General features: G+C 39.5%; 8 protein-coding genes across 8 annotated transcripts; 6 read left to right on the top strand and 2 right to left on the bottom strand.

Moving 5' to 3' along the window:
- Positions 1 to 256: 256 nt before the first annotated feature.
- LOC135943742 (putative ankyrin repeat protein RF_0381) lies at positions 257 to 1,377 on the bottom strand. Its single transcript, XM_065490406.1, has 2 exons — positions 1,260 to 1,377; positions 257 to 1,197 (listed from the first exon to the last, which is right to left on the bottom strand). The coding sequence occupies exons 1-2, from the start codon at positions 1,375 to 1,377 to the stop codon at positions 257 to 259; spliced, it is 1,059 nt and encodes a 352-aa protein (XP_065346478.1).
- A 2,315-nt stretch (positions 1,378 to 3,692) lies between these two features.
- On the bottom strand, positions 3,693 to 5,983 carry LOC135944377 (uncharacterized). Its single transcript, XM_065491257.1, has 4 exons — positions 5,871 to 5,983; positions 5,214 to 5,475; positions 4,335 to 4,388; positions 3,693 to 4,274 (listed from the first exon to the last, which is right to left on the bottom strand). The coding sequence occupies exons 2-4, from the start codon at positions 5,236 to 5,238 to the stop codon at positions 3,796 to 3,798; spliced, it is 558 nt and encodes a 185-aa protein (XP_065347329.1). The 5' UTR covers positions 5,239 to 5,475; positions 5,871 to 5,983; the 3' UTR covers positions 3,693 to 3,795.
- Positions 5,984 to 11,649: 5,666 nt separating this feature from the next.
- On the top strand, positions 11,650 to 13,477 carry LOC135943743 (ankyrin-3-like). Its single transcript, XM_065490407.1, has 3 exons — positions 11,650 to 11,692; positions 11,755 to 11,901; positions 11,955 to 13,477. The coding sequence occupies exons 1-3, from the start codon at positions 11,650 to 11,652 to the stop codon at positions 13,475 to 13,477; spliced, it is 1,713 nt and encodes a 570-aa protein (XP_065346479.1).
- Positions 13,478 to 17,106: 3,629 nt separating this feature from the next.
- On the top strand, positions 17,107 to 18,937 carry LOC135943744 (ankyrin-3-like). Its single transcript, XM_065490408.1, has 3 exons — positions 17,107 to 17,149; positions 17,212 to 17,358; positions 17,412 to 18,937. Exons 1-3 carry the CDS (start codon positions 17,107 to 17,109, stop codon positions 18,935 to 18,937), a joined length of 1,716 nt encoding a protein of 571 aa, XP_065346480.1.
- Positions 18,938 to 22,725: 3,788 nt separating this feature from the next.
- On the top strand, positions 22,726 to 24,556 carry LOC135943745 (poly [ADP-ribose] polymerase tankyrase-2-like). Its single transcript, XM_065490409.1, has 3 exons — positions 22,726 to 22,771; positions 22,834 to 22,980; positions 23,034 to 24,556. Exons 1-3 carry the CDS (start codon positions 22,726 to 22,728, stop codon positions 24,554 to 24,556), a joined length of 1,716 nt encoding a protein of 571 aa, XP_065346481.1.
- Positions 24,557 to 26,016: 1,460 nt separating this feature from the next.
- On the top strand, positions 26,017 to 27,647 carry LOC135943747 (poly [ADP-ribose] polymerase tankyrase-1-like). Its single transcript, XM_065490410.1, has 3 exons — positions 26,017 to 26,068; positions 26,122 to 26,471; positions 26,568 to 27,647. Exons 1-3 carry the CDS (start codon positions 26,017 to 26,019, stop codon positions 27,645 to 27,647), a joined length of 1,482 nt encoding a protein of 493 aa, XP_065346482.1.
- An 8,009-nt stretch (positions 27,648 to 35,656) lies between these two features.
- Positions 35,657 to 40,185, top strand: LOC135943748 (uncharacterized). The gene is made up of 3 exons (XM_065490411.1): positions 35,657 to 35,693; positions 35,750 to 36,680; positions 38,769 to 40,185. The coding sequence occupies exons 1-3, from the start codon at positions 35,657 to 35,659 to the stop codon at positions 40,183 to 40,185; spliced, it is 2,385 nt and encodes a 794-aa protein (XP_065346483.1).
- Positions 40,186 to 41,833: 1,648 nt separating this feature from the next.
- On the top strand, positions 41,834 to 43,327 carry LOC135943749 (uncharacterized). Its single transcript, XM_065490412.1, has one exon. The coding sequence runs from the start codon at positions 41,834 to 41,836 to the stop codon at positions 43,325 to 43,327; it is 1,494 nt and encodes a 497-aa protein (XP_065346484.1).
- The last annotated feature ends 26,820 nt before the right edge of the window (positions 43,328 to 70,147 follow it).

Consider the following 70,147-nt stretch of genomic DNA (forward strand, 5'->3'; position numbering starts at 1 on the left):
AGTTGGCGCATGCCACCTCTGACGCATGCGCAGTTCTCATATTGTTTTAGCGGGAAAAATATCCGCCCCTTTTGGTCTGCAAAAATATCCACCTTACCTAATTCGACCCTCAAGAATCGATTGGTGCGCTCAGAAACTTCGTCAATGACGGCCTTTATTAGGTGAATGAACGGAAATTAGCATAAATATTAAGTTGCTCAGGCCCTCTTTTAAATCCGAAGACAATTTTCTTAATGAAGTGAGGCTGTAGTCTAGCTCATGGCTGATTTTGTTTTACGCTGGCCAGCCAGTCGATCACTTCCTCATTTTCAGAAAACATGGAAGCCAATGCAAACACGTCCATCTCGTCATCTAATGTCTCTTTGATCAGATCGCTGTTAAGTTCGTGCACTAATTTGGCACTATTTAGTTTGTTCAGCATCACGCAATAGTGGAGGTAGTTTTTATCGTCCTTCTTTATCGCTAAGGAAGCCTCGATTTCTATTAGGGCTTCCACAGCCTTCAGGTTTTCCTCTTTCAGGGCGTAATGGAGCGGAGTTTCTACAAAATCGTCGATTGCGTCCTTCAGATAATTCAACTCTGAGGAAAAATATCGGATGATTTCGTGTCCACTCTCCTTGTTCTTGGCAGCGTAGTGCAGGACGGTGGCATAATTAACACAATTGCCGACATGAGGATTCTGACCTTTCACCATCAGCCATTTGCACAATTCGACGTCGCCAAATTCTGCTGCCAAGTGGAGCAAAGTCCTGCCATCCTCTACAACCCCATTCAAGAATACTGTAATGTGTTCAATTAAGACTTCATTGCCCGCCTTGAGTGAATCCTGTACTGTGCATCTAATTTTGTTAATTAAAAGGGTGGTGACTGGATCATTCCTGGCTTTCAGGGCGTAGTGCAGCGGAGTTTCCCCTTTGTTATCTCTCTCAAAACAACCACACTGGAGGCTTAAGATGAACCTAACGATGCCCACTCCGTAGTTGTGGTTCAAGGCAGCAAAGTGCAAAGTGGTTGCGCCAGTTGTTTCGCACCTGGCGTTTAGGTTGGCACCGTTTTCCAAAAGCCAGCGGCAGAAATTCTCGTTGCAGTATTTTGCCGCGTAAGGAAGCTCAAAAACTCTTTTTCCAAGGGAAGACCATAATTTATTGACGTTGCTTATCACCTCGAATTCAGACTTTGCCGGTTTAGACTCATCAGCTAAAATTATTGAATATTTTTTAATCAAGAGAAAGTTCAAAAAGAGTACAGTTGATCCCTACCTTCGCTGAATTGTAGTATGCTGTTATACAATGCTGATAATACCACGGAAATCAACTGCTGTATCGTTAAGGATGGATCTGCTTTCGCATCATTTGGGTTCAGTTCCCTCTTTACCATCTTTTTTACGGCTATATAAATCCTGCAAGAAAAAATCGATTGTGAAAACGAGCTTTTTGGTTACGTGGTCAAGCCACGCCATTCACTATTATATTCAAATAGTCTAAAATTATGGAGAAAAAATTGGTCTCCCGCGGCCCGCAGCACATTTTGTCAGCCGCGCCAGTAGCTGACACCTGCAATAAAGCTCAGCTGCAGCTCCCGACCTTAAATTACGAGGCTGTGACACTTCTGATAATTTATCACATTTTACCACTTCCCTGACACCATCTAAAGACCTTCTGGAGGGTCCAATTAGGCAAAGTGGATATTTTTTCCGACCAAAGAGTCCAGCGCGACATGCGAACTTTTTTCCCGCCAAAACAATTTATACGTATTTGCGAGAACTGCGCATGCGTCAGAGCTGGTTTGAGCACTTGCAGAGAGACCGCCTGTACGTTTAACGTCTTTGTCATATCCAGCCAGCTCTGGCGCATGCGCACTTCTCGCAAATACGTATAAATTGTTTTGGCGGGAAAAAGTTCACTGTCGCGCTGGACCTTTTGGTCGTGAAAAATGTCCAATTTACCTGATTCGACCCCCAAGAATCGATTGGTGTGCTAAGAAACTTCGTCATAAACGGTCTTTAAATTATTCGTAGCTGTACAACTTCTGAAAATTTAATAAAAAAAAACAATTTTACACTTCCCTGATATCATTTAAAATAAAAATTGGAATAATATCACTTGCACGTCTTTTTGATGGGAAAGAGTAAAAAGGGACTCATTTAAACATTTTTAATTGTATATGGCAGCTGGTTATTATTATCAGTTGGTGAGTTGAGGAATGCGCATGCGATGAAATCACAAAAAGATTGAAATCAGCGCTCTGCCACTGCGAAAGAACCAATTTCATAAAGTCGTTGCGTAACTGCATGGTAACTGCAGCAATGGAAAGAGCTGTTACGCAAACACAAGACTTTTTACACATTTTACGTCACTTCGCCTTGCTTCTAAAAATGGATTGGACGGCGTAAGGTTACAAAATCCGGTCTGATCCAAAGAGTGAAGTTGCTCGCCGCCAACGATCATGCACGATTTTTTCAATTTTAAATTCGATTTCGAGGGCTAAGGATCAAGATAAAAAGAGGACCATATTAACTCATATCAAATCTTTTGTTAATTAAAAGATTTTCAACATTTTATGGTTATTTTCTTGATTTTTTTCAATTTCCTGCCTTTAATTGTATTCGATCTACATGCAAGATTAACCCTTCAGACTGTTTTTTTTACAATTTTCAAAATAAATCGTAAAATTCATAACTCAATCAATTTATTTCTTGAACTGAAAGTGAAAAATTATCTTCTCTCCACTGATATTTTTACGTTTTACGACTGGTGGTTGAGACTGGCCACCAGAAAACAAGGCCTAGTCATCGCCAACTGTTTTTGAATATCGATATATATCGATTTTTATCGTCTAAAAAACATCGATTGTAAAATATCGTCCTTTATAACCAATGTAAGGCCACAAAAATTATCGATAAACATCGATAAATATCGTCAGAAAAAATATCAATAATAAAAATCGATTTTTATTTGACCATGTCTATAAAAAGCAATTTTTTAGGGTGGCTATTTCCTAAAACAACCTTAAAAATTACGTAATGAACCGAGAAATATTTTTTTTGCTTTTTCATTACGTGTTTCTTGGTTTTTTGTGCATAAAATATTGGACGGCGTGAAGCTGATAACAACGTGCACTAAAATTCACGATAAAATTTACCTTTGCGTGATTGTCCCCCGCCCTCCTGCCGTTCGCACGGATGATCGGCCGGCGAACCATGATGCAGCAGAAATTTCGGCCTGTGAGCCCATTTTTTTTATATAAAAAATCACGAAAGTCGCTCAAAAACAACAAAGAAGGCTTGCGTGTAGAAAGAGACAAATTTTCTTACATCGTCACGAACAAGCCCAAGCGCAAAAATGAATAAAATTAAATTCAAAACTCACCTGTGAGGGTTAAGAGGAGGAGAGCACACCACGTTAGAGGTGTTCACTTCTAGGTAAATGAGTCAGGATTGCAGGTGCAACGGCATCGAGAGCGGCCCGGCAGAAATTTCGAAATTAAACATTGCCCCTCTCACTCTCAGCGTGTTGCGACATATATTTCACCTTTTATTATCCCTCCGGTGTATTTTTTAAAAGAACACCATTAAAATTTTTGAGGATTTAGAGAAGCTGTCAGTTTGTTGGGTTAAATAAATGAATTTCTACATATTTAATTCTGGTGGTTGAAAAGTATTTTCAAATCATTTTAAATTTATTGGTTGAGACTTCACACATAATACTCGCAAATATTGCGAGCTGTTCATGTATTTTAAATTCACTTGCGTAGATTAGTTAAGAAGTTCTCAGAGTTTAAAACACACAAAAACCACTATTTCTTGCACAAAATCTCATATCTGTCATCGATTATAAGTACCTCATCCTTCTTCCGAACGTAAAGAACTTCACCGATGATCATGCCGACTAGGAAGACGCCGTCGACCTCGCGACGGCCAATTAGATATAATCCTTTCTTTTCGTTCATGATGGTAAACGCATCAGGCGGAATGTATTTCCATTTTTTAGAATCGTATGGCCGCCAGAAAAAGTCCATTCCGACCAACGCAAAGTAGTGCTGCCTCTCGGTGAAGGTGTTTTTAGCGTCGTCGGGCAAGACCCCGACCACGCCCACCTCGGGCAGCAGCATGCCAGGGATGAAGCCGAAATTGGGAGTGAAGTGGGCCCCCACGTGGGCTGGGTGGGCATTAATGTCGTCGTCGTCGTCGTCTATGCAGTAAGCATCCGCAGGAACACTGCCGTTTACTGAGTAGGTCCAGTCTGGCTTTTGATTGACCACAGGTTGCTCAATACCTGAAAAAATTATAAAACGGGATTTTAGACTGTTCCAGGATAATCCTTTAAATCACATACCTTCATGTGAAGTAGAGGGTCGTGGCTGAAACTGAGACCACTGCATGTACAAATCTGTAGACAGAAAAAAACATTTATTAGCTTACCACGTGGATAAATTAGCCGGGACTGTTTAATTGAATATTAATATCTCATGCGCAAAATGTCTGAATGGAAACGGTCATGGTAAAAATATTAGAGAGCAGGGGGCCGATCACGGCAACGCACCCTTGAGAAAAAATGGCAACGCTGGGCATAAGGCAAGCACCGTACAGTGTTTCAAAGTCGAGCTAAAAAACGGTGCCGTGATCAGCCCCTGTTCACTCATATGGCGCGAAAATGCGCCAGCTAAATAGTTCTGCAGCCACACACAGGTGGCAGGTCGATAGCTTTTTAAGCCAATCAGAGGCCGTCTCGGAGTTTGTTGCCTGTTACGCCCACGGGCAGAGGGAGGCCAGCCCCTGCTCACTCATATGGCGCGTCCGTGAGCAAGCTAAGAAGTTCAGCATCCACTGGCAGGTGGCAGGTCGATAGCTTTTTAAGCCAATCAGAGGCCGTCTTGAAGTTTGTTGCCTGTTACGCCCACGTGCTGAGGGAGGCGAAGAGGGGCGTGTGTCGGAGTTTTTCGTGGGCGTAACAGGCATTAAACTCCAAGACGGCCTCTGATTGGCTTAAAAAGCTATCGACCTGCCACCTGTGTGTGGCTGCAGAACTATTTAGCTGGCGCATTTTCGCGCAATATGAGTGAACAGGGGCTGGCCGTGATCCACCCCCAGCTCAATGTTTTCTCTAAAAAATCAGCAGTTCAATGTTACAAAAATTCAGGAATAATAACGCTCCAATGTAACGTCTCAAAGCTCAGGATGTAAATAATTAGGGGAATGATAAATATTTACTTACTGATAATGCCATGGATAGAGGACATGTTGTATAATGTGTGTTTTAAGAACTGAAATCAATCGATCCGCTCAGGTGGCCGTACAGCAGGATACTGGTTGGATCGTCGTGAGTGTCTCTCCCTCTCTACGTGCGAATAGAGAGAGGCGCGTAAGTTGAGCCCTACGAATGCAGCACCTGGCTCTCTATTATCTCTAGTTAACTGTCGGAGTTTGTACCACCGGCGCCGTATTTGATGATGTCCAACAAAAGCGCACAAGTTGATCTAAAACACAAGTCGGAACTATTGTAAGGAGAGTAGATAATAGGAGGCGGCATTCGGTACCAGAGCTGATCTGGCACCCTACTATATGCACGTAAGCTTTATTTGCACGGTATTAGTATGTTGGAGAAATCCACCCGACTGTCCGAAGGTCTGTATCCGTCCCGAACGCGAGATTTCAGGGCTTTCCTGTGATTTTGAGAGTGCGACCCAGTGTTAGATTGATTGTTTACTAGGAATCAGTCGCGTTACTTAGCAACATACTAACACCGTGCAAATAAAGCTGACGTGCATATAACATGTAGTTGGGTAACGGCTCTGATACCGAATTTCGCCTACTAGTATCTATTCTCCTTAGAGCTGGCTATTTTTACAAATAAATAATTGATAAATTTTACCTAATATTGCTTGCGCACTTAATTCCGCGTCAGTTCCGTCAGTTTATGAGCAGTGAGCACGTCGTTCCGTCGTTGATAGTTCAGTTCTGCAACAAATAATAATCCACCTTGCAGGGCCACAAGAACAGCTGGAGTTGCGCGAGTGGTGAGTTTAGATCGGAGAGGACAATTTGGTTTGGTACTTAACCTGATTTTATCTTATTTACTTAAGATTTAACCTAAACGTGAATTAAATTTTCATGTTTCACTGAAAACCTTTGCAGAAGTAAAAATTATCACTAAAAATTAATAGAGAATGATTAAGGTTGTTAACTCCCGATTGCACTCTCTAAAGCAAAGGCTTCAACGGCCAACGGCGGAGTAACCGTCAGGCACAGCTGCCTGTGAGCCGACCAATGAGATCGCTCGGTGACGTCACCTGCTGTCTTGTTGCCATGGTGATTCCGTGATGCGTGCTTCTCGGAAACCGAAAGCCGTTGGCGTGCGATCATCGCTGGTCGCGGTTGACGGTTGCTGTCAGCTGTCAGCTCTCGCTCTGCAATATAGGCAGGCTGATTTCAGCGGCGGATTTTCTCGGCGTTCTAGAATTTTTATGATTGAGTTGCTCTTGTTTTTTAGCTCCTCCTCCCTGGAAGGTGATTTGAATGAACGAAAATTTTGAAGATTCACCACAATAAATGCGAGCTGGCTATTTTCTTACTAATAAATAATTTATAAATTTATAAAACAATTGAATTATTTTAATTCGACTAACAAGTCTCCCATCAATAAAATTAAAAGCAATTTCCGATTTATTATATTTTCTGCCTCTTGATTTGAGATATTATTTCCATCGTCATTCAGTCTGTCATACAAATTCAAGAACGCCGAAAAACAGGCGCAAATCAGCCAGTCAGCTGACTGCTAGCTCGAGCTCGTCTATGCGATAGAAAGGAAAAGGAATGTAGGCGGAGTGAATGACAGGCGATAAAGCTGCCCTCTTGCGCTGTGATGCTAAACTGTTGGTATTGTGACGTGCAGACTGCAGAGAGTAGTTCTGTTTGAAATTATCCCGCAAATTATCGCATTGCAGCCTTCGCGTTAAAGAGTGCAATCGGGAGTTAAGAACTTTAAGCATTTTCTTTTAATTTTTTTTAATAATTTTTATTTCTGCACAAGTTTTTAGATAAACATTAAAATTTAATTCATGTTTAAGTTTAATCAAAAGTAATTAAGTTTATATCAGGTTAAGTACCACTCTCAATTCTCCTCTCCGATCGTCCGATCTACACACGCCACTCCAGCTAGTCATCACCAATCAATTGTTTTTTACTATCGATATATATTGTCTGAAAAATATCGATGTTTTAATATCGACCTATATAACCTATGTAAAGCTTACAAAAATATCGATAAAAATCGATAAATATCATAAATATCGTCAGAAAAAACATCTACATTAAAAATCAATTTTTATTCGGCCATGACTAACTCCAGCTGCTGTGGTCGTTCTTGCTGCAGAGGCAGAACCGAATTATCAACAACTCTGTGCTCGTGAATAGACGCGCTGAGGCGGAATTAATTGGCAAGCAACCTTTGGTCAACTCGAATAAAATATTTATTAACATGCTGCTTTTAGTTTCAAGGTTTTACGGTTGGTTTTAGGCCAAAGTTGAGGTTGTGGGTGGATGAGTCTTTGAAGGGGTGGCCGTAATAATGTACTGATGAGAATTAAACGAAAATACGTCAACGAAATAAATTTGTGTTTCGGTAAATTTGGTGTAAATTTTAAATTGTGGCATAATGTTTACTATAATTTAGTTTTTGAGGGAAAAGTGGAGCAATTTTAAGTCCAGATTGAAGGAATCGAGCTTTCAAAGGGTGAAAAACATCTAGACATACAAATATTATAAATTAGAAATCGTGGAAATTTTGGTTTTGTAATTTTTAAGTTAATTTGTGCATTTTTGGAACAATTTAACTGGCTCAAAAGATTGCGGAATGAAAATATATCTTGATTTATTTCCTAAAGGACAAATTTCCTGGCTTTTGCTTTGTTTTAATATATTCAGAATATCAAATTAAATTTCTGCCCTCCATAAATCAAATTAAAGGTAAAAAAAAATGTCAGAGAATCTGGAGTAAACCTACCGCTGTGTTAACTATCGGTCTTTCTACGTCAGTCTTCTGTTTTTGCAAGTCCTTTGGGGGTTCCTTGAGTCTGGAAAACGAGCGTGTTACGATGGTTGGAATGAACACTTTTTAAAAATTATTTTTTATGAAGGAGAATGGTATACATTAAGTGTTTTGACTCTGATTTTTGTCCAGGAAAGGTTTTATTTTTTAAGAGATACATATTTTCTATTTTTACAGGAATTCCTAGCCAATTGAAAAGATGTCATTTCACCCGTATGATAAGAAAGGACAATTAAATACAGAAGAAAATCTGATTTACGAAAAAATAGTAAAATTAAGTCCCAGGACAGGTATATTATTTTTAAATTAACATTTAAAAACTATCTCTGAGCACACCAATCGATTCTTGAGGGTTGAATTAGTTAAAGTGGATATTTTTTCCCTCCAAAAAGTTCAGCACGACGAACTTTTTCCCACCAAAGCAATATGAACCTAAATGCGAGAAGTTTCTGTGTGGGTCGATGCTCTTTCTTTCTTCTGTATGGGAGCCGATTCATCACAAAGGATGGTGAGAAAGAATGTCAGCTGCGTCTTGATCTCTCGCTGCCGCCAACACAAACCATCCCTCTTATTCATAATAGCGATTGCCGCCAACGACGGGACGGCACATAAAAATGCTGCTCGGTGAAAGCCTTTGTGTGTTGAAGCAGGTGTGTTGCTCAATTTTTCTCTCCGCTTGTGTCAGCCGGCTTCTTTCACAATCGCCCCCACACACCTGCTGCTTGGAATTTTCTTTGTTATCTTGGCTCTTGCAGCTGCCGGGTAAACTCGCCTTTCAAAACGCATTGGAAACGGTCGCCTTTGGGTGGTCGTCTCCTCTTCTAGCTCGCTTGTTGCAGCACAGAAAAAAAATCTCATTGTCGAGCAGTAACATGAGCACGTCAACCCTCTGTTATTCTCGCCCCATTTTCTCGCTTCTTACTAAATCGCATTTTAAATATTTATCTTGAAAAAATCGGTCTGTAATCCAATCAATAAGTCAGTAAGTTGTATATCAACCCTCTTTCCGCCCACTAAATCCTCGTATCCGAATTGCTTCCATGAAAAGTAGACCATTTATTTTACCTTGCCACTTTAATTGCGGCAAATATATAATAATAATTATTCTCTGTGTACTCAAGGCAGGCACTAAAAATTTTAATTATTTCTATAAACATTTGCATTTTCTTCCTTCCATGCGCGACTTGTGCACCTTGTTTATTTTTCTCCCCTCGATTGGCCCCGCTATGCTTGGTGTGCGAGCGTCTCAGGCACAGACTGGACCAAAAAAATTTGAACAGGAGTGGACTGGCCAGTTTTTATTGAATCGTCAGTGTAATGCATTTTTACAATTAGAGGGGATTTTCCCATTAAAAAATACTGATTTCGTTCATTCAAATATTAATTAAGAACATTTTTTCTAATGGAGAAGGCGTTTATGCGAGAAGAAATATTAGGTTTTTTTTTAAATTTTGCCGTTCTTTGTAGCTCATAACACCATAAGGTTTCCTCGATAGACAAGTTCAGTAAAATATGGTTCTAAAAAAAATTGAGACTTATTCACAAATATAGTTTAAAAGAAAAAAACGAGTATTACTTTTTATTGATTGTATGTATTGTATGTTAACTACTTTGGTGCCACCTGTATTTAGAAAAGAGAACTCTCTCATCTTATTAGCGCAACAGAAATCAGGAGACAACCTCCTGCTCTCTCATGAAGACCTGTCACTAAAAACTAACCGAAGGGTAGATTTGTTACTTCAATAACGAAGGTTGCGCTGCACTTACTAATCTGCTTGTTGGGAGCAGGGGTTCTAGAAATAAAATCGACGATGTCCAGTAACATTTGAATTTTTTTTGTGCGGTGGCACTTTTAGGAAATGCTATAGGAAATTCGCGCATCAAATTTCACTATCTTGGTGCCATTCAGAAGGCGGAACTCTAGTTTGTTACTCAATAAAGAAGGTTGCGCTGCAGTTATAAATCCTGCGTGTGGGGTGGTGTGCTTTTAAAAATAAAAGTTTCGAGCTACTATCTAACCAACTGAATGAATTTTTTTAATTAAAATTGAAAATATTGGCCCGTTGGCTCGCATTTTTAGGGCATTCTCAGTGTCATAGCAATGGGAGGTATTTGAGCAGTTCGGAGATCTAATACTGGCTACCCAATGTCAGAGATGGCAAAAAGTGATTAGTTTAGTGACCCAAAATGCTCAAATTGCTCAACGGGCTGGTTTGCACCTTTCCAGCCTTTCATGCGTGATTTGGCTTCACGGGACGAATGTCTAGCGTTTCAATGCAGTCCTCGGTGCGGAGGCAAGTGGCCCTTCAGTGGACTGGGTCCTTGTGCGGCCTGGTGCGCCCATGTTATCCGTTCGCGGTGTTATTGGCACCCGGGGTTTCAGCATTCGTGTTAGTGCAGTGCGCGCCCTTCCCGGTCCTCGGACAGGGATAAAAAAAATCAAGTGGTAAAGTTACATAAATTGCCTGGAGATTGAATTTGCATTGTACGCCACGTTTAGGCTGCTTTTATTAAAATTTTCAACTGTCGCAAGTCGCAATCTGTTTGTGTTTTTGATACTGTAATAGGCATGCGCCATACCACCTGTTGCATGGCTGCTAAGGAGAGTGAGATCAGGAGGTAAAGAATTCTGAAACAACATCTGGCTAAAACAATAGATATAAGGTTTCAATTAGCATTTAAAAAGTTTAAACAGGTCGATAATTGTGAAAAGGTACTTCGATTTCTAAGATGCAGGCTTTTGAAGTTAAGTACATATTTTCTTTTTATCTCCTCATCTCACACTTCGCAATACATCTGCTGGACCAGCTGGGAGGTCTCCTTCATCTCCCTCTCTCTTGCTCACAGTCATCGCAAAACGTTTTTGACTATCGATATATATCGTCTGAAAAAATATCGATGCCTTAATATCGTCCTATATAACCTATGTAAAGCCACTAAAAAACATCGATAAAAATCGATAAATATCGTCAGAAATAATATCGATAATAAAAATCGATTTTTATTTGGCCACATGTCTACTCACAGCTCATTGCTACTCCAAGCCTAGAGCAGTGAGCACGTAGCCCCGCATACTCTCCTCAATTTCTCGCCTGAAGCAGCGTCAGTTATCCGTAAGTCGCTCAGTTGTATTTTATATACATGTCTGGAATAGTCGGCCTGAAATTCCATATTTAATACCCATTCCTGCCACTAAAACCTCGTGCTGTTGGCTCGAATTGCCTCTATTCAAAAAATATAACCCCTATTTTACCTAGGCACTTTTACTGACGCAAATATAAAAATGAATTCCGACTTTGGTACAGTTTTCTCGATTAACTTTTAGACCGATGTACAGAGATATACTTTTTGAAATACGAATCAGATAAAATTTTTGAAATAATCGCGAATACACATACCATTAACACAGCAAACAAAGATTGCAGAACGCTGAATAGCTACTTTAAGAAATACGATGGATTTTAGACAAAGGAAGTGTAAATATGACACAAATTATTGCGTATTAAAGAATTAATCTAATGATTTCTAAGATAAATCTATGCTATACTGCGGTGAATAAAAAATATTTCTTTCTTTTTTTGTTTGCAGCCACGACTAAGCAACGATGAGCAGCAAAATGGAGAAGAGTACTGTAACAAATACCGAAAGTACGAACGGTGGGCTATAATCCTTAGAAATTTGAACTCGTTTTTACAAATTCTTTTCTCAGATGTACTAAAAAATAACACAAAAAATCCTCCAAAGATGGAAATGAAGTTGGCTGAAGAGAAAAAAGAAATGCTAGAGACCAAACTTGACTACGTCAAAGCGGAGGAAAAGGATAAGGAAACTGCAGCAAATACCGGAAGTACCAACGGTGAGTTATAATCCTTAGCAATTTGAACTCGTTTCCATAAATTCTTTTATCAGGACTCAAGAAGGAGCCGAAAAATCCTCCAAAGATGGAAAAGGAATTGACTAATCAGCCAAATGATATATTAAAGGCCAAGGTGGACTATGTCAAAGCGAAACGAGGCAACCTTCCGGCTCTGCACTTTGCAGCCTATAAGACGGATGTTGAGGTTTGCCGTCATCTCGTTGAACAGAAGGGTGCCGATATAAATGAATTATGCAGTAAAAATGGCGCTACTGCTCTGCACTACGCCGCCATGAACGAACATCGCGGAGAAGATCTGATCGACTACCTCCTTGAGAAGGGATGTGACCTCGAAAAAACAGATAGTCATGAAAAGAAGCCTGTATTTTACGCCCTCAAAGTTGGAAATTATGAGCTTGCAATCAAACTGTTCCACCTATCACAAGATCGTCGAAACCTTGAGAGTAGATCGAGCTTGCTATGCTTTTCTCTAGAGATGAACAACTTGGAATTCGCTAAATACGTCTCTAAGAACGATGAGATTTTATGCAAGGATCGAGATTATGATCTTCAAGTTATTCTGACAGCATGCAAGTATGGAGATTTAGCGATCTGCGAGTGGCTGCATGAAGAGGTCAAAATACACTGTATGTGGATTTGGGAAGACACAGTGAAAAGCAAAATTCTTTGCCATGCAGCTTCGAACAGATACTATTCAAGAGAAATCCTTCAATATCTGTTCTCATTGTTACAATCCTCCACTGATGAACAAAGAAATGCGTATGGGAACGCTCTTGTGGCAATTTTTCAAAGAAATACTTTCAATCCTGTAAGGGCAGAAATGTTGCTTGAGTTGTTAGGCTGTAATGTTAGGTTCAAAATATCAGGATTTACTTTGATGCATTACGCCGTGACAAGCAGTCTAGCCGCAGTGCAGTTTGTGTACGGAAAGGACATAAGCCTGATCGACGTGGTCAGTGACGATGGTGCTACTGTTCTCCATCTCGCAGCAATGTTGGGAAACGTCGATATGTGCATGTGGCTGATCAATCACGGACAAGACATCTGCGCTGTGAACAAAAACAACGATGGAACTTTCCTCCATTACGCTGCTCAGAACGTGAGCAGCGGGGACTTGATCATTCAAAAATTTGGACACAACCTGCTCGACTTCGTGAACCGAGTCGATGAATATTCCTACACTCCCCTTCATTTTGCCCTGGTCAACAAAAATAATGCAACTGAAATCGCTGGAACTTTGCTAAACTTTGGCGCCGATTTGAGCGTGAAACAAAAAGGAAACAACTTCCTTCACTTCTGCATCGTTATGGGCAAGTTGGAATGTGCAAAATTCGTGCATGCCAAGGATAAAAATCAGATCAAGGAAAAGGGCGAAGGAGGAAAAACCACACTGCACATTGCTGCCGACCACTTCAATGAAGAAATCTGCGCATGGCTGGTGAGTGTGGGTGCCGATCCACAAGAAACTTCCGTCGGAGGTAAATCCGTGCTAGAATCCACTTGCAGTGCGGACGCCAAGAAGTTTTTCCAATCGGTGATCACAACCAAGAAATAGACATATTTTCAAGAGTCAAATCATTGAATTAAATGTCGCATTCTGTATACTAAAATTCGCTGTACAAAATTAAAAGAGTTTTCCGCAAGATGAAAATCCGTCTTTGATTCCACTTTCACTGAAGAAACCAATAATTACCCTTAGGATTCAGTCAAAGCCTAAATTGACATAAGGAGCGCTGTAATTTTTTGAGAAAATTGGCTGGAAAGTTAGCTTGCTTTTCAAATGGTAATGGCTGTCTCCTTACTTGAAATCCGATTTAATTTCAAAACCAAGAGTTTCCCCAATAAGTGGAATACACCGTTGGACAGATCTCGACCAGAGGAATCGGAATATGCCAAGAAAACATGTTCAAGCACTGCAAATTTTTAAGAAAATTGACAAAATTTGAATTTTTTGTAGGAAGGGCCGTTTTTAATTATTGCAAATTGTTGAACAAATTGTTTATCGGTTAATTTTTAAGGCATCCAACAATTTAAATAATTGTCGATTGTTGCCCAGTATCATTCCACTTTTAACCGTGTCACTGCTGGCCTGCCGCCGCTGCACGCTGGCCGCCGTGGCGTACGCTGGACGCTGGCCTGCAACCCCGCGACCGCCGCATACGCTGGCCTTTCACCCCACGGCCGCTTTACGCAGGCCGCCGCACGCTGGCTGCCGCAGCTAACGCTGGATGCTTCCAATTAATGCGGCGGCTGCCTCGTTTAAAATTTTAAACGTCAATATGACAAGGAAAAAACTTGTCAAATTGACAAGCGTCATTGGTAGCCTGCCGCTGCTGGCCGCCTTCGCTGCGGCCACGCCAGTACAGCTCGCCGCCCCCCGGTGTTGGCCGCCTCCTCCGCGGCCGCTCCTGGTGGTGGCCACTACCTCTGACCGGCCGCCCCTATAAGTTAAGCCGCCTCCTGCGCGTGACCACCCAATTGCTCGCCGCCCCAGGTGTGCTCGCCGCACGACATTGCTTTATGTTATTTATCCCAATTAAATAAAAATAAATGCGGTGTGTGGAACATTAAACGTCTTGCCTTTTTGGTTTAATCCAGCACCAGAGGCACCACGAACACCAAATTTCGCACAATTTGGAGATTTAATGTGCATATTCCTCAAAGAGTCCGACCTCGAGCGGGAATATGCACAAAAAAATCAAATGCATCGCACTCAATTCCCGGATAAAACTGGACGCACGTCGTTAATGACCGTTGGTGTTGCTCTAAGTCTGAGATTTGAAGCTCACGCGAGATTGACGGTTTGTCTGCGTCTTAGCACGGATAAAACCTCTTGCTGCAACACATTTGAACCGCGTCAAAGCGCTTTGACAAGTTTTGACCATGTCATTTTGAGCAGGATATTTTTGACATGGATAAAGCCTCTCATTGCGATACGTTCTAACCGTGTCATCGCACTTTGACAAGTTTTATCCTTGTCGTGACAAGGTTTAACCTCGTCACTACGTCGCTGACCAGCTTTTTCCTTGTCAGCTTGACTCATTTTAGATACAGTGTAGATTTGATTTGTTTTATTATGAATGTAGGGTACCTACATTCCGTCAAACAATGACCATTCTTCAACACACAAATTCACACAACAGACAAATCACATTGTTTGACGAGCATATATAAACCGACGCGACTCAATTCAAAGAGAGAATTCCTGCAGCAGCCTAGACGACCGGACCAACCCTGAGGACAAACTGGACGAGGACCCTGTAAGACGTAAAGATCGCCATCGCAGCAGGACGATTTTGCTTCCGTCCCCAATGTTGTCGATCGCACGCCTGGGCCTAAGCGGTACCACACTTCGGATGCTGCGCCCCGCTTCACCGAAGTCCCTGACGAACCCACTCGGACACGTCCCGAGTCTGTATTCCGTCCCACTCTCCGAGCCTCACTACCACTACACATTCAGCCGCGCAGCCCAGTCTACTTATTTCCGATGTCGTCCAATCTACCACAAGTCGCAGTCCACACACGCAGCCAACAGCAACAACTTTAATAAAATTCTTAACATAGGAAAATACTGCGCATCGTAATTCTTTCCTATATGAATAATATACAACCGCTTGATAATATAATGTTTCAAAAGAGAAATGAAAAGGTAAACCTTCTTTTTTAATGTGCAACTGCGCTTTTAGGAAATGCTATAGGAAATTCGCGCGTCAAATTTCACTATCTTGTTGCCATTCAGAAGGTGGAACTCTAGTTTTTTCCTAAATAACGAAGAATGCGCTGCAGTTATTAATCCTATGTGTGGTGTGGTGGGCTTTTAAAAATAAAAGTGCCGATCTACTATCTAACCAACTGATTGAATTTTTTAAATATTGAAAATCAAGTGGTATAGTTACATAAATTAAATGCCTGAAGATTGAATTTGTATTGCACACCACAGTTAGGCCGCTTTTATTAAAATTTTCAACTGTCTCTTTCTCTTAATCAATTTACTGTCGCAATCTAATCTGTTTGCATTTTTTATGCTGTAATAGGCATGCGCCATACCACCTGTTGCATGGCTGCTAAGGAGAGTGAGATCAGGAGATAAAGAATTTTGAAACAATATCTGGCTAAAACCAAAGATATAAGGTTACAATTAGCATTTAAAAAGTTTTAACTGGTTTATAATTGTTAAAAGGTAATTTCATTACCAAGATGCAGACTTTTGAATTTACAGTAAGTACATATTTTCTCTTTTTCTCCTCATCTCACACATCACAATTCATCTGCTGGACCAGCTGGGAGGTCTCCTTCATCTCCCTCTCTTTTGCTCGCTTGGTGCAGCGGCTGCAGCTGCGACTCACAGTGCTACTCTAAGCCTAGAGCAGTGAGCACGTAGCCCCGCATACTCTCCTCAATTTCTCGCCTGAAGCAGCGTCAGTTATCCGTAAGTCGCTAACAATAAGTCGTATTTTATATACATGTCTGGAATAGTCGGCCTGAAATTCCAAATTTAATACCCATTCCTGTCACTAAAACCTCGTGCTGTCGGCTCGAATTGCCTCTATTCAAAGAATATAACCCCTATTTTGCCTAGGCACTTTTACTGACGCAAATATAAAAATGAATTCCGTCGTTTGTACAGTTTTCTCGATTAACTTTTAGACCGATGTACAGAGATATACTTTTTTAAATACGCATCAGATAAAATTTATAAAATAATCGCGAATACACATACCATAACGCAGAAAACAAAGATTGCTAAACGCTGAAGCTGCTATTATAAATACGATGGATTTTAGACAAAGGAAGTGTTAATATGGCACAAATTATTGCGTATCGAAGAATTAATCTACAGATTTCTAAGATCACGTTGTTGAAGTTATATTTTTAATTTAAAAGTGAGTAAATAAATAATGAAAATTTTCTTCTCCTTGTCGGACACGCCACTGCGGGGACAGTGTAATTGTCAACCGCTGACAATGAAAACACATGACTCGGTTTTACAGACAATGCATATAAGAATCTATTTTACAAAAATAAAGCTCTAGAAAGCATAAACTTGCAAAATGTTTTGCACAATTATTCCAGCATTCAATTAGTGTCAAAAGCAGGAAAAAATGAAAGAATAAATCTATGCTATACTGCGGTAAATAAAAAATAATTCTTTCTTTTTTTGTTTGCAGCCACGACTAAGCAACGATGAGCAGCAAAATGGAGAAGAGAACTGTAACAAATACCGAAAGTATGAACGGTGGGTTATAATCCTTAGAAATTTGAACTCGTTTTTACAAATTCTTTTCTCAGATGTACTAAAAAATAACACAAAAAATCCTCCAAAGATGGAAATGAAGTTGGCTGAACAGCAAAAAGAAATGCTAGAGACCAAACTTGACTACGTCAAAGCGGAGGAAAAGGATAAGGAAACTGTAGCAAATACCGGAAGTACCAACGGTGAGTTATAATCCTTAGAAATTTGAACTCGTTTCCACAAATTCTTTTATCAGGACTCAAGAAGGAGCCAGAAAATCCTCCAAAGATGGAAAAGGAATTGACTAATCAGCCAAATGATATAGTAAAGGCCAAGGTGGACTATGTCAAAGCGAAACGAGGCAACCTTCCGGCTCTGCACTTTGCAGCCTTTAAGACGGATGTTGAGGTTTGCCGTCATCTCGTTGAACAGAAGGGTGTCGATATAAATGAATTATGCAGTAAAAATGGCGCTACTGCTCTGCACTACGCCGCCATGAACGAACATCGCGGAGAAGATGTGATCGACTACCTCCTTGAGAAGGGATGTGACCTCGAAAAAACAGATAGACATGAAAAGAAGCCTGTATTTTACGCCCTCAAAGTTGGAAATTATGAGCTTGCAATCAAACTGTTCCACCTATCACAAGATCGTCGAAACCTTGAGAGTAGAACGAGCTTGCTATGCTTTTCTCTAGAGATGAACAACTTGGAATTCGCTAAATACGTCTCTAAGAACGATGAGATTTTATGCAAGGATCGAGATTATGATCTTGAAGTTATTCTGAAAGCATGCAAGTATGGAGATTTAGCGATCTGCAAGTGGCTGCATGAAGAGGTCAAAATACACTGTACGTGGATTTGGGGAGACACAGTGAAAAACAAAATTCTTTGTCATGCAGCTTGGAACAGATACTATGCAAGAGAAATCCTTCAATATCTGTTCTCAAGGTTCAAATCCTCCACTGATGAAAAAAGAAATGCGTATGGGAACGCTCTTGTGGCAATTTTTCAAAGAAATACGTTCAATCCTGTAGGGGCAGAAATGTTTCTTCAGTTGTTAGGTTGTAGTAATGTTAGGTTCAAAATATCAGGATTTACTTTGATGCATTACGCCGTGACAAGCAGTCTAGCCGCAGTGCAGTTTGTGTACGGAAAGGACATACGCCTGATCAACGTGGTCAGTGACGATGGTGCTACTGTTCTCCATATCGCAGCAATGTTGGGAAACGTGGACATATGCATGTGGCTGATCAATCTCGGACAAGACATCTACACTGCAAACAAAAACAATCATGGAACTTTCCTCCATTACGCTGCTCAGAACGTGAGCTGCGGGGACTTGATCATTAAAAAATTTGGACATAAAGTGCTCAAATTGTTAAACCGAGGCGACAAATATTCCTACACTCCCCTTCATTGGGCCGTGATCAACAAAAATTATGCAATTGAAATCTCTAGAACTTTGCTAAACTTTGGCGCCGATTTGAGCGTGAAACGAGAAGGAAACAACTTCCTTCACTTTTGTATCGCTCAGGGCAATTTGGGATGTGCCAAACTCATACACGCCAAGAATTCAAATTTGATCAAGAAAAAGGGTGAAGGAGGAAAAACCACACTGCACATTGCTGCTGACAACTTCAATGAAGAAATCTGCGCATGGCTGGTGAAAGAGGGGTGTGATCCCCGAGAATTGACCGTCGGAGGAAAATCTGTGCTAGAATCTACTTGCAGTGCGGACGCCAAGAAGTTTTTCCAATCGGTGATCACAACCAAGAAATAGACATATTTTCAAGAGTCAAATCATTGAATTAAATGTCGCATTCTGTATACTAAAATTCGCTGTACAAAATTAAAAGAGTTTTCCGCAAGATGAAAATCTGTCTTCGATTCCACTTTCACTGCAGAAACCGATAATTACCTTATTCTGTCAGTATCAGTATAGAATGTTCCCCAGAAAAAAATACCATTCCTAAAAGGTTATTTACTATTAATACTCTTAGAAAAAGGCACAACTCTTGTGCTTTATTCGTTTACTCCAATTTAGTATCAGATGTTTTCAGAAATTTTGACACAAAGCTGCAAACGAAAACTTAATTATCACGGGGGAAAGATAGGGACGTGGATCTGCACAGTGAAAGCGCATTGGTCCGCTAATATGCGCGACTCACAATATAAGGACTCTTATTTATTGGAGGGAGCATTATGTATTCCAGAGGACCTCGTAAATGTGAGTCAACAGAATATATTTGAGTCTAAATTATCCAATCACCCTCTTCGTAAGAAATTCCAAGCATTTTCAATGTGAGGGTTAAAAATGAGATTTTCAAATATCGCATGCATTTTCTTCATTACCTCCATTACCTCATTCTTCTTGGGCTTTCAAAACCTTTCGGATGGCCGCTAAATACATTGCGATAAGGAGCGAGATCACCTTTAATTATTTTGAAGCACAAATAGAAGTATTTAGTTTAGAATTGAATATAAAGTACTTTTAATTAATATGAACTTTTAAAAAGGTTTTTTGAATAGCATTAAGTAGGGTTACCCAATTATAAGGACATGACTTCTTTTATCTTCCTCATCTCACACTTCACTACTCATCTCGCCAGGACCAGCTGACTGCTAAAGCGGTTACACTGTATCTAAAATGGGTCAATTTGACAAGGAAAAAACTTGTCAAATTGACGATGACTGCGTTTTAACAAGCTTTAAACTCGTCACGGTTTTAAGCTCTTGACTAGCTAAAAGCTTGTCAGAGCATACTGTCACTGACTAGCTTAAAACTAGTTAAAACGGGGTCATCGTCAATTTGACAAGCTTAAACCGTGTCACTGCTGGCCTGCCGCCGCTGAACGCTGGCCGCCGTGGCGTACGCTGGACGCTGGCTTGCAACCCCGTGACCGCCGCGTACGCTGGCCTGTCACCCCACGGCCGCTTTACGCAGGCCACCGCACGCTGGCCGCCGCAGCTAACGCTGGATGCTTCCAATTAATGCGACGGCTGCCTCGTTAAAAATTTTAAACGTCAATTTGACAAGGAAAAACTTGTCAAATTGACAAGCCTGCCGCTGCTGGCCGCCTTCGCTGCGGCCACGCCACTACCGCTCGCTGCCCCCCGGTGTTGGCCGCCTCCTCCGCGGCCGCTCCCGATGTTGGCCACTACCGCTGGCCAGCCGCTCATACGTTCGCCGCATCCCTGGTGCTGGCCGCCTCCGCTGCGGCCGCTCCTGGTGGTGGCCACTACCTCTGACCGGCCGCCCCTATAAGTTACGCTGCCTCCGGCGTGGCCATCCAATCGCTCGCTGCCCCCGGTGTGTTCGCCGCACGACATTGCTTTATGTTATTTATCCCAATTAAATAAAAATAAATGCGGTGTGTGGAACATTATACGTCTTACCTTTTTTGGTTTAATCCAGCACCAGAGGGACCACGAACACCAAATTTCGCACAATTTGGAGATTTAATGTGCATATTCCTCAAAGCGTCCGACCTCGAGCGGGAATATGCACAAAAAAATCAAATGCATCGCACTGCTTTCCCGGATAAAACTGGACGCACGTCGTTAATGACCGTTGGTGTTGTTCAAAGTCTGAGATTGGAAGCTCACGCGAGATTGACGGTTCGCCTGCGTCTTCGCACGGATAAAACCTCTTGCTGCAACACGTTAGAACCGTGTCAAAGCGCTTTTACAAGTTTTGACCATGTCATTTTGAGCAGGATATTTTTGAAATGGATAAAGCCTCTCATTGCGACACGTTTGAACCGTGTCATCGCGTATTGACAAGTTTTAACTATGTCATTTTAAGCAGGATGTTTCGACATTTGATAAAACCTCTCATTACAACACGTTCTAACCATGTCATCGCACTTTGACAAGTTTTATCCTAGCCGTGACAAGGTTTAACCTCGTCACTACGTCGCTGTACAGCTTTTTCCTTGTCAGCTTGACTCATTTTAGATACAGTGTAGATTTGATTTGTTTTATTATGAATAATATACAACCGCTTGATAATATGATGTTTCAAAAGAGAAATGAAAAGGTAAACCGTCTTTTTTAATGTACAACTGCGCTTTTAGGAAATGCTATAGGAAATTCGCGCGTCAAATTTCACTATCTTGGTGCCATTCAGAAGGCGGAGCTCTAGTTTGTTCCTCAATAACGAAGGTTGCGCTGCAGTTATTAATCCTATGTGTGGTGTGGTGGGCTTTTAAAAATAAAAGTGACGATCTACTATCTAACCAACTGATTGAATTTTCAAATAATATTGAAAATGAAGTGGTATAGGTACATAAATTAAATTCCTGGAGATTGAATTTGTATTGCACACTACATTTAGGCCGTTTTTATTAAAATTTTGAACTGTCTTTTAATCAATTTACTGTCGCAATCTGTTTGCATTTTTGATGCTGTAATAGGCATGCGCCATACCACCTGTTGCATGGCTGCTAAAGAGGGTGAGATCAGGAGATAAAGAATTTATAAACAATATCTGGCTTAAACCAAAGATATAAGGTTGCAATTATTAGCATTTAAAACGTTTTAACTGGTTGATAATTGTTAAAAGGTAATTTCATTACCAAGATGCAGGCTTTTGAGTTTAAGTACATATTTTCTCTTTTTCTCCTCATCTCACACTTCACAATTCATCTGCTGGACCAGCTGGGAGGTCTCTTTCATCTCCCTCTCTCTTGCTCGCTTGGTGCAGCGGCTGCAGCTGCGGCTCAGTTCAGTGCTACTCTAAGCCTAGAGCAGTGAGCACGTAGCCCCGCATACTCTCCTCAATTTCTCGCCTGAAGCAGCGTCAGTTATCCGTAAGTCGCTAAGTAAGTCGTATTTTATATACATGTCTGGAATAGTCGGCCTGAAATTCCATATTTAATACCCATTCCCCATTCCTGCCACTAAAACCTCGTGCTGTTGGCTCGAATTGCCTCTATTCAAAGAATATAGCCCCTATTTTGCCCAGGCACTTTTACTGACGCAAATATAAAAATGAATTCCTTCTCTTGTACAGTTTTCTCGATTAACTTTTAGACCGATGTACAGAGATATACTTTTTGAAGTACGAAACAGATAAAATTTTCGAAATAATCGCGAAAACACATATCGTAATGCAGCAAACAAAGATTGCTAAACGCTGAATAGCTGCTTTTAGAAATACGATGGATTTTAGACAAAGGAAGTGTTAATATGACACAAATTATTGCGTATTGAAGAATTAATCTACAGATGTCTAAGATCACGTTGTTGAAGTTATATTTTTAATTTAAGAGTAAATAAATACTGAAAAATTTCTTCTCTTTGTCGCACACGCCACTGCGGGGACAGTGTTATTGACAACAGCTGACAATGAAAACACGGGACTCGGTTTTACAGACAATGCATATAAGAATCTTTTTTACAAAAATAAAGCTCTAGACAGCATAAACTTTCAAAAAATGTTTTGCACAATTCTTCCAGCATTCAATTAGTGTCAAAAGCAGGAAAAAATGAAAGAATAAATCTATGCTATACTGCGGTAAATAAAAATTAATTCTTTCTTTTTTTGTTTGCAGCCACGACTAAGCAATGATGAGCAGCCAAATGGAGAAGAGAACTGTAACAAATACCGAAAGTACGAGCGGTGGGCTATAATCCTTAGAAATTTGAACTCGATTTTACAAATTCTTTTCTCAGGTGTACTCATAAATAACACAAAAAATCCTCCAAAGATGGAAATGAAGTTGGCTGAAGAGCAAACAGAAATGCTAGAGACCAAACTTGACTACGTCAAAGCGGAGGAAAAGGAGAAGGAAACTGCAGCAAATACCGGAAGTACCAACGGTGAGTTATAATCCTTAGAAATTTGAACTTGTTTCCACAAATTCTTTTCTCAGGACTAGAGAATGAGCCGAAAAATCCTCCAAAGATGGAAAAGGAATTGACTAAACAGCCAAATGATATATTAAAGGCCAAGGTGGACTATGTCAAAGCGAAAAGAGGCAACCTTCCGGCTCTGCACTTTGCAGCCTATATGACGGATGTTGAGGTTTGCCGTCATCTCGTTGAACAGGAGGGTGCCGATATAAATGAATTAAGCAGTAAATATGGCGCTACTGCTCTGCACTACGCCGCCATGAACGGACATCGCGGAGAAGATGTGATCGACTACTTCCTTGAGAAGGGATGTGACCTCGAAAAAACAGATAGTAATGAAAATAAGCCTGTATTTTGCGCCCTCAAAGCCGGAAATTTTGAGCTTGCAATCAAACTGTTCCACCTATCACAAGATCGTCGAAACCTTGAGAGTAGAACGAGCTTGCTATGCTTTTCTCTGGAGATGAACAACTTGGAATTCGCTAAATACGTCTCTAAGTTCGATGAGATTCTATGCAAGGATCCAGATTATGATCTTCAAGTTATTCTGACAGCATGCAAGTATGGAAATTTAGCGATCTGCAAGTGGCTGCATGAAAAGGTCAAAATACACCGTACTTGGTTTTGGGGAGACACATTGAAAAACAAAATTCTTTGCCATGCAGCTTCGAACAGATACTACGCAAGAGATATCCTTCAATATCTGTTCTCAAGATTCAAATCCTCCACTGATGAAAAAAGAAATGCCTATGGGAACGCTCTTGTGGCAGTATTTCAAAGAAATACTTTCAATCCTGTAAGGGCAGAAGAGTTTCTTCAGTTGTTACGTTGTAATGTTAGGTTCAAAATATCAGGATTTACTTTGATGCATTACGCCGTGACAAGCAGTCTAGCCGCAGTGCAGTTTGTGTACGGAAAGGACATAAGCCTGATCGACGAGGTCAGTGACGATGGTGCTACTGTTCTCCATCTCGCAGCAATGTTGGGAAACGTGGACATATGCATGTGGCTGATCAATCACGGACAAGACATCTACGCTGTGAACAAAAACAATTTTGGAACTTTCCTCCATTACGCTGCTCAGAACGTGAGCTACGGGGCCGTGATCATTAAAAAATTTGGACCCAAAGTGCTCAAATTCGTGAACCGAGTCGACGAATATTCCTACACTCCCCTTCATTACGCCCTGGTCAACAAAAATAATGCAACTGAAATCGCTAGAACTTTGATAACTTTTTGCGCCGATTTGAGCGTGAAACGAGAAGGAAACAACTTCCTTCACTTTTGTATCGCTCAGGGCAATTTGGAATGTGCCAAACTCATACACGCCAAGAATTCAAACTTGATCAAGAAAAAGGGTGAAGGAGGAAAAACCACACTGCACATTGCTGCTGACAACTTCAATGAAGAAATCTGCGCATGGCTGGTGAAAGAGGGGTGTGATCCCCGAGAATTGACCGTCGGAGAAAAATCTGTGCTAGAATCTACTTGCAGTGCGGACGCCAAGAAGTTTTTCCAATCGGTGATCACAACCAAGAAATAGACATATTTTCAAGAGTCAAATCATTGAATTAAACGTAGCATTCTGTATACTAAAATTCGCTGTACAAAATTAAAAGAGTTTTCCGCAAGATTAAAATCCGTCTTTGATTCCACTTTCACTGAAGAAACCGATAATTACCTTATTCTGTCAGTATCAGTATAGAATGTTCCCCAGAAAAAAATACCATTCCTAAAAGGATATTTACTATTAATACTTTTAGAATATGGCACAACTCTTGTGCTTTATTTTTTTTTTTGCTCTTTTGATGGTCATGCTTGGAAGAACGGATACGAGCCAATTTCAAAATTTCAAACTAACTTATTGCCACGAAACTGTCATTCTGAAAATTTTCTTGCACATAATTTCACGGACATCAATGTGACTGTGTTTATTGTTTATTATTTATTCACACCGTAAAATTTACATACATGTTAATAACAGTTTGTCAAAAAATTTAAAAAACATATATAGTGAAAAAAGGCACCATTCCTGACAAACTTCTCGCCAAAACTCTACCCGGGAGGGCAGAACGGAATGGGCCTGGAATGTACCTAATTAAATTAAAGGGGTCTGTCACCGTGAAAAATCGATTTCTGGGAAACGGTCGTGTGTATTCCTGTATGGTACTAATAACAGTATAAATTTAAACTCATTTTAAATTCAATAATATTGTTCGCTTAACAATAATTGTCTCCCAATAGTACCACAAGTGATTTCAATTAAATTGCCAAACACTCTAATAATATTATTTAAAATACAAAGTAATCTCATTGAGGACCAAAACATATTTATACTATTAAGTCCTCAATGTCCTTTGATTCAAAAATATTTTCGATACAGGATAATGTTGTTCATTTGTTAATCTATTTTATACTCGATTACCGTCAGCAATGTTTTCCATTGGGCGAAACCCCGCTTGCCACTATATAACCGTGGACCAAATGGCACACTCGAGTCACTTGAGAGTTAATTTTCCACGCGTTACCACGGGCTGGTGTGGAAGACGTCCGCAGATATTCTTCTTTAATTGGCAGAGTGAGTGGTGAGAAACTTATAGTTAACTGAGCTTATCAATTCTTCTTATCAAATTCAATTTTGTAAATTAAAGCGAGAACTGTGCATGCGTCTGAGTGGGCTTTAACTTCTTTGTCAGATCCGTAATTCTTCGGTTCATTCAATTCTCTCCTTTATTTTTGGTATTTCTTTCTCCCCCAATGGCTCTGCTGCTTGGAATACAAGCGTCTCAAGGCACAGACTGAATTTAAAAAATAAAACAGCGACGGACTTGCCATATATATCATAAATCTATTAAAATGTTACTTGGTAGAGACAAATGAGTACGGTATCCAGCATTCAAAGAGTGTCAAAAGCAGAAAAAATTAAAGAATAAATATTTGCGACACTGCGGTGAATCAAAAATAATTCTTTCGTGTTTTGTTTGCAGTCACGACTAAGCAAAGATGAGCAGCAAAAAGGACATGAGAACTGTAACAAATACCGGAAGTACCAACGGTGAGTTATAACCCATAGCAATTTGAACTTGTTATCATAAGTCCTTATATCAGGAGTTCTCAATAACACCCCAAAAAACCCTCCAAAGATGGAAATGAAATTGGCTGAAGAGCAAAAAGAAGAGCTAAATACCAAACTTGACTACGTCAAAGCGAACAGAGGCAAGCTCCCCGCTCTGCACTTCGCGGCCATGGTGTTGGATGTTGACGTTTGCCGTTACCTCGTTGAACAGGAGGGTGCTGATGTAAATAAAAAAGGCAGTAGATATGGCGCTACTGCTCTGCACTTCGCAGCCTTGAACAAAACCCATGGAGATGCTCTGATCGACTACCTCATTGAAAAAGGAAGCAATCGTAAAGAAAGAGATAAAGATGATCAATGGCCTTTCGATTATGCCCTGAAAGTTAGAAATTTCAAGCTTGCAACAAAATTGTACTACCTATCACCATGTTGTGAAACTTTTAAATTAATGAAGAGCTTGCTACGTTATTCTCTAAAGGTGAAAAACTTAGAATCCGCTAAAGACGTCTCTATGAACGATAAGAAGTTGGGCAAGGATGATGAATATGATATTAACATTATTCTGAAAGCATGCAAGATTGCCGATTTAAGGACCTGCAGATTGATGCTTGAAGAGTTCAAAATTCACGTCAGGTGGCTATCGAGAGACACATGGAAAGTCAAATTTCTTTGCCATGCAGCTGCGAACAGAAACCATGCAAGAGAAATCCTTCAATATCTGTTCTCAATGTTCCAAATCTCCACTGATGATCAAAGATATGCCTATGGGAATGCTCTTGTGGCAGTACTTGAAAGCGTACCTTTCAATCCTGCAAGTGCAGAAGAGTTTCTTGAGTTGTTAGGCTGTAATATTAGGTTCAAAATATCAGGATATACTTTCATGCATTACGCCGTGACAGGCAGTCTAGCCGCAGTGAAATTTGTGCACGGAAAGGACAGAAGTCTGATCGACGAGGTCAGTGACAATGGTGCCACAGTTCTCCATCTCGCAGCAGCTTTGGGAAACGTGGAAATTTGCGAGTGGCTGATCGAACACGGACAAGACATCTACGCTGTGAACAAAAACAATCATGGAAGTTTCCTCCATTACGCTGCTCAGAACGTGAGAAACGGAGACTTGATCATTCAAAAATATGTACACATGCTGCTCGACTTCGTGAATTACTTCGACGATAATTACTACACTCCTCTTCATTGGGCCCTGGTCAACAAAAAAAATGCAATTTATAATGCTAGAACTTTGCTAGACTATGGCGCTTCTTTGTGCGTGAAAAGAAATGAAAACAACTTCCTTCACTTTTGTATCGTTAAGGGCAAGTTGGGATGTGCCAAACTCATACACGCCGAGAGGATAAAATTGATCAAGGAAAAGGGTGAAGGAGGAAAAACCACTCTTCACATTGCTGCCGACCACTTCAATGAAGAAATCTGCGCATGGCTGTTAAGTGTTGGTGCCGATCCTCAAGAAACTACTGTTGGAGGAAAATCCGTGCTAGAATCCACTTGCAGTGCAGACGCCAAGAAGTTTTTCCAATCGGTGATCACAACCAAGAAATAGACATATTTTCAAGAGTCAAATCATTGAATTAAATGTGGCATTCTGTGTACTAAAATTCGCTTTACAAAATTAAAAGTGTTTTCCGCAGGATGAAAATCTGTGTTTCTTTCAGCGCTGAAGCCAAAAAATATTTTCTGCTGTGATAGTAGTGAATGTTTAAAGGAAACTCATTAAACATAGGGAAAGATAGAGACGCAGATCTGCGCAGGGCGAAAGCGTGTTGGTCCGCATATCAGCGCGACTCTCAAGACTATCATCTCAATCATCTGTTAGCAGAAGATCAAGAGCCGGTGTCATAATCTTTGTTATGTCTGCATCGCGTGCGCTATCTGTTGGCGGCTTAGAACATTAAGGGCTATTTGGTATAATTTTTGGGATTTTTATATCTTATATGGGTTGTTAAATTAAACTTTTATGTGTTTCACACTTTTTTGGTTAAAATATAAATAAATTTGATGCAAAATAAATAAAACGTACATTGTTTAGGGCCAATTTTTTTACGGCTATCGAACGCAGCCATTCTTTTATTTCAACATTTTTATATATGGTGCCGATGTGTATAGCAGTTCTCATGTTTCCACCCTCCAGCAGCTGGTGCTTGTACCTGGCGTACACAAACTTGGCGCCCTCTAGGAAATTAATCCCCAAGCAGTAGATCAGTAAATTGACAAAGCCCCTGAATTTCACCTTGGGATCTGCACCAATCCCGAGCAACGCCATTGCAGCGTCAAGGTTTGTATTCCTCATGGCCGCTTGAAGTGGAAAAAGTGGAGGGTCGTATATTCTGATGGGCACATTTACATACGGACGCACTATTTGAGCTAAAATAGTAATGAGATATGCACCTTTCATCTGCCGCAGCAAAAGAGAGTTGAGAAAGGCTGGCATATGAGCCACCATGTCAGGGTCATTGAGACGGTCAACCAGCCACGCGTAAATTCCCCAGTTCCACGCGCCAGTCAGTAAGGTGTCCACGCTAATCCCTGTTCCCGTCAGGTTGTAAACGAACTGAATGGCCCGTATTGGACCTTTCGCCACGCAGTGGTCAAGGAGTGTTTTTCCTTCGATTATCACATTATTCAAGTTGGCACCACGCTCAACAAACATTTTGACGACTTCAAAGTTCACCAATTCTAACGAGTCACTGGACATGACACGAACAAGAAGATCCGTCGATTCTTTCCTTGTCACGCCATTCTTGATGTGGTCCGAAAACATGAATCTGGCGATTTCCTCGCCATATTTCGCGTTGAGTGCGGCGTACCGAAGAATTTCAAGTTGCCATTCTTTGCTCTTGACCAAATTTTCGTCGATTCTGCTGGCGATCTCGACAATCCATTTAAATTTTTCAATATTGGCGGTACATGCCGCATCATACGAAATGCTCTCATCGAATTCATCCTTGCCATTCACTCTGAACACTGACGGATCCATCTCAAAGGCATATTTCAACAAATCTAGATCTTCATGAATGCAATGCGAAATAAAACTTTTCTGCGATTCAAATGCGTTGAACAGCTTGATTGCAAACTCAAAGTTCCTCTGGCGGAGAGCTATTATAACTGCATCAAGACCAAAATTATTTCTCCTTTCCATTTCGGCACCGTGATACGCGAAGAAATCGATCAATTGCAATCCGTTCTCGCAGGAGTTCTTGGCGGCACAATGATACACGTCGTTGCCATTTTTGTCCGTCACGTTGACGTCTGCGCCTTGATTCAGCACGAGTTCCTAGCAAACCTCTAAATCTCCGAATTCTGCAGCAGCCAGAATCGCAGGAATGGAACCTCTGCATTCGTTGACGAATTCCAATTTTTCTTCAAGAGATGCTTTTGGGTACAATTCCAGTTCCTCGCTTGACTCGAATTCCTCTACAAAAGGAAAATTCCTAAAATTCCAATTCTGGGCATTACCCGACATTACTTACGGTCATTGTTGCTCTCTCTTGGGAAATCACCCATTTTTAAGGAAAACCTGAAATAAGATAAAAGGAATTAGATCCACAAATGCAAAAAGATACACACAATAAAGGGACAGACTAAAATATTTTAGCAGGTTTAATTGTATTTGTACATCTTTAGAAATCCCCCTGACCTGCTTAATAAATGCCACAAGATTCTTAAAAAAGTTTACAATTCGACTCTGAAGGAATTCAGTACAAAAATTAAATAATTGACTTATTCTTCAAGAAATTTTCTTTTAGGCCAAGAAAATAGAACATACCTTAATAAAATCGGTTTCACTGCAGGAGCAGCCCCCTCACTCGTGATTTCTGCTGCTTGGCTGCTGACTTCTGAATAAAACTTCCGTTAATCGAGGCAACAGCACCCTTAAAAGGTTAAGCAGCGCATGCTCCATTTCTTGTAACGGGGAGGGGACTTTTAAAACTTGGCGCGAATATCTCACGTCTTTGACTGTTGAACTCCTGCGCAAGTGCGCAGCACTTCCTGCTCTCTGTGGCCATTGAGCTCACCGGATCCAAAAGTAACAATGCCGAGAGGTCGCAGGGCCCTGACTCAGGGGCCCCAGTGGAGCTCCAAATTAGCCATTGATTAATTAATAATTTCAATTCAATTGACCAGTTGCATAAACCCTTAGTGTTCGAAGTCGCCAACAGATGGCGCAACTAGACTCTTTCTTTAAAAAATTTGTTTTAAGCGGTTTTAAGGCATTTCCGCTAAGATTTCAGACTCAATCTAGCTATTTTGCATTTTTTTAATTAATTTGCTTTTTTTGACGGACTGAAAACCAAAATCGGTTCAGCCATTCGCCGTAGAAACGTTGGAAAAGATTTTTTATTTCAAAAAATAGTTTTTCACGATTCTACGGCGATCGACTGAACCTATTTTGGTTTCCAGGACGTCAAAAAATAGCAAATTAATTGAAGAATGCACAGTAGCTAGATCGAGTCTGAAATCGCAGCGGAAGTGCCTTAGAAGCGAAAGTTTACGGTGGTGCCATCTTTTGGCGGCTTCGAACACTTAGGGTTTATGCAACTGGTAAATTGAAACATGTTTTTATACATGTTTCAATGCACATACCACCTGGCTCATGTCCTTGTGACAAGTTTTATTTTATTCTTCCTGAAACGTACTGTCCCTGATAATCCAAATTATCCCTTTTACTATATGTAATTACATTTATAAACGTTATATTGAATAATAAAAACCGAAATGGTTATAATACACAAACTAATCGATCTAAAACGATTCGGTAATTTTTTCTGGCTTTGATATATTTTCTTAAGTTACACAACTCGAAGAAAAGACACGACGATTCTTAATTTGCATGGCCTTTGATTTTCTAATTTCGACCTTGCGAGGCCTGATTAAGCTAAAAATTGCTTGGGAACCCAAGCTAAAAAGAGCCATTGAATTCTTTTTCTCCGTCATTCTTTAGCAGCTGTGAATAATGGGAATTGTGCGAAGGGTACAATTGTATAAAGCAACAAAAGATTGACAGGGCGCTGCATTCCAGAGAAGTGAAAAATATTTCTTTGTTATTTTAGGTCGCTCTACCGCCGCTTTTCAGCCCGGCCAGTGGTGGCTAGGCTATGCTGACAAAGGATCCTTTTGTGGCGACTGCATTCCAAGCAGACCCTCAGTTAAATTGTAGAGAGGGTCCACATTTTCGCTTTTGTACCAGAAAGGCAGGAATGTCTTTTATCTGGGAAATAAATAAAATAACCAGAGCCGACTGATGTGCGACCCAGACCCACCTCCAATTTCACGCGGCAGCTGTATTTTTGTACAGCAGCCACGCATTTTCTCTCCTATGCGAATATTCGAAAAACACTCAGAATTAAATTAAAATAATTGAAGCATAAGAGAAAATTTAAGGAAAAAAGTTTGCTCTGCGATTAATTAATAATTCACTGAATGATAAGTAAAAAAGGCAAATAATGCAAGCGATCAAGTCGCTGAAAAAGTTTTCCAGTGACGAAAATTGTTGCTCAACAAAATATACTTGGCTGCAGAGGCGAGAGAAATTTCATCTGACAAAAAAGGTTATCGTTTGGATGGAATTTCCATTGTGTAACTTAACAAAAGCCCAGAAATATTTTTCAAGGCAGCGCAACGTGAGCGGGCCTGTTTATAGGAGAGGAGAGAAATATTAATGGTTGTTTTTCTCACGTGGTGGAATAGCAGGAAAGCTTCAAAAGTGGTCTCGTCGTGTTAAATTAATGTGTAGAAAGTGCATTTAATTTAATTTTATACGCAGATGATTAGGAGTGCATGCCTGCGAAGCCGACCAACAATCTCTTTGAATTAATAACTATTAATTTAATTCAGAGGGATAAATAATATTGTTGGCAAGAGTTTAAACGCTTTTAAGCGTGCTGAAATAATTAATTGTCAATAAAATCAAATAAATTAGGGGGCATGAAAATTCACGCAATTAATAAAATTTTATTTTCTCACGCTAGCGCCGCACTTGGACCTTGGACGATGTAATTAATTTTACTTTTAAAACTTAAACTGGCATAAGTTTGACTATCAAACATTTGAAAGAAATAATAACAAATTTGTTGTTAAAGAAACCCAGCAAAAAAAATATTAAAAATGAGGAGAAGCGCCGCGCGAGCACAGCTGATTGTGAATCTCGCCCGTGTCAGCTGAAATGGATGTGAGAGAGATTTGACACGAAACGGGAGAGAGAAAAGTCGCTTGCATGAGCTGGACCTAGGTGGCGCAGCACAACCACCAAATTAAAACCCTTATTTATTTCAATAAAAATTGCCAATAATGCAAACAATTTATTTTTGCTATTTAATATTCTTAAATCAAGTTTGAGCTTCGTTCTAAAATTTGTTTCAAACCAATACGATACTCTCAACTGTAGTTATAGCTATTTTTATTATTTTACTCTGACGCAAAGACATCAAAACTCATACATTACATACATGGTTGCTGTCGCATTACGTTAGGCTGAACGTATTACGCAATAATTCGATCGGAACTTCCTTAAATGGTTATCATCAAGAAGGCATAAAGAGGTAAATAGTTGTTAATTGATTTTCTGTAGGAGGAATTTTTAGATTAATGATAAAAATCCCCCAGCGAGATCATATAAACACCACGCAGGATGAGAGGTCACGTGACTTAATCGCTCGATTCTATTGGCAGAGAGAAAGCATGCGAACCTGCTCTAGGCCAATGAGATCGCGGAATCGAGTCACGTGACTGCTTACGTTTGTTTCTGTCTGTACTCTTGCTGGGTGCGGCAGATGTCTCTACTGTCGCTAAGCAGCATTTGCATTTGCACACTCTCAGGGTTTTACGTGACGATAATACGATCAATAATATTTGTAACGAGGTAATCAATGTAAAATATTCGGGTGCCCAAAGGGGAGAGAGTAGAGGGAGAGTCTCAGGTTATACAACCATACCCCTCACGGAGGGGAGCGCTCGCACACACACTCGCGACGGGACTCTCCTGCTGGCGGCGGACCGGCCAAGTCGGGCCACTTCTCTCTCTCTCCCTCTGCTCATCCCTTGGGTAGCCGCTCTGTACAACTAGCGTCGACTTCCCTAGAGTAAATATACCCACAGGTATGTTGTTCCAAGATACACAGATTACACAGCTGCTTATTTACTCTATGGACGAGCTGATTAAGCCGTCGAACCCTTTCCTGTAATTACGGCTATATAAGAGAATATAAAGCTCATAGCTCGTGAGGAATCGGCACCGCTGACACACACAAAAAAAGACTCGTTGCACATATTTTTCAGTTACATTCTGAATGTAAAGCTTTCGTTTGGCTACCTATTACGGCTTTATTATACCTTAAATTTCGTCACTGGGGCGATGGCGCTATCAAAATTTTTACAATTTAGTAACGTGTGTATGTCGTCACTCTTATTGTCATACTCTTGTTTTAGCTTTTAATATTTTGTTATAAGGGTAGTTATAAGTCCTCACTAATTACATTTATATTTGGCTTGTGTATCTTTTTGTTTGAATTAAAAGGTTAGCATAATTTTTCAAAAGTTTAGTTAATACAAAATTTCACTCCAATATAATCCAAAAACTAAATTTGCTTTTAAAATTTTTGCAGATCAATATTCTTTCGCCGATTCCTGCGTCAGGATCTTCTGAATATTAACTTCGAACTTTCACCCTTTCAATATGGCTGGAAAAATGAAGAAGTCCAGTAGAAACAATGAGAAGAAGGACGAGAAGAAGAAGAAGGTGCTTCAGGTAGTAAAATTTTAAGAGCCCGCTGTTACAAAAAAACTGTTCTTGTAAATTTGTGCTACGGCCATTACGATTATATTCGATTTATGCCTTTAAAAAACGGTTTATCCATTGCTATCTGGAATTTATTCTTTTCTGATAATTGACACTCATTAAGTAAAATTAATTTTTTAATACGCTCCCATATATGCATCAGTTACTTTAAATTTCAGACGATTTGTATCCTATTCTGTGTTTGGTGCAACTGAAATTTGCGATTTTTGTTTCATGTGTACGTTTTGCAGAAGGCGAAAAAGCAGGAAATTCGAGACAAGGCTTTTGACAAATTTAAAGCAATGTTTTTTGAACAATTGCTGATGGAACAAAAAGAAGAAGCAAAAGCAGAAATAAGGAGGAGGAAGAGTTTTGATGAGCTGAAAAGGCAGGCATATTCGAAGAAAAAGAAAAATGATGACGATAAAGGAGGACTCGGCAAGAGAATAAAGACGGACGGACCAAGCAGGCAAGGATTCACTCGTTTAATTTATCAAATTTACAATTAAAAGTCTGATTTTTATGTATCAGTACTGAAATTTAGTAATTTTCTAACAGTTTCAATTATTTTTAGCTCCGTAAAGGATCCAAGCGGCCCAGAGAAGAAAAGGAAGAAGAAAAACGACATTTGAAGAGAAAATAAGAGCATGAATACGGATGAACAGCTGGACGTGCAAAATATCCAGAAGAATGCGATTTACTGATAAGTTCCTAGAATTAGTTTTAGATATTAAAAACTAATGTAGTTTAGTTGTGCACCTAAATTTGTACGAAAAATGTATTCAAACCTTAATTCAGGTTGCAAATGAAAATGTATTTAGTTAAATCTTTTTGAAACAGTGGCCAAAAATAGCTATATGTTCCCTCTATCCGCATACATTTTGATTTGTGTCCTTTTTGGCCTGTATACTCACGCCCATATCTTTAGTAATCCTGAATAAAAACGATATTAAAGAGATACAATTGGAACGACACGTGCGTGTGTTTGAATTTCCCACGCATAAGCAACCATTAAACGAACCGACCAATGGCTGCGAGGAGCAGATCATATCAGGGCATGAGAAGAAGTGGGACGAAGAGGAGAGAATAAATCAGCTGCAGTGGGGATGTTAACAAAGTTTCAAAATTGTTGTTGACGTTGGAAAATTCGACAAAAGTTGCTCTGGAACCGATCTCAGGGTGCGTTACCCTGAAAAAGGACATCAGAGTAGGTCAGGTGATGACGCTCGATTCGTTTGAGACTTCGTGACTTGATATCCATCAATCCTTTGAATTATTAAACAATTAAAACCGCACAGGAATAAGTTCTGAACAGGAGTTGATGAGCAGTCAAAAATGTGAGATTCGCGGCAAGGTTTAAAAGTCTCCCTCCCTTTACAAATAGACGGAGCATGCGCTGCTTAACCTTTCAAGGGTGCTGTTGCCTCGATTAACAGATAAGGTTTATTCCAAAGTCAGCCAGGCAGCAGAAATCACGAGTGAGAGAAACGCTCCCGGCACCCGCAACCTATTTTTAAATTTTATTGAGGTAGGTTTTATTTTATTGGTCAATAAAAGAAAATATCTTGAAGAAATAGACAATTATTTATATATTTGAACTTTTCCTGCGGTCGAATTATAAAAACCTTTTTAATATTCTTGCGGTGTTTTAAGCAGGTCAGGTTTTTTAAGGTAAATACCAAACCTACTAAAATATTTTAGTCTGCCCCTTTCTATTATTTATCTTTTTGAGTTCGTGGCACCAATTCCTTTTATCCTATTTCAGATTTTCCTTAAAAATGGATGATTCCCCAACAAGAGAGAGCAACAATGACCGTAAGTAATGTCGTGAAATGGCCAGAATTGGAATTTTAAGAATTTTCATTTTGTAGAGGAATTCGAGTCAAGCGAGGAACTGGAATTCGACCCAAAAGCATCTCTTGAAGAAGAGTTGGAGTTCGTGAACAAGTGCAGAAGTTCTATTCCTGCGATTCTGATTGCTGCAGAATTCGGAGATTTAGAAGTTTGCCGGGAACTCGTGCTGAATCTAGGAGCGGACGTCAACGTGACAGACAAAAATGGCAACGACGTGTATCATTGCGCCGCCAAGAACTCCTGCGAGAACGGATTGCAATTGATCGATTTCTTTGCGACTCACGGTGCCGAAATGGAAAGGAGAAATAATTTTGGTCTTGATGCAGTTATATTAGCTCTACGCCAGAGGAACTTTGAGTTTGCAATCAAGCTGTTCAATTATTATGATTCGCCGAACAGTTTCCTGTCGCATTGCATTTGTGAAAAACTGGAAACGTTGAAATTCGCTTTTGAGAAGGACGCGTCAGTGGTCAAAGTGAAGGGCAGTGACGAATTTGACAGGGAAATTTCGTATGAGGTGGCGTGGATGCACAGTCTTGAAACGTTTAAGTGGATCATTGAGATCGCTGGCAGCTCTAATTTAGTCGAAAGTGAAGAATGGCAACTTAAAATTCTGGAGCATGCCGCGCGCAATGACGAAGCTGGCGAGGATATTGCCCGCTTCATGTTTTCTTCCTACGCAACTAACTTGACCAGCGAAGATTTGACAACTCTTCTTGGTGTTGTCATGTATTCTTGTTTTCTGCCTTTTGTGAACTTGAAAGTTATTGCATTATTAATTGAACATGGTGCCGACGTGAACGTGAGCATAGAAGGGAAAACACTCTTTGATTACTGCGTTGCAGAAAATTCTTTAAGGACCGCCCAGTTTTTGTACGAACTGGACCAAGAGAAGACGATTTGCTCGCGCACGTTGTTTTACGCGGCTTGGAAAGCGGACGTTGCGATGTGCGAGTGGCTGCTCGGGCTTCCCATGAATCCGCCCTTCAAAGATCAAATTCTTTTGTTTCTTTGCGCCGCTTCACAGAACGAGATATACGGCGAAGAAATTATTAGCTACTTTATTCACGCTCCGGTCCTCCCTGCAAATGTTAACGTTCCCATTAATTTTTACCAAACTCCTCTCCAAGTGGCAATGAAAAATGGAAATCTCGGAGCTGCAGAAGCTTTACTGGAAATTGGCGCCGACTTTAACATAAATTATGGGACCAACCGCCAAGTTTGTGTTCCCCAAGGACAAGAGCCAACTGCCGGCGGGTGCTTTACAGGAAACCGCTATGCATATCTCCAAAATGTATAAAACCAGGAAATGGGACTGTGGCTAATCAGTGTCTCCTTTTGGACACTGGTCAACTCCGATATAAGTTTACTATTTTAAGAAAGAATTACACATTAATATATATTTATCAAAATTGAGTCTGAAATTTTATAAAGTACAATAAAATAATATATAAAATATCAAACAAGCAAATGTTTTTATTGTATAATAAAGTTCCCTCTGCTAAATCTTGTGTGGCCTCCATCTGCTTGCTTATTTTACTTTTGTTAAGCTGGTCAGGATTCTTTCAGTGTCTGTACAATTTGCATTTTTTTAATTTTAGCCTTTTCATTTCGTTCAGCCTTATCAAAAAAATTGGCGATTGATTGTAACATTGGTGAAAACAACAGTGAGTTAGAAAAATCCCGTTAAGTAACGCATACGGAGATTTTTGGTTATTAGCCTGTATAGTACAACGGTCTGAAGAAGGAAAAATTCCAGTCCACTGGCTTCTCTGGAATTCATCAACGTGCTTAAAATGACAGGAGAAATTCCTGCTCTTTAAAGTCTTTTGTTCGCGGTAAGCCTGCTGGCTGATGAAGAGACTTGACAAAAATTCGTGAACAAAATACGAAAATGTCAACGTGACGGACAGAAATGCGGTGACGACGTTTTCCATCGTGCAACTGATATTGGTTTCTTTTAGCGCTGCAGAGCTAAGAAAGAAAGAAAGGGAAAATTCCAGGGAAGAAAATGCAGTCATATATTCGCTCTAATTTGGAAAAACATCGAGTTTGCGATCAAGCTGTATAATTTCTATCAAAATCAGAGGGCATATTTCTGTATCATTGCTTTCGCAATCCACTAAAAATATTGAAACTTGCTTATGACTTTCGTGGCCAAACTCAAGGGCAGTGAAAATTTCGACGAATTCACCAGTTTCATAAACCCTTTAGTGTACGAAGCCACCAACAGATGGCGCAACCATAGACTTTGTTAAAAATTGATTTTTTAAAGAACTTCCGCTGTGATTTTGGACTCAATCTCGTTTGGTTTTCAGCACGTCAAAAGAAAAAATATTAAGTAAAGAATGCAGAGTAGCTAGATTGAGTCTGATATCGCAGCGGAAGTTGCTTTAAACTAAATTTTTAAGAAAGTCTATGGTTGCGTCATCTGTTGGTGGCTTTGAACACTAAGGGCAAAAATGAGAAGGAGAATTTATAGTAGCTTAATTCAAGCACATTATTCTTGCTAAATGTTTATCAAAACTGCTGCTGAGACTTTCCAAATTTAAGAAATATAAAAAATATTAATTAAAGAAGAATTGTTTAATTAATTTTTAATTTATATACAGCTAGCGCAATCAATGATAACAAAAAAATCAAACACATATTTTGCAGCCGATTAAGATTTGTAACTTCCTCCACTCCTTATTAACTTGACGAACCCTGGTTCATGCGCCGTGCAACTGCGGAAGGTGGGAACAGTCCCCCTGATTTTAATCTAAAGCAGTCAGCAAAGTGACAGAGGAAAAAGAGAGGGCTGCTCTAGCCTGTGATCTTTTATATTATTTAACTTATTTATACAAGTAAGTATAAGCTGTGAAGAAGTTATAGTTATTAATATGTTTATAAATAAACAGGAAAATAATTTAACTGATATAATTCTTATATTTTCCAGGATTTTTAATAAAAAATGGATGAATCATATTTTAGTGATGACTCAAATGAAAGTAACTACCGTGAGTAACAATTTTGATTGTTAAAATTGGAATTTAGCCATTTTTCTTTTGTAGTAGACATATCCACAGATGAAGAAGAGCAATTCGAGGAATTCGATCAATCGGCATCTCTCAAAGAAAAGCTGGAATTTATCCACAGTGGCAACTGCTGCCCCAAAATTCCAGCCATTCTGCACGCGGCAGAATTCGGTGATTTAGAAGTATGCAAGGAACTCTTGGAGCAGGGCGAAGACGTCAACGCTACAGACGAACATGGCTACGACGTCTATCACTGCGCGTCTTTGAATAAAATCTGCGGTTTGGAACTGATCGATTTGTTTGCAGCCCACGGTGCTGAAATGAAAAGAATAAGTCGCTCTGGCTTTGATGCCGTCTCGCTCGCCCTCAGCGATAAAAACGTAGAGTTTGCGATCAAGCTTTTCAATTTATACGAATGGCCGAACAGCTTTCTTTCGTGTTACCTTCGTAAAAGTAACGACTTGGAATTGATGAAATTAGCTTTTGAGAAGGACCCATCTGTGGCCAAAGTAAAGGGAGAAGACGGATTCGACAGGAAAATTTCGTATAATTTGGCGTGTTGGTCCAATCTAGAAGTATTCAAGTGGATTATTCACGTAGCCCGCAGCGTTGAAGAAGATGTAGTGAAACAGAAAGAATGGCAACTTCAAATTCTTAAGTACTCTGCTTTCAACGACCACGGCGAGGATATCGTCAACTTCATGTTTTCCTCGCTCATCAGGAATTTGACGAGACAAGATTTGACCCCTCTCCTCGTTACTGTCGTGTCATCTAGGATGCCTCAAGCTGTGAACGTGAAAGTTGTTGGACTATTAATCAAACATGGTGCCGACGTGAATGCAAGCATAAAAGGAAAATCCCTCCTTGATCACTACGTGGCGTTGAATTTATTATCGGCTGCCAAGTATATGCACGAATTGAACCCAAAGGAGATTTGCGCGAGCACCTTGAATTACGCCGCAGCGAAAGCGGATGTCGAAATGTGCCATTGGCTCGTTGGACGTCGCATGGCCCCCAAGATGAAAGACTTAATTCCTGATTTCCTCAACAGCATTACACGGAACCACCAACACGGAGCAAATCTCATTCGTCACTTTGCTCCAATTCTGAGTGATTATGTAAATATTGCCTCCGGAATGAAGCCATATGATCTTAAGAGTCCACTTCAATCAGCTATGGATAACAAAAACCTCAGAGTCGCTGAAGCTTTGCTCGAAATCGGCGCCGATTTGAACGTGAGATATAGGACCCTTAATCTGCTCATCTACTGCTTGGGGATTAATTTTCTGGAAGGCGCCATATTTGTGTACTCCAAGGACAAGAGCCAGCTGCAGGCGGGAATAAGGGACACCGCTATGCACATCGCCAAAATGTATAAAAACCTGGATATGGAGCTATGGCTGCGTATAATGGCAGTGCACCCTTTTGGGCACTGATCAACTCTCTTTAATTTATTTCTCGGGAGAATTATTTAATTTTTCAATGCACGTAACGTATATTTCTATATACTTTTCTTTTTTAAGAAGTATTTTCATTTCAAGATGGACAATCTGATCTTATAGCTAATAAATAAATAACTATGCGAACTAAAAAATCTTGTGTTATTTCCAACTAATGTGCGCTTCCCTAACTATATATGGATATAATAACAATTTAATTTGAAAATACCGATCAATACATGGTGTTTGCATTTCGCATTTATAAATTAAAAAAGACGAAATGCATAAAAAGATGCATACAAAATTCTAGCAACAATAGGGATCAGTACATAATTCTTTTGAAAAAGGTCAACGAACTTCTCATCTGAGCTTATAGGTGGAAGAGAACAATTATTCCAGGAATTCCTGTCAAAAATTTAATACCTGAGTGAATTCTTGGGATGTAACAAAACCTTTGAGGGATATCAAAAATTTTAAAAGGGTAGAAGTAACTCAAATAGTCAAATTACTCTTGTTGCCGACTTTTTTTTATCTCAAAATTTGTGAAAATTAAACCATGCGAAAATTTCCTTTTACGTAAGCTGATTCTAATCAGCGGGGGCGTTTGATAATTTTAAAATTGTTTAAAAAAAATCACTGCCGAATTGCTTGTTGACCTTTTTTGCAACAAAATTAAATTCGCTGTTGGTTGTTGAAAGTTGCGCAACTCAAATCAACAATTAAGGAATTGGAAAATTTTGAAATTTAATTTTTAAAATACCGTTCAACATTTGTGCTATTTTACATGTGGAAAAATGTATTTGATACATTTTAGGGATTTAGGATATTTTTAGCTGCACATATTTTCTGCTTCCATGGAATTTCGGTTAGTTCCTTTTATCTGCTGCTCTTTGAGTAGGTCTTGCATTTGCTACACGGCTCTCCCTTTAAAAGGATAAATCAGTTTCCCAGCAATTTAATTTTACCTGTGGGATTGAAAGGAGGATCTCTGTTTCCTCCCTTTCAGATAGATTTGATTTATAGAAGTCCGTGTAGCAAAGAAAAACACGACAGAGGACTAGTTCTGCCTGCAACTTCACTTAACTTTATCAAAGATAAGGTATGTAATAACTTTTTCTGACTTTCAATTACAGCGAGGAGCTCTCAATTTGTATTTTATGAAAAATTTCATATTTAGACATTTATCTTAATAATTCCTGTCTATTAATCTTTGATAAGGATGTGTTATTTTTTATAATGGCAGGCCAATTGCGTTAAATAAATTTATTCGATCTTTCAAGTTTCTTAAAGACCGTCTTTGACAAAGTTTCTGAGCACACCAATCGATTCCTGAGGGTCGAATTTGGTAAAGTGGATATTTTCCCGCCAAACAATATGCGAGACGTGCGCATGCGTCAGAGCTGGTTGGATGTGACAAATTAGTCATTTGTACAGGCGGTCTCTCTGCAAGTTCCCAAACCAGCTCTGGCGCATGCGCACGTCTCGCATATATACGTTCATATTGTTTGGCGGGAAAATATCAACTTTACCGAATTCGACTCTCAAGAATCAATTGGTGTGCTCAGAAAGTTCGTCAAGGCGATCTTTAAAAATGGATAATTCTTTATAGTGGTTCAGGAGAAAGCAACTACACCCGTCACTAAGCATGGATGCCATGGATGATGATTTCTCAGAGGAGGAAATGGATGATGACTTCTCAGAAGAAGCCATGGATGATGACGATTTCTCAGAGGAGGAAGATCAAGAACCAATGATCATTCGAAGCGTGGACCCTTCCTCATCTCTCGAACAAAAGTTGGAATACATCAACAGGCATAGAAAACACATTCCAGCCATTCTATACGCAGCAGAATTTGGGGATTTAGAGGTTTGCCAGGAACTTGTGAATCAAGGTGAAGATATCAACGTGAGGGACATTTACGGCTACGATGTCTACCACTACGCATCTATGAACGCCAAAAACGGACTGGAACTGATCGATTTCTTCAAGTTTTCTGGTGCAATAATGGAAAGGGAAAATGTTGCTGAGGTTGATGCAGTCACGTATGCTCTCCACGAATGGAACTTTGACTTTGCGATCAAGCTTTTCAACTGCTACGAATCAGAAGAGGCATCAAAGCTCAGCTTCCTTTCGTATTGCATTTGTTCTTCACTGGATTTATTGAAGAAAGCTCTCAAGAAGAATCCGTCGGTGGCCAAAGTGAAGGGCAGTCACGAGGTGTTCGACAAGGAAATTTCGTATGAGGCGGCAAGTTCGGCCAATCTGGAAAAATTCAAATGGACTGTGAAGATCGCCAGACGCCTGAACAAAGATTTGGTCCTCAGCAAAGAATGGCATCTTAAAATGCTCAAGTGTAGCTCACTCAATCGTAACCACGGCGAGGCAATCGCTAGTTTCGTGCTTTCCTCTTTCAAAATGAACTTCACGAGAAAAGATTTGACAACTGTCCTTACTAAGGTCGTTGCATCTTGGCCGCATTATTTGAACTTGAGGGTTGTCGGAATGTTGGTTGAACATGACGCCGACGTGAATGCAACGATTCGAGGAAAGTACACCCTTTTCGATTACTGCGTTGCGGAAAATTCCTTAATGGCCGCCCAGTTTTTCTACGCACTGGACAAAGAGGAGAAAATTTGCTCTCGCACGTTGTTTTACGCGGCTTGGAAAGCGGACGTTGCGATGTGCGAGTGGCTGCTTGGGCTTCCCATGAATCCGCCCTTCAAAGATCAAATACCTTTGTTTCTTTGCGCCGCTTCACAGAACAAGAGGTACGGCAAAGAAATTATTCGTTACTTTGATGCTCCGGTTCTTCGTGCGAATGTCAATGTTCCCAGCAAGTTGTACGAACCTCCCCTGACTCCACTCCACTTGGCAATGAAAAATGGAAATCTCGGAGCTGCAAAGGCTTTGTTTCGGATTGGCGCCGACTTGGGCGTAAAATTTGAGGGCGTTAATTTGCTGATTTACTGCTTGGGGGTAAATTATCTGGACGGCGCCAAGTTTGTGTTCTCCAAGAACAAGAGCCAACTGCTGGCTGGCACATTACCGGAAACCGCCATGCATATCGCCAAAATGTATGAAAACCAGGAAATGGAACTATGGTTGCGTGGAATCGTACGGTTCCCTTTTGGGCACTGATCAACTACATACTTTCCTGTATTTACTCCTCGTTGCACGTAACATATTATTTGTGCTTTTATGTTTGAAATTATTTTCTAATACACGCCTCTAAAACCAGAAATAATAAAATTTTCAGACATCATCTACATCAAATAATTATTGTATTATTTACTATTATTTTTGGTCCTTGCCGTCAAGAAAATAGCGCTGCTTGTGCTTTGCTTCTTTGCCACTTGATTTAAAAAAATGAAATTCCCAAGCGGCTGTTTACAATCTCGAAATTATAGCCTAAAATACGATCGGTGGCGCTGGAAAGACTGCGAAAAGTTGATATGGAACCGATCTCAGGGTGCGTTACCCTGAAAAAGGTCGTCAGGGTGGGTGGGGAAAAATCTTGGCCTATATTATGACAAAACTACATGCTCGAAATCACTGCAAATAATATAGCATTTAAAACCTGCCGCGATTTGGAATTTGGAGCGGAAATTCCACAACAGCCGGACCTGTGAGTATTCTAAGCATTTTTATCCTTTGAATTCGGCTTCATAAAGGCCCTCTGGTCTTCGGATAAATTTTTACGGTGATCTATGAGCAATAACGTAGAGAGCGAATTGGTAAAATACCTGGATAAGATATTATAAAAGTTTCCTATTGGCTATTTCTTGCTTAATTCAGGAGAGCACAAGGCAATTCACGCCTTGTTAACATTTTATAGTTAGCTGCGCATTCGCCGTCAGAGAATTGAAAGCTTGAATTCCTTGTGTGAAAGTCTGCAAGCATGGTGTCCGATGAACGTCCAAAATATTTTTCAAAAATATTATTGACTCCGATCTTAAAGTATGGATTCTACAGCTTTAAGGTTTACAGCCTCCAATCAAAGGTAATGAATTTATTATGGTAATCTGATTAAAAGTCTAATCTCCAATTATAGGAAGATAAATAAAACAAAAATGCGCCAATTATCTTGGAAGAGATGATAAGCTTTATTTGATCTTATTCTAAAATTTGCATTTAAAATCTAAGGAGATGAGTAGTGCCAGTCAAAATGTAAGAATTGCTTGTTCATAACACCACCAATAAAATGAGTGAAATACGAAATGAAAGGATAATTGATCAGGGCTTAGCAAGTGCAGCCCACAGATTTAAGCCATTCATCTATTTCCTTGTCCTTCTCGGCAAGAAGCAAATTACCTCGACAGCTTCCTTTATAGCGTGACAGAACATGGTCTTCTTGCTCAACTTCTTTCGGTCCGTCTTTCCAAATCGACGTCACGGCTGCGGTCTTCTAGTCCGTTGGTATATAGCCCGCCGGAAGATGGGGCAGTTTTTCAGCCGTTCTCCCGTCGCCGTCACGACGCGCTTCTACAGAAGCTGCGCGTATTCGGCCCGTGGATAAGCAACCCGCGGAGCTGTTCTGTCGTGCTGGTTGCCAGTTGCCAGCTGTCAGCTGCTCTCAAGAGCATTGAGGAATTGAATGCACAATTTATGTGCTGATCTCAGAACGAGTTAAACAAGAGGTCTGGTTTATTTAGAAGGAAATACGTTCAGAAAATTTTTTTCTCCTTCTCAGATTCATATCGTGTTACAAAAATTATTTATTTAACCCTAAAAAGTGATATTAATCCTCTTGTCCTTATATGGCGCTAAAAGAATTCAAATGTTTCCAATTTTATTTCTTCCATAAGAGCAGCGCTGTGATCGCTTATTAGCCACCTGGCACCTGCAACCTTCCATCCATTCATTCAGGTTCAGGTAGTCCATTAGAAATGTCGATTCAAAAGGCGCTGTGCTTGATTTGCGAGCGTCCAACGGCGGATGGCGCTGTCCTCGCTGTCCACGTAGACAAGGACAAATTGCAGACTTGGTTCCTCAATGTCTGCGAACACGAGTTGGCAGAGGAAATCAAGGACGAAGACCCGATTTGCTATTTTTGTCTCTGGGAAGCCGAGTGAGTTCAAAAGAATTTAGGAATCTTTTCATTTTATTAAAGAGAGTTTTCCCGAAGATTTCTTTGGAAATTCGATGAATTGGCAGACGAGGAATTGGTTTGGTGGCCACGGAATGCAGATTATTTGGACGATGCGGCAAAGGAGCTATGGATAAATTATTTTGGTGAAGATATAATAAACTTTGGAATTTTTAAATTTGATTAATTTTTATGTATTTCCAGAGGGAAAATTAGAGCAGTGTTGGGTGCAGTTGGAGAAAATTAAACTTCCAAAGAGTAACAGCGAAGATAATAGCAGACCAATTGAAGCCAAACAACAGTCACGCATATTGAACTGCTTCTACTGCAAGATGAAACTTACATTTAGTTATCAACTGTCTAAACATATGAAGAAAATGCACAAAGAAGCCATCAGATGTGGAAATTACCATTGTGCTACTTATTTCCACACTCATGAAGAAAAAGAAGAGCACACAAAGAATGTCCACGAGAAGCTAAAGGAACGAGAAAAAATCAAGTGCAGTTTTTGTGGAAAGGAATTTGAGGGACTATCCAACTACAAATGTCATGTTCGCCATGTTCACAAAGAGTTTCCTGTAAAATGCTCTCATATTGGTTGCCTTTCGTTCTTCAAATCAAAAATTGACATGGAATCACACTTTGACTCTGCGCACAAAAGTGAAAACGAGGCTAAGAGATTTCAATGCCATGACTGTGGTTACAGGGCAAGTCTTAAATCTAGTTTGAAAAAGCACATCTTCTACAAACATATTCCAAGATCAATTGAGTGCCACTTTTGCGGACATTCCTTCTCTTCTGAGAGTTCATTGAGATTTCATTTGAGGTGTTCGCACACTTTCAAAGTTTGTTCCTTGTGCAAATTGAGTGTTTCTGTGGGGAGCTTTCAAAGTCGCCACTTAAAAGTAAAAAATTGCTCCCGCTGTAAGAACAAATTTCAATGTTCAGGACTCTATCAGTCACATTTGAAATCATGCAAGAAATCTCTGATCAAGTGTGGCAAGTGCCAAAAGACATTCATCCATAGATGTTTGTTGAATTACCACATGAAAAGAAAACACTTGACGCGCGGGATTGAGCATAAGTAGCTTTTGGTTTAAAATTTGAATTTTCTGCAAAAAGTACTACAAAAGTGAACTAATCTTGCAAGAACATTTAAATAGAACCCACGACAAATTTTGCGCCCACTGCTCCAAAAATTTCTATAAATTCTCTAATTTGAAAAACCATCTCTCTGTAAAGCATAACTTGATTGTTGGTCATTTGCCTTGTCCGGACTGCAAAAAGAAATGAGTCTCATTGCAATTTCGAAATAAACATTTAAAAGAGGTCCACGGAAAAACAAAGTCCGGGAAAGATGTCACATTTGAGGAACAACTATGTACTCGCGTTGTATTCAAAATCATTTAATGCTAATTCACGGTGAAACGTCAGTCCACGAGTAATTTCTTTCTCTTTGCAATTGTTATATAAACGTTAATATCAGGTGCACCATTGCTGAAATGTAAACCATTCTGAGTAAATTATCGACACACCGTTCCAATCCTTACAATTTAAAACATGAAAATGCTAATCCAATTTCATCGAGTGTATCAAATTCATTGTTGTAAGACTGTCCTGCTATAAACACATCTTCGCTTCCGGTTGCATAATTCTGATGTAGATGAAAAGAACACCCAAGATAAATCGTTTCAATCTTTATAAAGTTAACAGTCAAAGTTCTTAAATAATTTTCGTATCAAAGCATTCTCTGAATAAATTTCTTTGTTAAAAATATTCAGCTTTTTCATGACTTATTTTTCCTCTTATTTTTCACCCCATACAAATATCTGAAATAAATCAAATAGAAAAAGAGAGGGAGGGAATCTCACAATTCAAAATCCCATTAGGTATATTTTTTTAGAAACACTTCTTATTTTTCCAACCTCATTTTTGAATTTTCGCCTGCTGCTTACTATCACCAAAATCAGGAAACTGCATATTTATAAAGCAAAAGAAGGCAAGCAAAAGTTTATTTTTGCTCTTTGATCGGCGCAACGTGTTATGACGCTGCCAGCAATTCGCGTAAAACAAATATTATTTAGGAATTGCAGTCACCCACGCAAAAAATTACGCAGCTTTAATTGGGCCAGTTGCGAGGATCGAAGCACCAATTGAGCGCGTGTCTCGAGAGAATCGCTCGCAATCAGGGAGTTGAATGCGCGTCTCACCTCGCAGCAGAGAACAGCGAGTGAATGAGTCTGTTTTTTTTAAATTGTTCGGATTGGCAGCAAATCTTTTTCCGCAGCACTCGCATCACAAAATGCACGGGCACTGCAATAATCAGCCGAAAATTTATATTCATCTGTGCTGTAAAATAAATAAGCGCCAAGCACTATTCTGATTGATGGCTGATCGCTTGCAGCCGCTGCGTTTATTTATTTTTCGGCCAATTAATCGCGGCTCAGGGGACATTCTCGAGGACGTATTTGCGCGTCAAAATTTATGCCAGCACTGCTTTTGGCGCCGCCTTTTTATTTCTTTTGGCTCCACTCAAAACGTCCGCTTCATTCACTCTCTGACATAAACTGACAAAAAAGGAAATGAAGCAAATAATTGGAATTTTTATCATGTATTTATTGAGACGTTGAATTCATGAAAAAGTTTCAAAGAATTGCAATCAATGAAAAAATTTAACAAAGTAAAGGAAGTAAGTATTAATATACAAATTTGAATGAAATTTTCGAAATTATATAAATGAACGTTGATGGTGTTTCCAGGAAAAATTAAATATTGACTTTTTTTATAAATTTTTCTGAGTTTTGCAAGATTTCAAGTGAGATTTATGCAAACCTAAGCATCGGAATTTGCTCTTGCAGCGAATGCACTTCGTAATTTTCAAATGATAACATTTCTTGTTATAAACAGTCATCACCATTTTGCAAAAAGCACAAACCTCGAAATTGTGATAGTATTTCACATGATTTCTCAATTCAGATCGACAGGAGAAAAGATTTTCACACATTTTACATTTCGTGGATTTGAGCAAGTGTTTTCTAGCTATGTGCCGTTCCAAATTACCTTTTTGCGTTGCTTTGTATTCGCAATCATTGCATTTGAACATTCTTGTCTCGTCATCTTTTCCGTGAGCAGAATCAAAGTGTCTTTTCATTTCGATTTTTGATTTGAAAAATGACAAGCAACCCTTATGAGAGCATTTTACAGGAAACTCTTTGTGAACTTTGCGAACATGCATATAGTAGTTTTTCTGTCCGTCAAATCCCTTCTCACATAAACTGCACTTGAATTTTTCTCGTTCTTTTGGTTTCTCGTGGACGTTCTTGTTGTGCTCTTTTTTTTCTTCAAGAGTGTGGAAATAAGTAGGACATTTGTGATTTCCACATCTGATGGCTTCCTTGTGCAATTTTCTAATATGCAGAGCCATAGAGTGAGAATTTTTATATTTTTTCCCACAGTAGATGCACTTCCATCGCTTCGGCCGATTTTCAGCTTCAACAATTCGCCTCTCTTCACCGTCAGCACTTTTCGGAATCTCAATTTTCTCCAACTGCACCCAACACTGCTCTAATTTACCCTCTGAAAATGAACAAAAATGAATAAAATTTAAAAACTTCAAAATTTATTTTCAATTCACCAAAATATTTCTTCCGCAGCTCTCTTGCTGCTTCGTCCAAATCCAAATTCCACCAAACCAAATTCTCGTCCGCCATCTCGTTGAATTTCCAATGAAACCTAAATGGGGGAAAATTCCTCATTTAAAAAAGAAGATTCCTTGAATACCTTCTAAAAACTCACTCGGCGTGCAAGAAACAGAAGTAGCAAATCAGGTCACCGTCGTAGATTTCGTCGTCCATTTCGTACTCGCAAACGTTGAGAAACCACTCCTGCAGTTTGTCCTTGTCCACGTGGACAGCGAGGACAGCGCCGTCCGCCGTCGGACGCTCGCAGATCAAGCACAACGCCTTTTGAAGCGACATCTCAGACAAGACTACCTGAACCTGAATGAAAGATGGAAGGTTGCAGGTGGCTAAGCTATTGAAGCGCCACCCTTAGGAGAGGCAACACACCCTTGAATTCGCTTAGTGGGGGGAAATTTGAATTTTGAAATATATAACGGACTTAAAAACGATTTTTTGCATGAGGTTATTGAGTAAAAATTCACGTCTTTACAACAATAGAATTCAAATAGAGCATTTTTTAAGTTGTAAAAATGGTTTTCTCTTATCTGGTTTCAAAACATGCTTCAACTCAGATATTTCGGAGACCAAGTAGTGTGCTATACCCAGGTGCCGAATCTGGGAATGACAATAAGAAGTGGATTAGAGCTGCGCAATGGCGGAAGCGATATTAGAGCTGCCTTTTGGGCAGATTACGTGCAAAAGAGGGGATTGGCTCGCAAAGCGGCGCGGAGAGAGGCTGAGTAAAGCGTCGGAGCAGTTACTGTTGCGTATTTCGCCAACATAGCCGCGTCTTGATGCCGGTCAGCAGCAAACATCATCAATTGCCGTGTCGTCGTCGCTACACGCTCATTAAAGCAAGCGAATGGGCGCGTGTGCCTTCTGTTTTTGCCCATCTTCCATTATTACGATTTAGGGTTGCCATTCCCGCTGGAAAATTGGGTTGTAAATATAGAATTAGACAAATTTTCATTTAAATTGATAAATAGCTTGTTAAAATCACGTTTCATTTGGTTCTGGACGCTTTTTTTTAAATAATTTGCCAAAAAAGAGTTTCACTAACTTTTTGGACATTCTTATTAATGCAAATTATTCAATTAGATCAGCAGAAAGATATGCATAAAATGCGTTTGTCGATTTGGGATGCACTTATTTATTAAAAATATTATGATAGCACGTCAAAATCCCTTCAGCTGGTCAGAGGAAGTCGAATCGAGTCCAATGATGAGTAGTTTCTGCAATTATGATGGTAAAAACCCGGGATTAGGAGTTGAAAAATTACAGAAATGCATTTTGGACACTTTGCATCTCCAAATATCTGGTTCCAAACATTTCAATAGCCAAAACTACCCACCGATAGACACGTATAAACCTCCCCTGAGCGGCTAAAATGTTTAGGAGGGACATTAAAACTCACCTAAATTCATCCTCTCTGCTGCAATTTTCATATTAAGCGATCTCTGTTCCTCGTGCCGCTCACTGTTGCATTTTTAATGCTGAATAGCAACTTAGGGGCGGAGAGCAAACATCATTTAACCTTTTAGCCACTCAGAAATAATTAAAATAAGTCCAACGGAGGGTAGTTTTTGCAATTGTGATGCTTAGAACTCGAGATATAGAGTTGCAAAATCTCACAAAACGCGATTTTAAGGCAGTTTTTCATGTTTTGCCGCAGTTTTCAAAGCCAGGGTGCAGAGGCAATTCAATTCTTCAAAAATCCCGTCAAGTAACGCATACGGAAATTTTTCGTTATTAGCCTGTATAGTAAAACGGTCTGAAGAAGGAAAAATTCCAGTCCACTGGCTTCTCTGGAATTCATCAACGTGCTTAAAATGACAGGAGAAATTCCTGCTCTTTAAAGTCTTTTGTTCGCGGTAAGCCTGCTGGCTGATGAAGAGACTTGCCAGGAATTCGTGAACAAAATACGAAAATGTCAACGTGACGGACAGAAATGCGGCGGTGACGACGTTTTCCATCATGCAACTGATTGATTTCTTTTAGCGCTGCAGAGCCAAAAAAAGTAAAGGGGGAAATTCCAGGAAAGAAAATGCAGTCATATATATTCGCTCTAATTTTGAAAAACATCGAGTTTGCGATCAAGCTGTACAGAATTTCTACCAAAATCAGAGGGCAGATTTCTGTATCATTGCTTTCGCAATCCACTCAAAATATTGAAACTTGCTTATGACTCGTTCGTGGCCAAACTCAAGGGCAGTGAAAATTTCGACGAATTCACCAGTTTCATAAACCCTTTAGTGTTCGAAGCCACCAACAGATGGCGCAATCATAGAGTTTCTTAAAAATTGATTTTTTAAGGAACTTCCGCTGTGATTTTCGACTCAATCTCGTTTGGTTTTCAGCACGTCAAAAGAAAAAAATATTAAGTAAAGAATGTAGAGTAGCTAGATTGACTCTGATATCGCAGCGGAAGTTGCTTTAAACTAAATTTTTAAGAAAGTCTATGGTTGCGCCATCTGTTGGTGGCTTCGGACACTAAGGGCAGAAATGAGAAGGAGAATTTATAGTAGCTTAATTCAAGCACATTATTCTTGCTAAACTTAGTTTTCCGGTGCAATAGTGGAAAGGGAAAATGTTGCTGAGGTTGATGCCGTCACGTATGCTCTCAACGAATGGAACTTTGACTTTTCGATCAAGCTTTTCAACTGCTACGAATCAGAAGAGGCATCAAAGCTCAGCTTCCTTTCGTATTGCATTTGTTCTTCGCTGGATTTATTGAAGAAAGCTCTCAAGAAGAATCCGTCGGTGGCCAAAGTGAAGGGCAGTCACGAGGTGTTCGACAAGGAAATTTCGTATGAGGCGGCAAGTTCGGCCAATCTGGCAAAATTTAAATGGACTGTGAAGATCGCCAGACGCCTGAACAAAGATTTGGTCCACAGCAAAGAATGGCACCTTAAAATGCTCAAGTGTAGCTCTCTCAATCGTAATCACGGCGAGGCAATCGCTAGTTTCCTGCTTTCCTCTTTCAAAATGAACTTCACGAGAAAAGATTTGACAACTGTCCTTACTAAGGTCGTTGCATCTTGGCCGCATTATTTGAACTTGAGGGTTGTCGGAATGTTGGTTGAACATGACGCCGACGTGAATGCAACGATACGAGGAAAGTACACCCTTTTCGATTACTGCGTCGCGGAAAGTTCCTTAATGGCCGCCCAGTTTTTCTACGCACTGGACAAAGAGGAGAAAATTTGCTCTCGCACGTTGTTTTACGCGGCATGGAAAGCGGACGTTGCGATGTGCGAGTGGCTGCTTGGGCTTCCCATGAATCCGCCCTTCAAAGACCAAATACCTTTGTTTCTTTGCGCCGCTTCACAGAACAAGAGGTACGGCAAAGAAATTATTCGTTACTTTGATGCTCCGGTTCTTCGTGCGAATGTTAATGTTCTCAGCAAGTTGTACGAACCTCCCCTGACTCCACTCCACTTGGCAATGAAAAATGGAAACCTCGGAGCTGCAAAGGCTTTGTTTCGGATTGGCGCCGACTTGGGCGTAAAATTTGAGGGCGTTAATTTGCTGATTTACTGCTTGGGGGTAAATTATCTGGACGGCGCCAAGTTTTTGTTCTCCAAGGACAAGAGCCAACTGCTGGCTGGCACATTACCGGAAACCGCCATGCATATCGCCAAAATGTATGAAAACCAGGAAATGGAACTATGGTTGCGTGGAATCGTACGGTTCCCTTTTGGGCACTGATCAACTACTTACTTTCCTGTATTATAACTCCTCGTTGCACGTAACATATTATTTGTGCTTTTATATTTGAAATTATTTTCTAATACACGCCTCTAAAAACAGAAATAAAATTTTCATTCATCAAATACATTGTATTATTTACTATTATTTTTGGTCCTTGCCGTCAAGAAAATAGCGCTGCTTGTGCTTTGCTTCTTTGCCACTTGATTTAAAAAAAAACGAAATTCCCAAGCGGCTGTTTCCAATCTCGAAAGAGTACAGCCTAAAATATGATCGGTGGCGCTGGAAAGAACGCGAAAAGTTGATATGGAACCGATCTCAGGGTGCGTTACCCTGAAAAAGGTCATCAGGGTGGGTGGTGAAAAATCTTGGCCTATATAGTATGACAAAACTATATGCTCGAAATCACCGCAAATAATATAGCATTAAAAACCGGCCGCGATTTGGAATTTGGAGCCGAAATTCCACAACAGCAGGACCTGTGAGTATTCTAAGCATTTTTATCCTATGAATTCGGCTTCATAAAGGCCCTCTGGTCTTCGTCACTTTTAAATATGGTTTTAAAACAAAAGTCTAAGCTACGCAAAAACTCAACAGTTGGGTAAAGCTCATAGTGTTCGAAGCCACCGACAGATGCGTTGGTTTTTAATGATTTACTTTCAGAAATTTCAAGCAAATTTGGTGATTCTCGGTGAAAATTTTTACCCTTGCCTGTCACCGACCATCCTCAGGACACGCGATTTGAGATCACCTCCTGGACTGTTTTTATTTGCAGTTTTGCTGGAGCTGGTCGTTTATATTTGAGCCGTTCAATTTCGGCCTCGACGGACGCAGTCGTTTCACAAAAGGTGACAAAAGGTTTTGTATAAAATTTAAGGCTTCCTGAAGGGCCCAAAAGGGGTGGATGAATTCTTTGAAGGAATCTCTATGGTAACTTTGGTACATAATCCCTCAACTTATTGTTACAACCATTAAATTAAACTCCTCAATTGTTCGATTTGTTTATTACAAAATAGCCATTTTTCTCTCGTATCTAAAGTAAAAAGATGTAATTATGATATAAAATTTTGCCAGCTGCAAAATTAATAGACTCACGAGACATTGTTAGTTTTGAGAAATTCCTCTACCGCAGGAAAGAGGACAGGAACTCCTCCAATGCTCCTGTTCCCACGACCAGTGATTATCTTTATGTGAGATGGGGAGAGGTTTTTGATTCGCTTTGCCGCCGGAGACGGATGTGTTTTTGAATAAATAGTTTTACTGCCTGTAAATTTAAGTTAAGGCATAGCTAAAAATCCATTTATACAAAAAAATTATGAAGAAGACTGAATATGGACTTACGAAAATTGCCTCTTGCTTTTTAAAGTAATGGAGATCGAGACTTTCCTTGCTGGACTTCTCAAAGAGAGCATCAATCAGTTTCTTTGTAAGTGAGACGCATTTTTCAAATGAGTGGTCGTACTAGAATAAAATATTAAATTTGAATTTTGGCCAACCTTTAGTCGTATATTTAAAGAATGACTGAAACCACATATTTTTAATACTCTAAGCAATTCCTAACGGTCGATATTTGTTGTGAAATTATTGTTTTAATCGAAATATTTATTGTGGCGTACGAGCAGATGGCAAAGCAAAGCGCACGTTGCTTTGGCGCCGAACAGGAAGCATAGCTGTGACGTCAGAGGGACGCTTGCGCAGTATAGTGACCAAAAGGTTCAATGGTTTTGCTTTTGCGCCTCTGCTCGCACGTCACAAAATGGATTTCAGCCTGAAAAATTATTTCGACCCTCAGGAATCGATTGGAACATAACAAAATGTGGTTTTATTTGATCTCTTTAACTTACGGAAGTCCTGTTATCAATAAATAATTGCTTGTCAGCGTTGGACATGGTGATGGCTATATGGTTTTCAATTTATGCATCTCTTGCTCCGCTTGACATCTTAAGCCAGCGACGCGCGAAGCTCGTTTATAATTTTGCTCGTTTATTCGCCTCATTTCTTCCAATGAAAGATCTTCGAAATACGCTACTTTCGAGAAAGGCTTCTCCTCCAACAGCTGGGAAAATATTGAGAGGTTAACCAAAATATGAAATACAGAGTGCCATTATGCTGTAAAATTTCATGCATTTAAAGGGAGTTGTAGATATTTTCATTCTACTGATTTTTACAATGGCAATTAACTCCGCCTACAAGAAAAATCATTTTTCTTTTCGTTTTTAGTATGACAAACGATTTGAAATTCTCTAGCTTTTGTTTTTGGAGGAAAAGGCCGGCGAGACCGAGAAACAGCCGCCTTGAACGATACGAGAGCGTGTGAGATTAATTGTATTTTACAATTTATTTTTCCATTTTTCCTTGCCTACAGTTGAGACATTGGGAAATAATATAAATATTTGCACTTGCCGCTGCCACAAAAAAAAACTACGAGTTAAAAAAAAACACGCCGCCCACCTCGACAGCTTCCTTTATAGCGTGACAGAAGACAGAACAATGGTCTTCTTGCACAACTTCTTTCGGTCCGTCCTTGTGAATTGGCGTCACGGCTGCTGTATTCCAGTCCGTTGGTATTTCATCCGCCGGAAGATGGGGCAGTTTTTCAGCCGCTCTCCCGTCGCCGTCTTGATGCGCTGCTGCAGAAGCTGCGCCTAATCATCCCGCGTACATGCAACCCGCGGAGCTGCCAAGTCGTGCTGGTTGCCTGCTGTCAGCTGCTCAAGAGCAAGAAATTATTATTAATGCACAATGTATGTGCCGATCTCAGAACGAATTAAACAAGAGTTCTGGCTTATTTTGAAGAGACAAATTTTGCTCCTTCTCAGATTCATATCGTTTTAAAAAAAATATTTATTTAACCCTAAAAAGTGATATTATTCCTCTTGTCCTTATATGGCGCTAAAAGCATTCAAATATTTCCAATTTTATTTCTTCCATAAGAGCAGCGCTGTGATCGCTTATTAGCCACCTGGCACCTGCAACCTTCCATCCATTCATTCAGGTTCAGGTAGTCCATTAGAAATGTCGATTCAAAAGGCGCTGTGCTTGATTTGCGAGCGTCCAACGGCGGATGGCGCTCTCCTTGCTGTCCACGTAGACAAGGACAAACTGCAGGAGTGGTTTCTCAACGTCTGCGGACACGAGTTGGTCGAGGAAATCGTGGACGATGACCCGATTTGCTATTTTTGTCTCTGGGAAGCCGAGTGAGTTCAAAAGAATTTAGGAATCTTTTCATTTTATTGAAGAGAGTTTTCCCGAAGATTTCTTTGGAAATTCGATGAATTGGCAGACGAGGAATTGGTTTGGTGGCCACGGAATGCAGATTATTTGGACGATGCGGCAAAGGAGCTATGGATAAATTATTTTGGTGAAGATATAATATAAACTTGGGAATTTTTAAATTTTATTAATTTTTATGCATTTCCAGAGGGAAAATTAGAGCAGTGTTGGGTGCAGTTGGAGAAAATTAAACTTCCAAAGAGTAACAGCGAAGATAATAGCAGACCAACTGAAGCCAAACAACAGTCACGCATATTGAACTGCTTCTACTGCAATATGAAACTTACATTTAGTTATCAACTGTCTAAACATATGAAGAAAATGCACAAAGAAGCCATCAGATGTGGAAATTACCATTGTGCTACTTATTTCCACACTCATGAAGAAAAAGAAGAGCACACAAAGAATGTCCACGAGAAGCTAAAGGAACGAGAAAAAATCAAGTGCAGTTTTTGTGGAAAGGAATTTGAGGGACCATCCAACTACAAATGTCATGTTCGCCATGTTCACAAAGAGTTTCCTGTAAAATGCTCTCATATTGGTTGCCTTTCGTTCTTCAAATCAAAAATTGACATGGAATCACACTTTGACTCTGAGCACAAAAGTGAAAACGAGGCTAAGAGATTTCAATGCCATGACTGTGGTTACAGGGCAAGTCTTAAATCTATTTTGAAAAAGCACATCTTCTACAAACATATTCCAAGATCAATTGAGTGCCACTTTTGCGGACATTCCTTCTCTTCTGAGAGTTCATTGAGATTTCATTTGAGGTGTTCGCACACTTTCAAAGTTTGTTCCTTGTGCAAATTGAGTGTTTCTGTGGGGAGCTTTCAAAGTCGCCACTTAAAAGTAAAAAATTGCTCCCGCTGCAAGAACAAATTTCAATGTTCAGGACTCTATCAGTCACATTTGAAATCATGCAAGAAATCTCTGATCAAGTGTGGCAAGTGCCAAAAGACATTCATCCATAGATGTTTGTTGAATTACCACATGAAAAGAAAACACTTGACGCGCGGGATTGAGCATAAGTAGCTTTTGGTTTAAAATTTGAATTTTCTGCAAAAAGTACTACAAAAGTGAACTAATCTTGCAAGAACATTTAAATAGAACCCACGACAAATTTTGCGCCCACTGCTCCAAAAATTTCTATAAATTCTCTAATTTGAAAAACCATCTCTCTGTAAAGCATAACTTGATTGTTGGTCATTTGCCGTGTCCGGACTGCAAAAAGACATGAGTCTCATTGCAATTTCGAAATAAACATTTAAAAGAGGTCCACGGAAAAACATAGTCCGGGAAAGTTGTCACATTTGAGGAACAACGATGTACTCGCGTTGTATTCAAAATCATTTACTGCTAAAAACGTCAGTCCACGAGTAATTTCTTTCTCTTTGCAATTGTTATATAAATGTTAATATCAGGTGTACCATTGCTGAAATGTAAACCATTCTGAGTAAACTATCGACACACTGTTCCAATCCTTACAATTGAAAACAGGAAAATGCTAATCCAATTTCACCAAGTGTATCAAATTCATTGTTGTAAGACTGTCCCGCTAAACAAATCTTTGCTGCCGGTTTGCTAAATTCTGATGTAAATGAAAATAAAAACCAATATATATCGTTCAAATATTTGTTAACAGTCAAAATTCTTAAATATTTTTCGTGTCAAAGCATTCTCTGAATAAATTTCTTAGTTAAAAATATTCAGCCTTTTCATGACTTATTTTTCCTCATATTTTTCACCCCATACAAATATCTGAGATAAATAAAAAAAAGAGAGGGAGGGATTCTCGCAATTCAAATTCCCATTAGGTATATTTTTTTAGAAACACTTCGCATTTTTCCAACCTCATTTTAAAATTTCCCCTGCTGCTTACTATCACCAAAATCAGAAAACTGCATATGTAAAAAGCAACAGAAGGCAAGCAAAAGTTTATATTAATTTGCTCTTTGATGCTATGACGCTGCCAGCAATTCGCGTAAAACAAATATTATTTAGGAATTTCAGTCACCCACGCCAAAAATTACGCTGCTGGTCTCCCACTGCAACGAGAATTGACGGGTTTTATCTTGAAATTTAATTTTCTAATTAAATAAAATAAATAAGAAGAAGGACGTGGAATGTTTATTATAAAAAATATACATGAAGCCATGTGAAGGAAACTTTTGTTGATATTATTGTGCTTGCTATGTGGATATTGAGGCGGCGAGCAAACGGGACTGGCAGTGTTTTGGTTTCAGCATTCAGGGCAAAACCACGGTGAAAAGTTAAATTGGAACGCGACCTTTTCTTTGGTAGATAAAGAGGAGAAGACGCTGAAGGTGACGAATACATTTCATTTTTTCTGGAAGAAAATCTCAGGAGTCGTTTAATGCGTTTCGGCCGGAAGCTAGCAATATTTAGCTACAAAAGCGGAAGGTTAAGGCGATTTATTTAATTGGGTCAGGTGCGAGGATCGAAGCACCAATTGAGCGCGTGTCTCGAGAGAATCGCTCGCAATCAGGGAGTTGAATGCGCGTCTCACCTCGCAGCAGAGAACAGCGAGTGAATGAGTCTGTTTTTTTTTTAAAATTGTTCGGATTGGCAGCAAATCTTTTTCCGCAGCGCTCGCATCACAAAATACACGGGCACTGCAATAATCAGCCAAAAATTTATATTCATTTTGGCAACTGTGCTGGAAAATAAATAAGCGCCAAGCACTATTCTGATTGATGGCTGATCGCTTGCAGCCGCTGCGTTTATTTATTTGTCGGCCAATTAATCGCGGCTCAGGGGAAATTCTCGCGGACGTATTTGCGCGTCAAAATTTATGCCAGCACTGCTTTTGGCGCCGCCTTTTTATTTCTTTTGGCTCCACTCAAAACGCACGCTTCATTCACTCTCTGACATAAACTGACAAAAAAGGAAATGAAGCAAATAATTGGAATTTTTATCATGTATTTATTGAGACGTTGAATTCATGAAAAAGTTTCAAAGAATTGCAATCAATGAACAAATTTAACAAAGTATAGGAAGTAAGTATTAACATCCAAATTTGAATGAAATAATTGGAATTATATAAATGAACGTTGATGGTGTTTCCAGGAGAAATTAAATATTGACTCTTTTATAAATTTTTCCGAGTTTTGCAAGATTTCAAGTGAGACTTATACAAACCTAAGCATCGGAATTTGCTCTTGCAGCGAATGCACCTCGTAATTTTCAAATGACAATATTTCTTGTAATGAACAGTCATAACCATTTTGCAAAAAGCACAAATCTCGAAATTATGAAAGCGTGTCACATGTTTTCTCAATTCAGATCGACCGAAGAAAAGTTTTTCGCACATTTTACATTTCGCGGATTTGATCAAGTGCTTATTAGCTATGTGTTGTTTCAAAGTAAATTTGTGCATTGCTTTGTAATCGCAATCATTGCATTTGAACATTTTTGCCATGTCATCACTCCCGTGAACAGAATCAAAGTGAGTTTTCATTGCGATTTTTGTTTTGAAAAATGACAAGCAACCCTTATGAGAGCATTTAACGGGAAACTCTTTGTGAACTTGGCGAACATGACAGTTGTAGTTTTGTGGTCCCTCAAATTCCTTTCCATAAAATTGGCAATTGAATTTTTCTCGTTCTTTTGGTTTCTCGTGGACGTTCTTTGTGTGCTCTTCTTTTTCTTCGAGAGTGTGGAAATATGTCACACATTTGCGATTTTCACATCTGATAGCTTTCTTGTGCATTTTCTTCAAATGTATTGACAAATGATGAGTATATTTAAATCTTTTCCCGCAGTAGATGCATTTCCATCGCCTCGGCCGTATTTCAGTTTCAACAATTCTTCTCTCTTCACTGTTAGCACTTTTCGGAATCTCAATTTTTTCTAACTGCACCCAACACTGCTCTAATTTACCCTCTGAAAATGCACAACAATGAATAAAATTTAAAAACTTCAAAATTTGTTTTCAATTCACCAAAATATTTCTTTCGCAGCTCTCTTGCTGCATCGTCCAAATCCAAATTCCACCAAACCAAATTCTCGTCCGCCATCTCGTTGAATTTCCAATGAAACCTAAATGGGGGAAAATTCCTCATTTAAAAAAGAAGATTCCTTGAATTTCTTTTAAGAACTCACTCCGCTTGCCAGACACAAAAATAGCAAATCAGGTCCTCGTCCTCGATTTCCTCGGCCATCTCGTGTTCGCTGACGTTGAGAAACCAAGTCTGAAGTTTTTCCTTTTCCACGTGGACAGCGAGGACGCCGCCGTCCGCCGTGGGACGCTCGCAGATCAAGCAAAGCGTCTTTTTAATCGACATTTCTATTAGACTACCTGAACCTGAATGGAAGATGGGAGGTTCCAGGTGGCAGAGGTATTAAAGCGCCACCTTCAGGAGTGGCAACACACCCTTGATTTCGCTTAGTGGGGGAAATTTTGAAATTTATAACGGATTTAAAAAAGACTTTTGCATGAGATTAATTTATTGAGTAAAAATTCATGTCTTTACAATCGAAATCAAAAAGAGCATTTTTTTAAGTTGTTCTCTCATCCGGTTTCAAAACACGCTTCAAACTCAGATATTTCGGAGGCCAAGTAGAGTGCTATACCCAGGTGCTGAATCTGGGAATGACAATAAGAAGTGAATTAGAGCTGCGCAATGCTGGAAATGATATTAGCTGCTCTGGCAGAGTTCCTGCAAAAGAGGGAATTGGCTCGCAAAGCGGCGCGGGGAGCGGCCCGAGCAAAGCGTCGGAGCAGTAACTCTTGCGTATTTCGCCGACTAAGCGCAAGAACAATAGCCGCGTCTTGATGCTGTTGCACTGTTGCAGCAAAAACATCACAAAACGCCGTGTCGTCGTCGCTCCCCCTTCAGCTGGTCCAATAATGAGTAGTTTCTGCAATTATGATGGTAAAAACCCGGGATTACGAGTTGAAAATTTAAAGAAATGCAAAATTTGTGTGATATTTTTACATTTTGGACACTTTGCACCTCCAAATGTCTGGTTCTTAACATTTCAATAGCCAAAACTACCCACCGATAGACACGTATAAACCTCCCCTGAGCATCTAAAGGGTTCAAGGGGTGAATACACTCACATAATTTCATCCTCTCTTTTTGATATAATTTTTATATAAAGCGATCACTGTTCCTCGCGCCGCTCTCTGTTGCATTTTTAATGCTTTATGACAACTTAGGGGCGGAGAGCAAACATCATTTAACCTTTTAGCTACTCAGAACTAATTGAGACGAGTATAATGGTGGGAAGATTTTAAAATTCAGATCCTTAGATCCCGAGATATTGAGAAGCGAAATTTCGAAAAATGCGAATTAAGGGCATTTATTTTAACTTTTCTCATTTTTTTTGCAAATCCAAATCTTGGGTTTTAAATATCAGAATTGCGAAAATCTACATCTCTTTAGACACTCTTTCGACCTCCTATGATGCAGAGAAGCCGTGATAATTTATTGTGTTTTTAATAATTAAATTTTTAGCCTTCAAAATCAAGACGAGCTGCGCAAAATTGAGAACTGATCCTGTATTAAATATGTACATGAGCCAATATTAAGGTAAAATCCTTTAAAGAAGCATCTTCAGCATTCACTCGGCGATAATAATGAAAGAGGCCGCGTCAACATCATTTTTAGGCTCTTGCTGAAATGAGCCACAAATGTAACGTTTCGTGTCCATAACCGTCCACTTTAGAGCGTGCTTTTTACCCAGAAAAAGAAAATTCACTGGGGTTGTCGTTAAAATTTAGGTTTTATTTTACAGAAAGGGTTGCTGCATCGGCGGGAGAAGGCCTACGTATTTGATAATTATAGAGCGCGAGACAGATCGGCAAATTTGTTATCGGCAGCCAGGGTGCAGAGGCAATTCAATAGCCCTACTTCTTTCACTTTCTTCCGCGCAGCCACAGCCGAACGACTAATTAAAAAATGAAAACGTGCCTCCGCAGAGTGGCGGGTCAACAAAAAGTTTTTCCCCGGCAATGCGGAAAGGCAAGCCGGAAAAAGGGGTGAGGAATCTTGGCCCTCTGGCCGGAATAAGGGCCACTTTCTACTTTTCATCTGGCACCCGCGTCTCAATTTTTTCTGCTTTGCCATCTGCGTGCAAAGCGGCTCAAGAAACTGCGCATTTCACGTGCAAGAAAACCCCCTGCCCACCCACCCGCCGGCAAGTCGATCTCAGTTTCATTCCCACCCGGCTTTTATCTTCAAAGTAAATCGAATCGGCATTCACTCTGCAACTTTTGTTGCGTCCAACTAAATTAATTAATACAAACCACATTCAAAGCAAAATTGAATTATATGTAATCCGCCACTGTTCTAAATTTGATTTATCGGTTTTATTCACTGCTGGACTAAAAAAATAGCTACCAATTTAATCTCCGGATTTATTTTAAATGTTGCTTTCTATACAAGGACAGTCAATTTTGTAAAAGTTAACTGAAACATCAGCCACGTTATTTAAATCCAATTTTGACTTGACGTTTCATATAATTTATTTCTTCTCTAACCTAAGAGTGGCGCTGCAATCGCCAAGCCACCTGGAACCTTCCATCTTATTTCACTCAGGTTCAGGTAGTCTTGTTTGAGATGTCGTTGCAAAAGGAGCTGTGCTTGATCTGCGAGCGTCCGACGGCAGATGGCGCTGTCCATGCTGTCCACGTGGACCAGGAGAAACTGCAGGAATGGTTTCTTAACGTGTGTGGACACGAATTGGCCGAGGAACTCGAAGACGAGGACAAAATTTGCTACTTTTGCGTCTGGCACGCCGAGTGAGTTTTGAGGAATTCATTTATTTTCCTTCTTTATTTAAGGAATTTTCCCTTATTTAGGTTTCAATGGAAAATCGATGGCATGTCGGACGAGACTTTGGTTTGGTGGAATTTTGATTTGGACGATGCAGCCAAGGAGCTGCGAAAACATTACTTCGGTAAGTATTTTGGCAAACTTTTGGTTGGATGAATATTTTGACATTTGTGTTGTCAACAGAGGGGAATGTGGAGCAGTGCTGGGTGCAGTTGGAGATTTTAGAAATTCCTGATGATGAAAAGGAGAAATTAGAAGCAGATGAAATGAACGGAAATATATGTTTCTACTGTGGTAAACTGTATAAATTCTCCCGGCATTTGACACGTCATGTCAAGAAAACACACAAAGAAGCTATCAGATGTGAAAACCGTCAATGTGCTACTTATTTTCTCACAATCGAGGAAATGGAAAAACACAACGAGGAGGTGCATGAAAAACCGAAAGAACAGAAAATGTTCAAATGTGATTTTTGTATCAAGAAATTCAAAGGAAATGGTAATTTCAACCATCATGTTCGTAAGGTTCATGGTGAATTTCCGGTCAATTGCGCTTTAAGAGGCTGCGTCTCGTTTTTCAAAACTAAAATTGAAATGATGGTCCACTTTGCCTCTGTTCATAAAACTGCTGAGGCTAAAATGATTGATTGTGAATATTGCGAATACAAAACAAAATATAATTATGATCTACAAAGACATATTGCCAGAAAACACAGAACAGAAAAGCCATTCAAGTGTACCAAATGCGGGGAAATGTTCTCAACGAAGGTTGATTTGGCAAATCATATAAGGTTAAAGCATGAATTCAAACGCTGCAAAATTTGTACATTAGACGTTCCTGTCCGTTATTACAATAGTCACATTAGAAAGCTGACCTGTGTTCGCTGTAAAAACAAATTCCAGTGTTCAGGTTTGTTCAAATTGCATATAAAAAAGTGCAGAGAAACTTTGTGCAAATGCCCCAAGTGTCCAAAGAGCTTCAAAATTCCTGCTTTGCTTGTGTATCACATGAAAAGAAAACACGGAAATCGCGAATGGAGTGGCTTGGAGCACAAAGCTCTCGGATTCAAATGTGAACCCTGCAAAAGGTACTACAAAAGTGCGAAAATATTGACACAGCATTCTTACAGGATGCACAACCAAGCCAAATTGAAGCATTGTGCCCATTGCCCAAAGAGTTTCTATTCCAATTTTTATTTGAAAAACCACCTCGCAGTGAAACACAATTTGCTAGCACTCGAATTTGAATGTGATGAGTGCAAAAAGCAATTCTTTTCTAAAGGAACCCTTTCTGTACATCTGAATCGTAAACACATTTAAAAGTCATGTTTGAATGTTGTCAATTTTGTGGTTAGTAGCTCACATTTAATACCAGACAACAATTGAAAAAATGTGCGGTTTTGATCCCAAATAAATTACAATGCTTTCGGTATAAAAATTTTTTAGTTAATTTTTAAATCCCCCACAGGAAGAGAAATAAAAAGAAATGAACAATAACTGCACTTGATTTCATCAGTTTTATGCGTTTATATAACATACAAAATATTCATATTTTCTCGCAAAATTGCAACAGAAAATTTATCTAAATAGCATTGCAACAGTGGCGCGTCCAAGAACGCCAGTAGAAGAATAAAAATCTGCATTTTTCCATTCATGAATGAATTTGGTGCGTGTGACCTAATCTAATAATTATAAAATAACGCACTCTGCACCGCAATTCAAGTTCAAGTCTTTACATTACATTTTAATTTAAATTCTATCTAGAAAATTAGGGAAAAATCGCAGGGTTTTTTAAATTTTGGGGAAAATAGTCTCAATAAATATATTTTTTAAACTCTTACCTATGCGATAGGTTATGCGCTTCGTACTCATCACAGATATAAATATTTAGCCTTCCTATTTTCAGAGAAATAATCGTGCATCGTTTAAATTATTATCAATAAAATTAATAGACCTAGGTGAACAACAATTTAAGAGCCACGTACGTGTTTGACTCTGTAAAATGAGGAATAGTCGTTCCCCATTCAAAAAAGTAGGCTTAAAATGATTGAACTTTTATTGTATTTTCCTGTATTTTTATTGGAACTTAAATTATACATATTAAAAAAGCCATTTAATTTTTTCCATTGCTTATATGAAAACAGAGTGGAAAGGAAAATGTGCAAGTGAAACGTCGGCGAAAAAAAATCGTCGAATCGTACACGGCCTGTGCTAAAATAACACCTCACAAACACGCTAAAACTTCCGCCACAAATAATCTTTGAGTTCCTGATGGGAAATATTCATATTGCCGGTCTGAAGGGACCCTTTAGGTGCGAATAAATATAATCTTTCGGCTGTGACAATTGCAGTGCCCGTGATGGTCCATTTTGGCCGCATTTTGCACTGTAATTTGCATTTTTTATAAATCGAGGGAATTACAGTGAACCTCTGCTTATGCGTGCGTGTGTTGCAATAAATATTTGCACGCAAACACCAATCATCAATCTCAAGGACGCAGTGCCTTTTCAGCCCTTTGAGCTCAATATTCGCCAGAGCACCCCAATGAGATTGATCCATGATGCAGCAAAAAAGCTCCACGCGGCATCAAGACTTTCTGTTTTGCAAAGAAAACTCGGCCGGTGCGTAAATCAACGGATTATTAATAGGGACGTGCTAAAATATTCGATTTGGCAAAGAAATAAAAATCAATTTTTTATAGTCGGAAATTTAATGGCAAATAATCGGTTTTATATGTGGCTTCCTGTTCCCATAGGCAAAAAATCAATAATCGATTTTCTCCCTTTTCTTAACGTTTGGTAAACATTTTTTTATATTAGAAAAAAAGATTGGTCAAATATTAATTACATGTTTGCCAAAAACCATTTTTATATCAATTTTCTTGGCTCCTATGGGTGATTCTGCTCATCCGGATATTTTGCTCGTCTGCTTCTTTCGGTCCGTGTTTAATTATCACGGCGGCTGCTTCCAGTCCATTAGTATTTCACCCGCTGGAAGATCTGGCACAAACCGTTGCTGAGGACCGCCGTGCAGTAGTTGCACTAATTAAGGGTCAGTATGCAACCCGCGGAGCTGCCCTATAGTGCTGGTTGCAGCTGTTGTGCATATCGCCGGAAATAGGGAGAAATGTGAACGCTTGCGAAAAGCTACTGACAATTTTTTGGCAATTTCCTACGGCAATTTAACAGAGTCTCCGTCGATCTCGAAGCTTGGTTTTGCCAAAGAGCACTCACGTATCGAATTAAACCATAAATAAATTTCTCAAGTCAAGAAACCCAATTCAGACGGCTAAAGAGGCGAGAGGGGAATTAATTTCCCAATGATTAGTTTAATATTTAATTCCGCGCTCACAAAAGAATAAATAGAACGATTTTTGGTGAATTACTGCAAAAAAAAATTCCGAGAGAAAAAAGAGAGTGGCCAACGGATAATAAATATCTGAGAATGAGCAAAGGGGACAAAATGCAATATATCAATTACCAAAAAATTATAGTATATTGTTCGCAGCTTCATAAATATCAGCGGCCGTGCAAATTCTTACGCGTATTATTTAATTCAACCGAGCTGCTCGAGTGTAAAAGAATAAATTCAAGCAAGCAGTTAATTGCACAATTTATGTGGTGATCGATCCAAATAAAAAGAAGGCTGCGACTCATTTTGGAGGGAATACGTTGCATACAAAATATCCTCCCTCTCCATTTCATTTCTTCATCAATAATTAGTCAACACTAATCAAAAAGTTAAAATATTAAATTTCCTCATTTCTGTAAATGGCGCTAAAAGAGTTCAAATTTTTCTAATTTTATTTTATCCCTTAAGGTGGCACTGCGATTGCTTGACAGCCACCTGCAACCTTCCATCTTATTTCACTCAGGTTCAGGTAGTCTATTAGAAATGTCGTTTCAAAAAACACTGTGCCTCATTTGCGAGCGTCCGACGGCGGATGGCAGTGTCCTCGCTGTCCACGTGGACAAGGAGAAGCTGCAGGAGTGGTTTCTCAACGTCTGCGGACACGAGTTGGCAGATGAAGTCAAGGACGACGACCTGATTTGCTACTTTTGCACCTGGCAAGCCGAGTGAGTCTTTAATGGAATGCAGGAATTCCTCGTTGTTATTTGAACAATTCTTTTCTTTAGGTTTCTCTGGAAATTCGATGAAATGCAAGACGATGATTTAATTTGGTGGCCCAGGAATTTAGATTATTCGGACGATGCGGCGAAGGAGCTAAAGAAAAATTATTTTGGTTAAATTCATGCTTTAAAACCCCTGTATTATATGGTTTGTTTAAATATTTTTTCTTTTATAGAGGGGAAATTGGAGCAGTGTTGGGTGCAGTTGGAGAAAATTGAGCTACCGCAAAGTGACGCTGAAGAGAGACGAATTGATGAAGGTGAACTACGGACGAGGAAATGGAAATGCATCTACTGCTGGAAAAGATATAACTATTCTTTTGATTTGTTAAGACATATGAAGAAAATGCACAAGGAAGCAATCAGATGTGAAAATCGTAGCTGTGTTACTTATTTCCACACTCTAGAAGAAAAAGAAGAACACACCAAAAATGTCCACGAGAAACCAAAGGAACGAGAAAAATTCGATTGCTGTTTTTGCGGGAAGGAATTTGAGGGACCATCCTACTACAACTTGCACGTTCGCCGTGTTCACAAAGATTTTCCTGTAAAATGCTCTCGTCATGGCTGCTTGTTATTTTTCAAAACAAAAATTGAAATGAAAACTCACTTTGATTCTGCTCACGGGAAAGATGACATGGAAAGAATGTTCAAATGCGATGATTGCGATTACAAAACGATGCGAAAATTTGACTTGGAACAACACATAGCTTGCAAGCACTTGCCCAAATATTTGAAATGCAAAAAGTGTGAAAAAATGTTCTCGACTGAATCTAGCCTACAGACGCATGTTAATCGAGTCCACAATTTCAAGGTTTGTAGATATTGCAAATTGGATGTGTCTATCGATAAAATGAAAAGGTTTCACCTGAAAATTAAAAAGTGCAGCCATTGCAAGGGCAAATTCCAATGTTCTGGTTTGTACGAAACGCATTTGAAGACATGCAGAAAGAAAATATTTAAGTGCGACAAGTGCTCAAAATCATTCAAATATAAACGTAACCTGACACGTCACATGAGACAATATCATAAACGGTGAGAGTGATACACAGAACACAGAGACTCAGATTCAAATGCATTGTGTTTAAAACCCTTTATTATTTTGTAATATGTTTACTATCTTTTATATTCAACTCTTCAACGCAATAAAAATAATAAATACCGTTGTAATAGCCGAATCATTTTTTAAAATAGCTTTTTCAGTGAAATATAAAAAACATAATATAATTTTGATCAATATCTATGTGCTTTATTATGCAATTCATTCATTTTTTAATTATGTTTGAAGTTTGAAATGCAGTATCCAAAACTTGTTTAAGTTATATGAGTGAAATATTAAATTGATTTCCAGCTGGTTATAACATAGGTCAAAGGTTTTGAAATAAACTTCCAAATCTCATAATTAATTTGCTTGATTTTTATATCTGACTCCTTATTCTTCCTAGCACAGGGATGGAAATTTTAATGTGTCGTATCACTTTGGAAATAGTGTCAGGTCGTTCCAGGGTTCACTTACCCTGTATGAAGGGTGATTATTGTGCTGACGGGGCAGCTTTCGCCTCACAGGGTGCGCCCCTGAATCTGAAAGATTCTCGCTCTTTTGTCGAAGTCTTGTCTGGCCAGTTTGGCACCTTTAGAAAAAAAACGAGGTCAGTTTGCCGCACGTGCATGTCAATAGGGAATCACGTTTCGCAAACTCGAGCTCCTGATGGGTTTTACTACGCACACAGTGCATCGCCTTTGCTTCGAACTCTGCTTGTTTTTTTATGTTTTCCTGCGTCGTCGAATGCCAGGTTGCAGGTCCAAAAGTCATCGTAAAAGCTTCACCATTGTCAAGAAAGTGATTCTGTTCAAGCGAGGCAAAGCTGAGCCGCTTCCGCGCGCAACATTGAACAGATGCTGCGATTTCACGTGTATATTTTAAATTGCAATTCATTTTAATTGGAAATATCATTATTTCATTTTCTGCAATATCATTTATTAAAAGAGGATTCCAGTCCGTTGGTATTTCACCCGCCGGAAGATGGGGTAGTTTTTCAGCCGCTCTCCCGTCGCCGTCCAGATGCGCTGCTGCAGACGCTGCTCCTATTCAGCCCGCGTATATGCAACCCGCGCAGCTTCCCGGTCGTGCGGTTGCCTGCGGTGAACGTTTGGCTTATTTTGAAAAAAAAACGTTCAATACAGATTTTGCTCCTTCTCATATTCATATCTTGTTCAACAAATAATTTATTTAACCCTAACAAGTGATATTATTCTTGTCCTTATATGGCGCTAAAAGCATTCAAATTTTAATATTATTATTTCTTCCCTGAAAGCAGCGCTGTGTTCGCTTGTCAGCCACCTACAACCTCCATCGTTCACTCAGGTTCAGGTAGTCTTGTCTGAGATGCCGATGCAAAAGGAGTTGTGCTTGATCTGCGTGCGTCCGACGGCAGATGGCGCATAACTTGATATATTGTTCTTCATTTGCCTTGTCCGGACTGCAAAATGACATTCGTCTCATTGCAGTTTCGAAATAAACATGAAAAAAAGAGGTCCACGGAAAAACAAAGTCCGGGAAAGTTGTCACATTTGAGGAACAACGATGTACTTTTGTTGTATTCAAAATCATTTACTGCTAATTCACGGCGAAACGTCGGTCCACGAGTAATTTCTTTCTCTTTGCAATTGTTATATCAATGTTAATATCAGGTGTGTACCATTGTTGAAATGTAAACCATTCTGAGTAAATAATACTGTTCCAATCCTTACAATTTAAAACAATGAATAATATGCTATAATCGAATTTCATCAAGTGTATCAAATTCATTGTTGTAAGAATGTTCCACTAAACACATCTTCGCTGCTGGTTGCATAATTCCGATGTAGATGAAAAGAAAAACCAATATAAATCGTTTCAATCTTTGTTAACAGTCAAAGTTCTTCAATATTTTTCGTATCAAAGCATTCTCTGAATAAATTTCTTAGTTAAAAATATTCAGCCATTTCATGACTTATTTTCCTCGTATTTTTCACCCCATACAAATATCTGAAATAAATCGAATAGAAAAAGAGAGGGAGGGAATCTCACAATTCAAAATCCATTAGGTATATTTTTTTAAAAACACATTGTATTTTTCCAACCTCATTTTTAAAATTCTCCTGCTGCTTACTATCACCAAAATCAGGAAACTGCATATGTATAAAGCAACAGAAGGCAAGCAAAAGTTTATTTTTGCTCTTTGATGCTATGACGCTGCCAGCAATTCGCGTAAAACATATTATTTAGGAATTGCAGTCACC

This window comes from Cloeon dipterum, chromosome 4 (genome assembly GCF_949628265.1).
Source record: "Cloeon dipterum chromosome 4, ieCloDipt1.1, whole genome shotgun sequence".
Classification (NCBI taxonomy): domain Eukaryota; kingdom Metazoa; phylum Arthropoda; class Insecta; order Ephemeroptera; family Baetidae; genus Cloeon; species Cloeon dipterum.

Bases quoted from the DNA above. Each gene is read 5' to 3' on its own strand.
- LOC135943742 (XM_065490406.1), bottom strand. From the start codon at position 1,377: ATGGTAAAGAGGGAACTGAACCCAAATGATGCGAAAGCAGATCCATCC. The intron at 1,198-1,259 runs GTAGGGATCAAC...CAATAATTTTAG, and splicing joins CATACTACAATTCAGCGAAG to CTGATGAGTCTAAACCGGCA.
- LOC135943747 (XM_065490410.1), top strand. From the start codon at position 26,017: ATGAGCAGCAAAAAGGACATGAGAACTGTAACAAATACCGGAAGTACC. The intron at 26,069-26,121 runs GTGAGTTATAAC...TCCTTATATCAG, and splicing joins AAATACCGGAAGTACCAACG to GAGTTCTCAATAACACCCCA. The intron at 26,472-26,567 runs GTTAGAAATTTC...TATTCTCTAAAG, and splicing joins CTTTCGATTATGCCCTGAAA to GTGAAAAACTTAGAATCCGC.
- LOC135943748 (XM_065490411.1), top strand. From the start codon at position 35,657: ATGGATGATTCCCCAACAAGAGAGAGCAACAATGACC. The intron at 35,694-35,749 runs GTAAGTAATGTC...TTCATTTTGTAG, and splicing joins AAGAGAGAGCAACAATGACC to AGGAATTCGAGTCAAGCGAG. The intron at 36,681-38,768 runs GTGCGAGTGGCT...ATTGGAATTTAG, and splicing joins TGGAAAGCGGACGTTGCGAT to CCATTTTTCTTTTGTAGTAG.
- LOC135944377 (XM_065491257.1), bottom strand. From the start codon at position 5,238: ATGTCCTCTATCCATGGCATTATCA. The intron at 4,389-5,213 runs GTAAGTAAATAT...TTCTGTCTACAG, and splicing joins CTCTATCCATGGCATTATCA to ATTTGTACATGCAGTGGTCT. The intron at 4,275-4,334 runs GTATGTGATTTA...TAATTTTTTCAG, and splicing joins ACCCTCTACTTCACATGAAG to GTATTGAGCAACCTGTGGTC.
- LOC135943743 (XM_065490407.1), top strand. From the start codon at position 11,650: ATGAGCAGCAAAATGGAGAAGAGTACTGTAACAAATACCGAAA. The intron at 11,693-11,754 runs GTACGAACGGTG...TTCTTTTCTCAG, and splicing joins TACTGTAACAAATACCGAAA to ATGTACTAAAAAATAACACA. The intron at 11,902-11,954 runs GTGAGTTATAAT...TTCTTTTATCAG, and splicing joins AAATACCGGAAGTACCAACG to GACTCAAGAAGGAGCCGAAA.
- LOC135943749 (XM_065490412.1), top strand. From the start codon at position 41,834: ATGGATGCCATGGATGATGATTTCTCAGAGGAGGAAATGGATGATGAC.
- LOC135943745 (XM_065490409.1), top strand. From the start codon at position 22,726: ATGATGAGCAGCCAAATGGAGAAGAGAACTGTAACAAATACCGAAA. The intron at 22,772-22,833 runs GTACGAGCGGTG...TTCTTTTCTCAG, and splicing joins AACTGTAACAAATACCGAAA to GTGTACTCATAAATAACACA. The intron at 22,981-23,033 runs GTGAGTTATAAT...TTCTTTTCTCAG, and splicing joins AAATACCGGAAGTACCAACG to GACTAGAGAATGAGCCGAAA.
- LOC135943744 (XM_065490408.1), top strand. From the start codon at position 17,107: ATGAGCAGCAAAATGGAGAAGAGAACTGTAACAAATACCGAAA. The intron at 17,150-17,211 runs GTATGAACGGTG...TTCTTTTCTCAG, and splicing joins AACTGTAACAAATACCGAAA to ATGTACTAAAAAATAACACA. The intron at 17,359-17,411 runs GTGAGTTATAAT...TTCTTTTATCAG, and splicing joins AAATACCGGAAGTACCAACG to GACTCAAGAAGGAGCCAGAA.